We start from the raw sequence: 59,460 nt of genomic DNA on the forward strand, positions 1-59,460 counted from the left end.
GTGACTAGTGGGTGATGGTATCATATTCCATTTTCATGTCATTTTTTTTGGCTCAGAGCTCCTACACGTCAGAGGGGGAGTATGGTCTCATCCTGCTATTAAGCTCCTACCGTACCCCTGGTGAACGCTGCGACTAATGTCATGTCCTGCCCCAGCATATAGCTGAAAGCAGGGGTGGACTGCACAGAAGAGTTGCATCTTGGATCCACCTTCCACTTCTTACTTCCGTGAGAGGCCAGCTGTGCCGTAGCCACCTCTTCCAGACCAAGGGCTGTAGGAGACTTGATTTGCTCTGCTCTGGGGACAGCTGAGGGCCCGATGGAGCTGGGCCAGCTTATGTTCACTGGGACATTGGCCTTTACTACGTTTCTGACAACCAGCAAAAGGGCTGATTCCAAAGCACAAATATTCACAGCAAACATCCCCCAAAGTGCTGAGGCTGAGCCTTACTCCCTTCCAGGAGATATCAAGTTTGACTAAAGGGTAGATTTTAAATTCCCCCTCCCTCCACAAACCAGAAGTGAACACTTAATGCTCATCACGTCATTAGTTAGCTAGCATCAGCTCTGTCTAATCACTTTTTTATGGCCCCTGCCCACTACTTTCTGGGGTGGACACTGTGCGATGCTCTTTGCCCAGGGAGCAGGCCAGCCAACAGGGCCAGCCAATTGCAGGGAGATTGCAGACGTCCTCCTCTGGGCTTGGCCATCCCCAGAAGTCCTAGGATGTCCCCAGAAGCCCTGGAACAACGCTGGTCCTCCATGGACATCAAGGTGCCTGGAGGGGTTTGCTTGTTCTGTTTTATTTGTAAACACTGAGATAGCAAATGCATTATCACGCTGTAAAATCTGAAATAGAGGTGAAGGAGACAGGGTTTGCAGGGAGAAGTAATGACTTTTACAAGATGGAGGGAAGCAAGGTAAGGCATTAGCCATGGTGATCATAAGGTCACCTAGAAGGACCAAACTGCACCATAGCTGAGCTCGCTAAGGTTGCTCCACAGAAACACTGAGTTTTCTCTTCTCCACTGTATTTTGTCACTGGAACAGATAATGTTGAACCCAGGGGATTAGAAAGCCAATCCCAACATTTTCACTTGCAAAGACCAAGACAGAGAAATCTGTTTATCAAGCTGCTTTGTTGAGATACCCTCCCAAATATATGTGTCAGCAGATCTCATTTTACCAACTCGTGGAATTGCTGCAGCCTTTGAGGGAGATCCCACAGGGACTGGCAGCACCGAAGAGGTCCAGACTAGAGGTGAAGGAAGTTTGCCAAAGGCTCCCCTGCGTAGATTTGGGGCTTCACTCTAGAAGACTCATCAGAACAAATATTCCTAGTACTGGTTTCCATGGGCTAAAAAGCATCTTCCTTGCAGTCCTTGCCAGTGAGACTGATTTAACATCCCTCCAACTTGATTGCCTTGTCCTGGTGTCCCATGCAGACTGAAAAATGCAGCCTGGAGTCTACTTTTCAGCACATTGCAGTTACAGCACATCCCTCTGATAGCTTTAGGCACAAGACACTCCAGTTGATTAGCTAGCCACAGCTTGCTTCATCAGCTTTTCCTCTACTCCTTGGTAAATGCACAGCAAACGCAAGAGGCAATTGCGTGCCCGCTCCGTGTGTGTGCCATGGTGTGCCTGACCTCCTCTGAAAATCTGGCCTGCGTTGCAAGTGACTTTATAGCCCATGACTTGTTTTTTTTTTTTTAAATAAATCTAACTTTAAGAATTGCTGTGATAAATGCATGAGCAAATTCATGGCATAGAGGGTAATCTGTAAGAAGGATGGAAAGAATACAGTTTGGCAATAAAACACTGGGCAGTTGGTACATAAATTTCTCACAAGCATGAAGACAACTGGCAGGCAATGTCAAAGGCATTAACACCTACCATTGAGTGTAATTATTTCAGTCTGTTACCAGTCTCAGGGTTAATATGCATTTCAAAAACTCTGCAAGAAATCAAAGCCTGGGAGGTCTGTGCAAGCCATTTCAGAAGGCTGTAAATTTTATTTAAAAAGGAAGAATTTAGAGTTGCATAAACAGTGAACCTTTTTCTACCAAAGAGCAGAGCCTTTTACAGCATCAGCTTTAGCCAATAATGGAGTCTTCTTTTGCATTAAAACAATCTTGAAATTCACAGTTATATGTACATTTCAGAGCAAAATACCTACAGTAAGACTAAAGTATTAAAGGAGAAATCCTCAGTAAAATGTCTCCTCCCACATACATGCTTTTCTCATTAAATATAGAGTGCGAGTTGTGATAAAACCCATTTGTAGATGCTTTACTTATGCAAATCTCTCCTACTCCTGAGAATTGGGATCCTCAGCTATAGCCATCTTGGCTACATATGAGCACTAGAGACTTCACACAAGCTGGATCATGAAAAAGCCTTCTTTCAAATAACTGCTGATATTATAGTTCAGCAACAGAGGCAACAGCAATAGGAAAAACTCAGTTGACTGCTGCAGGGGAATTATCTACACTGACTTCGTATGCCACAGGGAATAGCTACACTACTCAGTGTTTTACACTAGTTTCAGCTAGTTTTACATCTGGAGCTCAGTTATACTTAGCAATGGCTTGGTTTTAGTGAAATCCTGAGATTTTAAAAACTGGCGATATTTTCTGCAAGATTATAGTCCACCTTGTCTGAGCGTGCTGCCATTGCAGCAGGTAGGCAGGAAAGAGCTGATAGACTCACATCTGGTTCAGAGGGCAATGGAAACCCTCCTTTTTTTTTCTTTTTTCTAGAAAACCGGGAAATGGAAACTATCCTTTGCTCTGAAGGATGACCCAGGGTCATTTCCAGAGAAGTTTCTAGTCAGTAAAAATGACAGAAGCCCTATTAGGGATGGCCTATGACAACTGAAGTACAGGAACTCCAAGTATCAATTATGAAGTCTCTTTAATAAACTTACGCATACCAGAAGTGGCCAGAGGAGACTCGAGCAGGATTTTAAAAAATCTTTTATAATTTCTCCTCTGTGAATTTATAAAAACACCCTAACACCCCTCTTGTGGGACTGAGCCTGACACACTGTTCTTTCCCTCTTGCTAAAGAGAAATTTTTTGTATGTATGAGAGAAAATCTATAATTCCTATAGCAGTCTTCCAGTTCTTTCTTCTTCTGGACTAAAGGAATCAGAGAAAGGAAAAGGAGAAACTTTTGTCATTCCTTCTGCAAGGCTCTTATCTGGGTTTCTCCGATACATTTCTGACATGGGCTGAAGCAGGAGATATTTTCTCTTCAGCATCCGGGAGTCCCAAGGAGTTTAAGGCTGCAGCGTCATCACTTGCAAAAAGTTATGTTTATTACTCTCCACATAACTTAATTTCTGAATTCTAAGCACATTTTTACCTGGTTCAGAGACCACTTTTTCTGAATACCATAGTTTAACCTCTTTTTCATTTCTTTTTTTTTTTCTTCCCAGCCTAGGACAGCAATCTGGCTGCACTTAAAACACTTCACTTCCCATCTTTTATCCCTTGGAATGGGACTTTGGGGGTTTATTGCCTACTACGATCTTATCACCGGCTACTCCAACACAGACTTTGGCAGTAATTCGGGAGGGCGTCCGAGGCTGCCGCGCTCACAGCATCCTGCAGCAGCTGCAATAGCACAGTGGCACCAGGGCAGGGGGACCTCGCTCCCCACAAGCTACTGCAGAGCATCTCAGCACCTATGTATATCCCACCATTTTCAATGTTGCCGACTCGTTTCAGGACCAGGGCTCTGAATAGTCACCGAAAGAAAGTTTTGACAGTTTATTTATGAGTGTTTTAAACTACCTTGTCATAGTAATGGTCATGTTGAGCTGCATGCTGAAAGCCCCTCCGGCCAACGACCGTTCAATGCTTGTAGCGCCTAAGACAGCTGCAGCAAAAAGAAATTCGTCTGCTTATAAATTATCTATGTCATGAATTGGCAGCATAGCCAATGGGTTGTCTGTGGGTTAGCCTTTACCTATCAGTCACCCGTAAAACAGATTTATCTCTGAGGAAAAAAGCTGAATAAGGTAATAAAGTGCACGGAAAAATATCTTCATGCCATGTGTTGAACTCCTACCCAGGATTTGTTTACGTGGGAGAGGATGTAATTCCTTGTTTTCCAGAGTATGAATTCACCAAGATTAAACACGATGAGCCAAATTCTTGTCTGACATAAGCCAGCTTCTGTGAAATAATGCTGATTTACACCAGCCAAAGGACTAATCCTCTGCATCTGACCAGAAAGGTTTTTCAGACCTTTGAGGAAAATAAAACCAATAATAGTGATTTGCTCTATTATATATAAAAAAAGATAGATAGATTAAATGATGCACAGGAGGAGAAAGAACTCCCCCATCTAAAATCAAAGCTCAGTGCAATAGCCAAAAAGAAATGGTATCATTAAGGACCAGATGAAAGAACATATAAGTTCAGCATGATGTCATGGCTGTTTATACAGTTAAATCGCTCTTTATCATACACCAGACATATAATGACTTTCTAAGGCTCCCACTGGACGGATGGTCCGTCTCTGTAATAAATGTTGACAAGTTTTATATAAAACTGTATATCATTTTCAATTCCCAGTGTAGCCATTTGAACCTGTGATTAATAACCTCACAAATCTTATCTGTTTGAAAATAAGAGGAGCTGGGTTTGTTTCCTTCAGATTAGGGTTCAGGGCTTAACAACAGGAAAATAGCCTGCTGAGATCACTATGGTTTTCATGGCACATAAAAGTAAAAACCAAGAAAATAGAATTAAAAAATATGTTAAACATTCATATCACAAAGCAAATAAGATACTTCATGAGTCGTGATAACATTGATTCATGAAGTCTGTAACCAAACAATTGTTTTCTATCGAGCAGAATAACTGTGAACGGAGAGATAGCCACTTGTACGTTTAAATTAAAACACTAATTAACCGATAAGATGTGCCACTAAAAATAATATCCAGACTCAAACTTCTTGGTGGTTTGTCAAACTGAAATGAGAAAGCTTCAGGCAAAGATAGAGAGCAAAAATGGGGCGAGAACTTGGGATTCCAGATGCGTGTTGGCCAGGTCTGTGGGCAATATCCAAGGTTGCAATGAAGGGGCAAAAACAAAGAAAGTGAATCTTAAAGTTCTGTCTTAAAAATACCCATAATCCCCAGATTTTATCGTGAGGTGGCAATGGTTTACAGTCAGCATGGAGCCAGAGCAGAGTAATGTAAAAAGTGGTGCAAAAATTACATAGGTGGAGGAGCTGAGCAGAGCATCTTGCAGAAGAGAAAGTGTTCCTCCAGAATCTAAATATTTCTCAAGCAGAAAGTCAGGAGTTTGCTTCTGCAGCCTCATGTCTTCACTAACTGGAGTCTCTGGGCTGCTCCCGTGGAAAGGACAGTACTTAAGCACTGTAAACCTGGTGGGTGCTCAGCAGCACCTTTAACTCAGATAGTTTGGCTTCAGTGGTGGAAGAACATCCCATTCTCTTCCGCGGTCCCTCCTAAACTGACTGCAGTGCTAAATTTGTTTTGTTTTACATTTGGAGTTCAGCACGGAAAGCATTCCTAGGACTACGTGGGAAAAGGCAAGCTAGCTCTGAAACTCGAAGCATTGTAACAGCTTATGTCCTGTTCTTCCAAATTCACCCGTTATCCCTTTGGACTCACAGAGCTGTGATTCACCGAGGGCCAGTTAAGAGTTGTTGCTAGGTTCTTTACCCTGCAGAAAACAGATGGAAAAGAATTAAAATGAAAGCATCAAATCTTTGTTTTTCCTCTGGCAAAACCATAACCTATTTAGCTGAAATACGTACTGCTACTTGGGTTTGCAGTTCTCTGGTAGATCACATTTTTTTCTAAGAAATCAGGCACTTCCTGCCAAGATTTTAATTTATTTTGAAATGCAGCCTTCTGCCCAAAATTGTCAACAGATTTTCTTTTAAAAGAGCCTACAGTTATTACAATATTAAAAGAAAAATTACCTTACTTTGGACTTCTACACAGTGGACTGCTCACAGAGTCCAGAGATAAGCACTGAGAACTGAGTGCACTCTTTCCATATACCTCCATAGTATAAGACTTTTTGTCTGCCTATAGTTTTATGGGACAGACAAACGAATTTCATGCAAAGCTGGGGCAATGAGGATGATAGCCATTTCTTCTTTTGGCTTTTGCTAAGTGAAAGCATCAGGTGTCACCCATAATTCACATAACTGATGCAAGGATGGAACTGGAAAATGAGGCGGATCATGGGAAAATGTAATATCCTCCCCAGAGAAAGTAGCTTATCTCCGCACCCGCAGATTGGTGAATAAATGTGCTTTTCGGAGCAAGACAGGAGGGGATGGTGGATATTGCTGGGAGCCACCTTCTAGGATCATGCAGGGCACTAACGACGACAGGGTCTTGCAACACCCTCAGGCACCGCCTGGCTACGCATCTGCAGTTTTTCAGACGGAGCCTCGATTTTCCCATTTCATTATATATACTTAGCCATTTTGACCGCTTTTTTTTTTCTTGTTATAGGTTTTTATTTGATAGGACACATTATTACCAAGCAAACAGAGTCTAGATCTGAGTTGATGGAAAAAAAGACATGCTTTTACTTTGATTGAGTTTAGTGAAATAATTCCTTGGATCTTGGCTAGGTCACCTTCTTAGCGTTTGTATATGTAATTTCTGGGTTAGAACAACTGGTTTTACTGACTCCAAGCAAGACAGACTGTAAGAAAAAAATCAGAGAATCACAGAACGGTTGAGGTTGGAAAGGACCTCTGGAGATCATCTAGTCCGACCCCTCTGCTCAAGCAGGGTCCTCTAGAGCACATTGCCCAGGATCACGTCCAGGCGGGTTTTGACTATCTCCAGCGAAGGAGACTCCACCACCTCTCTGGGCAACGTGCTCCAGTGCTCAGTCACCCTCACAGCAAAGGAGTTTTTCCTCAGATTCAGATGGAACTTCCTGTGTTTCGGTTTGTGCCCGTTGCCTCTTGTCCTGTCGCTGGGCACCACGCAGAAGAGTCTGGCCCCATCCTCTTGACACTCTCCCTTCAGCTATTTATAGACATTGATGAGATCCCCCGTCAGTCTTCTCTTCTCCAGGCTAAACAGGCCCCGCTCCCTCAGCCTTTCCTCATAAGAGAGATGCTCCAGTCTCCTCATCATCCTTGTAGCCCTCCGCTGGACTCTCTCCAGCAGTGCCATGTCTCTCTTGTCCTGGGGAGCCCACAATTGGACACAGGACTCCAGGGGAGGCCTCCCCAGGGCTGACCAGAGGGGCAGGATCACCTCCCTCGACCTGCTGGCAACATTCTGCCTAATGCACCCCAGGATCCCATTGGCCTTCTTGGCCACAAGGGCACGTTGCTGGCTCCTGCTTAACTTGTTGTCCACCAGGACTCCCAGGTCCTGCTCTGCAGAGCTGCTTTCCAGCAGGTCAGCCCCCAAGCTGTACTGGTGCCTGGGGTTATTCCTCCCTAGGAGCAAGACCCTGCCCTTGCCTTTGTTGAACCTCAGGAGGTTCCTCTCCGCCCAGCTCTCCAGCCTGTCCAGGTCCCTCTGCATGGCAGCACAGCCTTCTGTGTATTAGCCCACTTCTTTCATTTTGGAGTTGTGTCTAATTTCTTTTTCTTTTTTTAAGAAAAAACAAATTTCTCAGGGGAGAATTTTTAAGAGTTTTCATCACTAAACAAAAATTCAATCTTTTTTTTTTTTTTTAAGAATGTTGGCTTTCAACCATAAAGCCCCTCCTGGCAGCCTGAGAAATGCTCAGTAACCACTGGATTTCTCTCTGGCTGATGGAAATTTCCTCCTCTGTGGCAGCGGAAAAAATCTTCAATAAAAATGAGGGGAAATGATCAATAAAATCAAAGAATTTGGCTATTTTCTGGATGAGGTATAAGACAAAATAGTGCATTCTGGATAATTTCTATTCATCAATAAGTACGTAGCAGTATCTGTTTTAATTCTTCCTCCTATAACATTTATATTTTCTAAAGATAAAGATATTAAGAAAAAATATACAGAAACTCGCAATCATATTTTTGTAAAGGGCAGTAAGAGAGCTAGATGACTTCAAATGATTTTAACAACTACATATCATTTAAGAAAATGAACGTCAAAACATAAAAATAAATTACAGGAAAAGGCAAATGAGAAAGTCAACAAACAATATTCCAAATGGCATTTGCTAGATCAGCACTACAGGACCAGAATCAGCCTTTGTGTCAGCAGAGACCTCTCATAGAAACATCAGACTGGGTAAAGGCTTGGCACATAAATGCAGCCCATCTCTGACGCAGACATGTAGCATGGAGGAAACAAAAGTATTTGTCCACGAGAGGTCTCCAGAGCCCTATATAATCCCAGGATGTTGCCATCAGTTCCTGTCCTCCTGCTGTGGTATAAGACAGATGTATGAGATGGGGCTTCAGCTGTGGTGGTCCATGCATGTTTGGATGGAGGTGGAGATCCTCACTAGCACGGACTCACTTGCCGCTGGTTTATCTATCGATATTCCTTTGCAAACGTGCCTGTAAGAGTGACTGATGTTGCTAGAGGAGGATGGCCGAGGCATCTCGCGGTCTGTGGGCCCAGAGGTGCTCCTTCATCTCCTCCTGTTCCCAGGGAACACCCCGGGCACCATCCATGGGCCTCTGCGGTGCCTCAGTCTGAGGGATGAATGGGTTGACCCCCTTCAATTCCTGACCAAGCTACTTTCAACCCCCTCTTTTCCTCCCTGGGAAGGCTGTAAAGTTTTATGGAGGCCAAAAGGAGCGAGCCGAATAATCTGCAGTAACAAGGGGTTGCATTCGTGCTCTCCCTAGGAAGAAAAATACAGTAGTCAGTGGCTTAAGGGATCGGCATAAGAAAGAGAGCAAGTATTGCTCAGCCTGCACTATGTGCGTCCCCAGTTAATTAGAGAGATTGCATTGCTCAGTTACACATTTTACAAGTTTTGGGGCAGATTCCTTATAGTCAGGGTTTGAGATTTGCTTTGTTTTTGTCGAGGACCAGAGCAAGCTAGCATGTTGCAAAGCCAAACCAGAACGAGCAAGTCACTAAAAGCTGTCCACGGCTTTCGTAGATAAACTGAGGGAAAAGATATTCTTCCCTGGGAAAACATCTCCTTATATACTACCAAATAACCAGTCAATCAACATTGGCACTACTGGCAGTAGAAAGTGCGGGGAATATGGGAAAGGTGTCAAGTCCTTTTTTTAACAGTTTTAACTGGGGACCTCTAGTATGCTGGAGGATATTTGCAAAAGATGCTGTTTCAGTAAATTAACTTTTATTTTAGCAATTTATCTGCTGAAATAATGAGAACTCCCTAGAAGCTGCTGAACTTTCAAGACAGTCAAAATTTTCAAGAGCTTGAGCAACTTTACCATTGAGACATTAATATTGATTTTGACTCTTCTTACGAACATTTGTCCTTTAGGCATCCTCCAGAAATAGTCCTAGAAAGTACATTTTAATTTGGAACATTCAGAAGCTAAATGAAAGTAGGCTTTGGTTGTGCAATTGTCAATTATCTCTGCTTTAATTAATTACTGGCCAGGAAGCAGAAGAACCACTAAATGACTTGCAGCACAAACATTTCTATTTGTAAATTCCAATCCAAGAGGTCTTTGTAGAACAAACATGTTCCTGAAAGCATTTATAGATGATAATGGCTGCGTTTAGAAAACCTGCTCTCAAAACATCACAAGAAAAGATTATATTCCTTTCTATTTGTCTAAACTATAAGTTGCAAATTATTTGCCAGTCTCACCATTTACTTCCTGTGGGATATTATTTCTTCGATCTCAGTAACTACTTTTTTGAGTACATCAAGGAACAAAATCCCATCCACATATATCATTTCCACAAAATATATATCCTCGCTGAAGTGCTATAGCTTCCATTTTCAGCACCTAGCAATTCTTTTCACTGCTCTGTGACCAAAGACCATATAGATGACTAAAGCAGAAGAAACATATGAGCCAGACCATTTAAAAGCCAACAGAACACTTTATTTGTGGAGATCTTTCTTTTGTCTATATTAATCACGGTGACTGGGATTCACAGAGATTATGAATGGAGAGTTTGAGAGAAACACAAAAGCCCCAGTGTGCAGAATTAGTGCCGGCTTTAACCAAGCACAGATGATCTCTTAAAAGCAATATAAGCATAACTGCAACATGGATAAATGCAAGTTGTGAGTTTGGGCTATGGTTTGAAATATGAGCTGCATGCTAACAGCCCAGAGAAAATGGGAAAGTACCTTAGCTATCTTTCACTGACAGGTCTTAGACTAACACAAAACACTTACAAAAATCCCAGAAAAAATTTTTGGCTTGGCCAGCCTTTGTAACTGTTAAGACTCATCAGAGGATGTCATAAGGATGGCAGAATTTAGCTCTAGGAGTTTTAAAGAGGAATAAAATAAGTCTTTACCTCTTCTAACATGCATTTGACCAAATCCCCATTGGCTGTCATAAGTAGAGCATAAATCTCCATAGCTAATACCTTTAAATATTCTTCCCCGAAAATCTTTTTCCTTGCTTTCCTTTACCAAAAATGGAAACATATCTCTGAAAGATAAACACTGTGTCTGAGAGCGTACGCCTCAGCACACCCGCACGACTCAGAGCGCCGAGTCTCGAGAGTCGACTCGCAGCACAGACTTCCTCACCCGCTGCCCCGGGAGCCTTGCGAAGACAGAGGCCCCCAGAAGAGCTGGGCTTTGAACAATGAATGCCTTAAGTGTGGCTTTCAACTTCTTCCTGATTTGTGGACCATTAAAAACGTTCCAGCAGGGATACAGGATACCTTTTAAAATATGGAGATTTCTGTGTAGCACATGTGAACTCCTCTTTCTTACTCCCCTTTCATGCAGCCCCAGGGACCTGCTGAAGAGAGGCTGGAAACCCTGGCCCTGGGAGATCAAACACTTTCCAACTCTGTGAATCAGACAGGAGAAACAAATTTCAGAGAGAAGGCCCTACCGGAAACACCCTCCCGGGTCGCTCTAAAAGACAAATTTGAAGTGCAAGTCTCAGCAGACTAAAGGAGGAGAGACAGCAAAGCCATCTCAAGCTTATGAGAGGAGAAAGCAGCAACACGCAGCGAGCAAGCAGGCTGCGTGGGTGATGCTTTTGATGGGGAACAGCATCACTGACAGCTTTCCCAGGACTCACACACCAGGCTGTTCAAATGCAGCTCCATCTATGCTAACTTGGGAAAGTCAACGAATGCCTTGGGGTGCTTTCCTGCTCCTGGCTCAAGTTCCTCCGTGCACTTGGGTGATAATCTCCAGGGTGCTTGTCCTTCAGTTAGCATGAACTAACAAGACGCCATGGGCTATATCTCTTCCTAGGCACCACGATAAATTATTAAACAATGATGCGCAAGGCAATGGTACACGTACAAGGCAATTATTTCCAACCCATGGCATGCAAAGCAACAACTGAAAAGCCTTTTGTCATTCTTTACAGTCACAGAAAGTTTTAACTACTTAATAGGGGAGAATTGCACAGAATTTACATGATGCCCCACATCCAGGGTGTCTACAGCAGGCTGTACCTTGTTTTATTCCTGGGCTTTGTTGTGCTTGGACTTTTTTTAGAGTTTCCTCCTTATTCATTTTCCCTGTTCCATCTCCCACCCTGGACTGTGTAAAGGCTGCCATAGGTCCGGGTCAGGCTCACGAGGGGCTGCTAGGGATGACAGGGGTGTAGTGACAAACGGAGAGTAAACTCTGAGTTTCACATTGAAAGACTGCTCCTACAGAACTGGCTAGACCATTTCTTCCCTGTAGTTTTCCCATGGGTAAAACACAGGCCGTAGCTCTTCCTTCCCATGAAAGGCACTTTGATCTCCCTTGATGAAATGCTTTATGTATATTGGGAGTTAGTATAATTGACTCTGATGGCTCAAGGCTCTTCCTCATCCACAAAACTTCTCTGTGTAAAATATTTGTTCTAAAAACCTCGCATAACATGTGGCTGTTCGAAGTGCACACCATCTCAAGAGGAATGTATTTAGAGCATTGGAAAAAATCTCATTGCATATAATTTAAAATATTCCTTCCTCATCGTGAAGTGTTTTGTGTGGCTGCTTTGTCTTAACAGGAGTCCAACCACATGTAGTCACAAGGCTACTTTACATCTACAATTAGCCCATCTCTATATAAATACCTGAGTAATTTGTCATGCAAATGGAGTCTAGGCATAGCTATTAGGCATTTCTCACCTAGGGCCCTTCTTAGGTTTGGCTTCTTTACTAGGTTCTCTCATGCCTTGTAAGAAGAGCAAGGCTTGAGCCTTGCGAGGGAGTTCAGCGAAGCAGTGGGGCCCTGTCGCTCAGCAGTGCCTCTGCCTTTTGTGTCAGCCGCCTGCCTGTCACACGGGGCTCCACAGCAATTCCTCTTCCGAGTTCACACACCGTCAGCAAGTCATTAAACGACGGCAGATTTCGGTGCCTACCTCTTGGCTCATCTCATGGAACAACCGGTCCGTACAACATGGTACTACTGCATTGTCCTGTGTTTCCCTGTGGCCTCACCCACTGGTTGTGACTTCTTCAGATTTCAGCTTTAGAAAAATCACTTTCCCCTTCTCTGCCTCAATTTCTCCTGGACTGAGCTTGGCGCCATTCACCGCTCGCTTATTTTCATTGAGCACATGCTGTAGCAAAGCACGCTGTTATTCTTCTGGACCAGCTTGCCTGACAATTGCTGCAGAAGGACTCAGACATGTCTCCTGGGACGCTTATTCTGTTTGTAGATAAATTGGGCTAACCATGACCTCACTCCTCTTGTCGCCGCGTGAGGGTTCCCAGGACGGCGGCGCGGGGCTCGGCACGGAGCCGGGCATGGCTGCAGCCCACCAGCAGGCTGGCCAGGACACTTCTTACCAGCGCTGAGGTGCGTAGATGCATCTTCTCTCTGCGTTTATGCCAAGCCACTCTTATTTTCTCACCTCTCTGTGAGTTATTACACTTATTTGCAAGAGGTGTTTTGGTGTGGAGAGGATGGTAAACAGGGCTGTATCTGAAAACTCACTCATTTTGTTAATCTAATAGAGGAAAGAAAACATTCCTGGCATTATGGTTTTATCAGCTTACAAACATGTGGTAGAAGTCTACATGCCTTAGAATAACAGCAGAAACAAGACTGGGAAAGGAAATATTGAAATCTGGATGCTTTAGTAAAGACAACCAGAAGCACAGAACATTGTGTAACCTTCAGAGTTTTTCCCACTCTTCGTCTTACCAGCTCTGCAAAACATCATTAAATATTCTTAAACTTTTGGGGCCTGTAATTAATTTTTTGAATTCCTTATCAACTGATTGTCCAGTCCATGCTTTAAGGACAATAAAGAATGACAAAAAAAGCAATAAACAGTGGAATTTCCTGTCTTTCACCCAAAAGGAAGGTTTAAAAAGTTAACCAAGTTAATCAAATGAGCGTGATTTGGGTTGTTTTGCAGAAGGGAAAAAATGTGGTTTCCAGAGAAAGAGGGTGAGAAGAATTCGGTAGTTCCAGTGTTAAAAACATACGGAAGAAATGACAGCTTTCTCCTTTATAGCACCCAAGATTACAACTCTCTTCTTCTGAGCTCTAGGAGAAACTGTTTTGTGCACCATTCCCTAGTGTTCTGGTCCCACAGCAGCAATTTTTTTTAATGTATTATTAAATATTTAGAATTTTGTTAGTTGTCAAAACTGTGTAGAGTTACGGTTTGTTTTGCTGAGTTTAAACTGGCTTTTTTATAAAAGATAGGATCGAGACCCTGAAAAACAACAAGGTTTGCAAGTCTCCATTTCTGATAGTTAATAATATGCCCTTAAAAGTAATGTAGTTATCCAAAAGTGTTGTGTGCTTCGCATCTGAAAATAAAAAATTCTGTTTTTTCAGGCTAGTCAGGAAAACCGTGGGCCAGAGACATTCTTGAAATCACCATTGAGATGCTGTTTTCGCCTTGTAAGTGTGTTTTTTCACCAGCAGTCGAATTTGTGCTTTGTCAGAGAATTGGCTAAGCCCTATTTTGAAGTGTTGGAGTTTACAGGGGTACAGGCAGTTATTTATACTTTCAATTTAAAAGTTCTAATTAGCCTCTTATAAAGATGGTTTTATGGGGCGAGCTCTCCACATGCTGCAGAGGGTTCCTCCATAACAGTAAGACCACAAAAGCTACAAATCTACAATGTCCTTTTAGAAAAAGAAAAGACAAAAAGAAATAGGTTTCAAGCCAAAGGGCCAGGTGAGAAAAATGAGGTCAGCTCTCAAGCAGGAGGGAAAAATGAGGGCACAGAGCAAGTCGAGGTGATGAGGTCCTGGACCCGTCAGAGATACCCCTGAAAACAGGAACCCAAGTCACTCGGTCACATGCAAAAGACGTCTCCAACCAGCTCCACCTTGTGGCGTCCCTCTAGAGAACATAATAGCTGAAAATTCACTCCGCAGAGGTAAAACTGCCATGCTCTGGCCTTTCAGGAGCAGCAGAGCCCTGGCGTACACCCAGCCCTTTTCTCCTATCAGCATCTTATTGCTCTAACTGCACCCGGGGGGCCTCCTTCTGCCGGTTGTGTTTCTAACGCTGATAGCAATTGGATATCCCTTGCCTAGGAGTCCCTCTCCCATTTCGGCTGTCCCAGGGAAGGTGGTGAAGACCACAGCCGGGGACTGTGCCCAGGTGTACCGTGCGTGGAGCAGCTTCTGAGTTACTCCCATTGAAGGGCTGGGAACTCATACGTAGACCTGCTGCCCTCTGCACAGCTACCAAGCAATTTAGAAGGACACTCTGGAAGGTACTGCACTCCTTTCCCTGCTATATCAGTCCTGGAGGACATGATAAATATATGAGAGAAGCTGTCGGGGCATATCAGATTTTCATCTCCTCCTCCCCCCCTCCTGTGGATTAGGAAAAAAAAAATCACTGCAGAGCGTATTTTAAAAGTCTCTTGTACACAGAGCAGACACCTTTGCTTTTGTACGTCTCCATCGGTGACGTTATTTATAAGTGGACCAAACAGCTTGTTAGGCTAATTGCTCCTAGAGGGATCTAATTCTACGGAGAAATCTTGAACAGAGCTCAAGTGTTCGGAGCACTAGCTGCCACTCCTCCCTTTGATTTACATGCCTCGTAAAATTTTATGGCCAAATTAGAATGAACTTCACTTGCACTGTGTTTTTCGTAAGGCTTTTGTGCTGAATAAAAGCTAAAATCAATGCTGTGACTAATTATAACCTCAACCAGGGAAGGAAAATACCTCCAAAAGGGTGGAAGCTCAGAAAGCTCCCCCAAAATAGATCCCCGTGGAGGCACTGGCTCAAACACCCGAGCTCGTAGTCTACGTATGTCAGGGAAGCAGCAACAATAAAAAAGCCACAATTTAAGGAAGAGCAATTTTGGACTGAGAAAGACTAATGTGGCTTTTTATGGTAAACAAGAGGGAGCATGAGGAAGCCAGGCTTCCCGTAAAGAGGAGCGGGGAGCGTATGGTTATCCGTCATTTTGTCGGGAACGTCTTGGAGTCATTTGGCTGGTGAGCTCGTTTTTATGGAGGGAAAAGTCTACTTTTGAAGCAATTGGTGGCTTTTCAGAGATAATTCAGCCATACAGTGCATTTTTTGATAAATTATGGAACTCCCTGGGCTTCAGTTAATCAGTCACTTTGCTTGACCGACTGTAAAGCCGGGACATAAATCCAAAAAGAAAAAAGATTTTTTTCTTTCTTTCCTTCTTTTTGCCAGTGAAATACAGTGTCAGTGTGAATGTCCTTTACATCAATGCTATGCATACTTGAAAGACTGCAAAAAGGAAGGAGAATAAATAAGCTTGGTAAAATATTTATTGTATTAGATATCAGTAGCTAAGGACAGATTGATGCGAAATGCTTAGTCTGGGGCTGACAGCCTTTAAATGACCTCTTTACAAGTGCCTGAATCTTGACATTTAGCATGCATGCAAGCTCCAGGGGGACGTGCAAGCATTTTGTGCGAGTATTTTGCCATGTCAGGCCCTGGCCCATTGACAGCAACAGGAATTACAGGTGTTCAGTTCCTCCCAGACGTGCAAAACCCAGATGCTCGAGAGCAGCTCATCCCGAGCCTCCGGCCGCCTCCCTTCGTGCCAGACGAGAGCACATCGTACGCTACATTTCACTTCTGGCCAGGACTTTCCTCCGTTTACTGCTTTTTGCTCAAAATTAATGCTTTTGGGCTGCAGAAACATTTCCCAAGATGGATTTTTTCCACTGAGAAAGGAGCCGCGAGAGAAGGACCACTTCACATGGTCAAAGCGTGGGGCTCGGTAGATTTATTTCAAATTAAATAAGTTCTTCCATGTGTCCTGGACACGAGCTCACTATAAACTAATTTGAAATCCACGGAGAAAAGCCCTGACAGTTGATTTCTCAGTCCTTCAAACTGAAATACCTTCCCAGTAGTTCATCACCTGGCAAATAAACCTGCCAGCTCAAAGCTTTGTTAATCATTTTCTGTACCCTGCGTGAACTTTCCCAAACTGAACTCGGGATTGCTCTGATCCTCCATCCGCTGGTACCAAAAGAAACAAGCCAAGAGCCCAAAGGGCAAAGGACGGCCACGGCGCCTGCTTCAGCCTCCCGTGCCGCAGGACTTCACAGGCTGCAATTTGGGGGAGAGACCTGCCGTTTGCACCCCAGCACTCCCAGCTATAGCCCACTTTCTGCAAGTCAGAACCAGTCAGACCAGTTCCTAGCTGGTGCGGATTTAGTTTTTGACCTGCAAAGGGAATTTTTACAGCAACTTCTCAAACTACCACTCCAAAGTGTAATTAACAAACCTTTTTTTTTTCTCGTTTTCTACATTCTCTGACAAACCCCAAAAGCCACGGCTAGCGTATTTTGTCTTTGCAGATACGCTTGATTGTGTCCCTGTATTTTCTTCTTCCAAATGCTAATATTTTAGCCACTGAGAAAATGCAGAAAGAGACTAGAGAGATGATAAAAATGCCACAGATGTTCCTGAAATCGTAGTAAAACAAAACACGTATTTAGTAGGAACAAACGGTGATGTACAGCACTGTTATTTTTGTAACCTTTCTAAAATTACCTATTTGACTGATTTCTTATGTGTAAAAAGAGGCATAAGGCCTTCATTTCTGTCAAAATATCATTGTCTCGAATAATTTAAAAGCTCTTTTGTTTCAGTGCGTTGGGACTTCCAGTGCACAGACAGATTTAAGACATCTTTAAATTTGTGCAAGACTCCCAGGAATGTGTTTCTGACTACCACTGTAACAACAGAAGGATTTATAGGAGAAGTCAGGCTAAAACCCAGAGCACTGGACCAACGCCTACCCTCGGGTGAAAATGGCCACGGGCCGCCCTCCAAGCATCTCTGCTGCGTTAGAGACAACGGAGGGTCACTTGGTTTAACGCCTGTCCTGAGAGCCGCTGAACGAGGAGCTTGGGCTTGCGGCGTTCCCGGTGTCAGCTTTCCACCCCCAGGTCAGGTCTCTGTCAAGTAACACGCATCCATCCCCAGGGAAAAGCTATTGTGATTCATAAACAGAACAACAGGCACAATGTTAGTAATTAGAAAACGACAATTTATTTCACTGATTTGACACAACTGGCTGCTGCGACACCTTTGGAGCAAATGCTAAGGCGACAGCTTTGGGTATTGCTCAGTGGCAGGCGACTGGTGAGAAAGAAATGGAAGGAAATCAAAGCGCCCGGCAACACAAAGGGGGGAAAATCACCTCTCTGTCCTCGTGCACAGGTCGAGAGCAGACTGCTGATGACACCAGCCTGCTACCTCATACCCACCTCTGACATCATACCCGCCTCTTACATCATACCAGTGAACTCCTTCACAGCTCTCTGGGAAGAAATTACTCTGCTCCATCCGATGCTCCAGCTCGCATACCAGCAGGATCAGTATTTCTGTATTCTAGCGCTAGATAGATATGTAGTCTTTTGCATATAGCATTGCTATAGTAATAAGTTGCAGGAACTTTCTCAGAAGTGGCATTTCTCCTTTGGTGGCAACCTAAGCAGAATCGACTGAAGTTACCTTGGGCCAGCTACTACCAGGGACTAAGAGGGACCATGTGATGAGTATGGCATCTGATTTCAAGTGAATGAGCAGAAATTCAGATCATCTTCAAACTCGGACTACCGGACCCTGGCTTCTCTGCAGTCAAGAGGAAAAAGTGCTTGTGTCACTTACTTTGCTGGCCTCAGGGTTAATGCTATTCTTAGAGGACACCTCATTCAGATGCACTTTCTCTTACTTCTCCTAGCTCAACTTCTCTCATAAGAGATTATGCCCATTTTTCAATGACTGTAACTACTGGAGAGTTCAGAAAGATAGAACTTTTATTTCAAAAACAAACCTGAAAGAAGCAAGGAACTACCAAATTGGGTCAGAGATCCATGTAGTCCAGCTTCCTGGTCTTCACTGTGGGGAGCAGTTGATACTTTAGGAAAAGTGCCAGAAGAAGACAGTGGAGAGTGATCCCTTCTCGTGCACTCTTCCTGCCATCAGCTGTTCAGAGATTGCCTTTAAATTGCCTCCAGACAAGTACAGTTAGCAGCCACTAAGAGCCGCACATCTAAAAATTTATCTAATTTCTTTCCAAATCCGTTTAGCCTCCTGGCCTCCGCAACATGCTGTGACAACGTCCAAACTGTGTTTTTTGAGGGGAATAAAATAGTCGGAAAGCTGCTGCCTGCTAACAGTGCTGGGATAAGCTCGACCATGTGCCTGAATTCCCAAAGCCATCAGAAAAGCAAGTCCTGCTACCCGCTAAATGTGCTGCTGCGAGAAGTGGGCTCTTCCCGAACATCCCCCACGGATGCAGTGGCTCATTCGGCTCCCGCGCCCAGAGGCGAGTGAGGAACCAGCCGGGCGACTTCATCTCTGCAAGGACAGACGGACGACAAGTTAGCATCCCGCAGCAAGGTGGGGACCAGGCACCCACCCTCCAATTTCCATCATGGTTTTGATGTGGAAGTAGATATGAGAGAGGAGCCTGTGGGAATTTTGTTGACATTACCAAATTAAGCCTGCCTGGGGTGGATGTAGAGATTTCCAGGACTGTCCGGACTTGTGGACACCTGTTTGTGGTTTAGCTGAAGGAAACTCTCCCGGCGGGACGGCTGAGCCGGTAGGTTTCCCCGCAATGCGGCGAAGGCGACGAACCAGACGCCTGGCCAACAGCCACAGACCAAGGGTTTCACGTTCAGCCGGTGTGCATTTTGGAGTTTAGTGGCCTATTTTATGTGCTTTAGAAGGGTCTGATTTTCAGAAAAAGCTGAACATTCAATCTCCCGAGAGTTCTCTATGGCATCTCCTCTGACAGCCCAGAACCCATGTTTATTTTAAAAAGCAAACTGTATGTACACATCCATATTTGCCTTTTTTTTCCAGAAAAGACTCAAAATAGAAAAGGCTCCAGTAAAAGGCTGTGATAATCATATGACAGGAGAATTAGCAATTCACCGAGAAGCACATATTTTGTCACTAAAATCCTTTCCCCTAGAAGAGGCATTCCCATATTGATTTGCTCAATATTTATCTGTTCTGCACTCTAGTCTGACAAATATTTGTGTGAGCAAATTTCACGCCAAAAGCGGCTCGTCTGTTGTTGGTGACAGAGGACTCATTCTTTACATAATGCGACTACATTGCCTAAATAAGACATTCTCCAAAATGGACTGTCCACCAACTCCCAAACCTATAAAGAGAGTCCAAAAATAAAAAACAACTGAACAAGATGCCATGGCTGGTTTGTGTGTACAAAGTGCTTCTTGCACAACCATTCTTTTTCTAATAATATACTATATTTGTTAATCTAATTAACACTTTAAACACAAAATGAATAATATTTCTTTAACTCAAATAAAAGCTGACAACCTGTGCGTTTATATTTCTAATACCTGGGGAGCTTATTCACCTCTTTTTGCCTGCCATTATTTTACCTGTAGTAAAACTCCACCAAGCCCCAGCCCGGTGTTAACCCGTTGAGCTGGAAATCCGCAATGCACTCGTGAAACACTCCGCTCCCGGTAAGGCCGTTGTACACCACAGGGCAAGCTTGCTTATCAAGCGTGGCAGAAACATCAAAGCACTTGCCACCTTCGTTAAGAGAAAAAAAGGGAAGAATGTCTCTGACTTCCAGCAGTATTCAGTCCCCCAAATGCACTAGATCTACTGTTTTTACATATGGCTCCCTTAAACTTTTCTAAAGAGTACTAGTTTTCCTGACTGCTTTGTAAACGAAATACAATCTTTGATCAACCAGTGTTTTCAAAGCAGCTCACTCTAACTCCTAACATACATTTTGACCCCCTAAAAGTGAAAATCACACCATTCATCTGGATTAAAAGCAAGAGGCACCACAAAACAAAACCGTAACCCTCCCTCCGATACAGCTGCCTATGGCCAGATCCTGCAACGAACAGCGCATGCCCTTGTACTTATTCGCACAAATAGTTTCCCTGATGATAGACACATATGACTGAAATTAAGCACAGGAGGAGAAGATGCATTTAGCCTAAGAGTCACATGGGAGGATGGAGAAGAAAGAAACAACATAAAGGTGGAAGAACGTAATAGCTGGGATATAAGATACAGTCAAGTGAAATAAATACCAACAAAATCACAGTTTGGAAGTACTGCTCATACTCATGACAAAACGCATGATCATGCCTTTCTTAGTTTCACTGAACAGTCTTTCCCCCAGTCTGTAGAAAGCAGCTGCATGCCGAAAAGCTGAAGGCAGACGTACACAGGCTACCTTCAACTTACCGGCGGTAAAACAGACTCTGTATTCATCTTCGATAACCCCGTTATCAGCCATCTGGGCCAGCAAGGCATTGGACCACTCAATCCCAGCCTTCCTCCCATCGGGGAAAAAGACGTAGCCTACAGTGAGGCTGAAGGGGAGAGAAACGGAGCACAGCTAAAGTTCAACCTACACTCAGATGGAGCAGCACTCCGGCCTTCCAGAAGAGCTCAGAGTTGAGCACAGGCTTCAGCCGTGGCTGGCAGCAGGAATAAGAAGAAACGGTTACGCAGGATGCCGTGAGCTCCAGGCAGGGGAAGCCATGCATGCAGGGGAGAGGATGAGGTTTGCAGGAAGGAGGATTGTGAAATGGGCAGAAGACGGGCAGGACAGAAAAGGAAACTTCCCTTGAAGTTTGCAAGACAACCAAGTAGCTGTGTCCCTGGGGGACTCTTTGGGTTCAGCTTTTCCACCAAAACACGGTATTAGGCCTGGCAACCATCTGAATGCGCTTTGCAATCTTCTGATTTAAGATATGAGGCACTGCGGCAGTAATCTGCTGATTTCGGTCTTTAACGCCTTTTTCCAGCTTCTCACATGCATGTTTGGAAAGGCAAAAATACATCACAAAGCATGCTCCCACTGCACAGGGGGGCATCCTGCAGAGAAACCCCGAAGCACTCATATAACAGCGCCACACTGAGATTTCAGCTGCAGCCACACTCACATGGCTGAGTCTTATCCCGCTTCCTCCACTATGGAGGGAGACACATTCTCAAAGAGTTGCAAGTGTCCAGTTTGTACCTCTAAATCATATGGACTCTCAGCCATGCAGCTGTACCAGCCAAATAGTAATGGCACGTAAATGCAGTAATTGAAAGTAAAAGCTGGCCCTGTGACCAACTGCAAATGGAAAACTGGGCAGAGGGAGTGGAGAGCATGAGAAAGAGCGGTGTGGACGGACACCGGGCTATGCAGGTCTAAGCAAGAATGCACGTACAGTTGTCCTGCAGAGCAACTTCTCTCATCTTTAAGACGTGTGTAAACAGCAGTGCAGACTTCCTTGGTTACTTACTTGGTTGCGGTTGCTGGCATATTAATAACTGTTAAATGTGCAGCAGTCCCGTCCTGTAAGAGAGCAATAGAGAAAGAACTAAGTCTAGTTTGTGCAGACGAATACTACTGGTTGTATACTGACTTCAAGAGGACACTAGGTACACCTCAGATTATGTCACCTGTTATTAATTTATACTTTGAAACCTTCTCTATACATCTTACATGAAGATCTGGCTGTAAATGCGGATCCAAGAATTTAAACTAGGCACATTAAATATAAATTAAGGACATTAAGGACAATAGAAAGACCACAGCAAGCATATGTAAGAGGAGAAGGGAACTAATAAATGCAGAGACTTCAGCTAGTCATGTTCAAAACCGCCAGAAAAGGCCTGAGCAAGCCGATCAAAGTTGGCCCTGCTTTGACTAGAGGTGTCTTCTAACCTGTATTACATGATGTCTGAGAGCAGCCCACAGGAAAAATGTTAAATAAGAAGTAACTGGAATCCATGCGTTTGTTCATTACTCCTCCACCCTTAAGCCTGAATACCTTCATGCTCCATTTATTTGAGCTGCTTTGAGGCAAATATAAGTCTACGTTGTGACATTATACATGTAAAGACACTCAGGGTGTGAGGACTCCAAACTTCAGTCAGTGATTATCTTTAATTCCTCCTTAACAAACACTCAAATGGCTTTTAATTAGGGAGGGGGGGAGACATAGCATTCTGAGCAGCAGGCATTCTGAGTCCTGAGTCCTGAGTAACTACAAAGAAAGGGGAGAAGTTATTATCTGATGATACACGCCACAGTGCACAAGCACCGTCTTATTAAAAGCTAGCCTGCGTATGTTAAATCACAGCAGCTCCTGGATTTAGGCGTACGTGGGATTTTCCAAGGTGTGTTTTTATGTTGACCCATATATACCCGGGAAAGCTTTTTTATTCTGCCTTAATTCCTGAAATGCTGCCTTTAACAAACAGTTTAGACTTCCTTATGCCTTTTCATAAGCATCTGCCAGGTTGTGTGCTGGCAGGTAAGGCCGGGATTCAGGATGTCCCCAGGCTACGAGCAGCCACAGAGCAGATGCTCCTCCAGCACAGCCACCGCAGCAAAGCAAGAGAATTAAAGCTGAGTACAGGCAGGCGTATTTGCAGACTGCTGTCATGAGGGCTTAGGATGCTGTCGGGAATATCAGACTCCCGGCTACCAGGAATCAGCACTGCATCAACTCCGTTGAGCTCTGAGTATCTGCAGCAGCTGAGAATCTGTCCTGTAAAGCTACTGATCTAATTTTTCTAAAAAAGCAAAAATAAATGGTTTCAAGTTAATCAGCACAATTTTTTGGTTCAACCAATGTAACAAAATTCTCAGCTACTATTCACATGGCTCTACGCTATTGCAAATTGCTTCCAGCATTTATGTGCACTACTGGTGGCACCAGTGAGCACCTCTGATTGCACACCGTGGTTCCCCTCAGTGCACTATTGCTGGATATTCAAGTATGACTGACAAGTTTAGACATGCTTGCAATTTCATCGTTAAGTGGCGTAATGGCATGTTAATACCTACGTCAAAGCGTGCCAAAATCATGACATAACGGTAAATCTCAGACCAGTTCCGGATACCTGCAAAAGACAAGAACAAAATCGCCAAATTTGAAGGTCACCATTGCTGGACAATAGGAAATAATGGTAACAGACATTAACTCTGGCTAAAGAAATTCTCTAGTAGTTGATAACGTGCTAAGCATATACCTGCCCCAAACAACAGTAATGGAACTGTTTTTATCAGCAGAAGGAAATAAGATAGACGTGAATAAGATGGATCGTTCCCCTTTTTCCAGTAGTTTAGGGCCTAACGGAAAGGGAAGGAGAGCAGCTCATCAAGTCAGACTGACGGCAGGTTTATATGCTTGCCCAAACTACGGAAATGTCACGAAACATTTTAACAGCTACAAGTGTATCAGTGCCTTTGTAGCAGCTCATGAGACACGAGCGGACCAAATGCTCTCCATCACGAACCCACAGTCCTATCACTAACAGCAACGGTGTCACTATGTAGTTTGCCAGGTGAGTGAACAGTTTCTAGCGCTGTTACCGTAAGAGTGGCTCCGAACACCTTTGAGGGAAAGTTTTGTTTTCTCATGATTTTCTATTTCAATTTCTCCAACAGACTGGCCCCACTGCTCATGACGAAAATGTTCCCTTAGTCTGGAGGAAAGAAAAAAGAAAGAGTTGATCAACCCGGGCAAAATCAACGAGGCTGCTGTTCATACTGTCCCCAGTGCCAACTTGACGGACTTAAATCCCCAAATGAAGCAAAGATTTCAGAGCATCTGGATCATGGTTATACTAGAGTCTACAGATTATCAAACACATTTCTAAATTTCCAAATTATTGCTGCATAATGCTTATAAGACATCTAGGAAGAAAACAACAGCAAGTTCCCACCTTGAGAGACTACAGAAAATGCCCTCTGTTTCACAGAAATGAAATACCACCCAACAGTTGCTGCTCTACATCAACAAAGACAACACACTATCTGATGTACACGTTTTTTTTCCCTGTGTTTACAGTTCTCCAAAGCCTTCGTAGTAGTTTAAACACCTACTTTTGCCCTCCCTTCACATTCAACCCTTCCCTTAGACATACCAACACCACTGACTGTAGAAGAGGCCTAAGTCAGGTTGCTAAACAGTGAAGAGAGACTGAAAATGAAATATTCCTAATCCTCAAGGTTTTACAGCCCAAGACTGCAGCCTTTGAGTGGGGATGTCCCTCCACCCCAGTGGTAGGAAGACCCCGCTCATGCTCAGGAGCCTCCTTAGAGGTCGCCAAGAGTGTTGTGGTGACCTAACGCAGGAGATACCTGAAAGGAGCCTTGTCCTTTATTTGCTCACTTTAAATTAAACTCAATCTTCTAAAATCACCTGTAACAACACAGGACAGATCCTGAAGAGGTCTGTAGAAAAATTACTTTTACCCCCAGCAGAGTTTAATGTTGTCTCTCACTTTTTGACCCTTCGGAAGAACTCGATGTTCCATGGTTCCTCGGCAAGAGCACGTACAAATGTGCGGGGGTGACTGTCGACGCTAAAGTTAAAGACTTCCGTGAAGTTCTCCCAACTAGCAAAAGAGGGGTAAAAATAAAAGCCGTTATCAGCTTCCGGTTTGTACCAGGCCAAGTCATGCACTTGTTACACTTACAACAGCAACCATCGCATTTTATCACGCTTGGAAACGTGTGATTTTTGTCATTTTTTAAAATGTTACCAGTTTTCAAGAAATCAATCAAAAGGAAACAGAGAACAGCAACAACACCTGCATAACAGCACAGCGAGGGTCAACAGACTGCTTAGGAAGGGAAGTTGGATAGGCAGAGCCGTGAGCCAAAGCAGCGCTGCTTTCTCTCGGGTAGTCTGCTTGGAGGTACATAGGCAGCATCACACCAGAAGCACTCTGCTACTTGGACAGCAAATCATTTTTTATGAGACAAATAGAGACCATAAAGCAGGTAGTGTTTGCACTGCAGGGAAACAACAGCAGAAAGTGGAGGCAGAGGAAAGGTCTGCGTTTGTGCATTTTAGTGCAAAGTATCTTTGTGCACATGACCCTTTGAAAGCAGTAACTGTGTGGATAAATGTAGTAAAACTGCAAATATATATTCTGAACAGAGAACGTGTCTTTATGTGTGTTAGCTAAAGCTACTAAAAAGCTACCAAAAGCTTGTGTGCTTTTGCCTAGTCAGATGAGCAGAGCTCCTGCACAAGTATACGCCAGAATCATTCCTAACCTATATTTGTTTGTTACTTGGGCTTTATTTCTACTCCTAAAGATGAAATGTAGGAAACAGGCCAGACAGCGGCACCACTGTATATGGAGACCACAGCATTTTCTTACAGAAGCTCTAAAATACTTTTAAAGCAGCTTGCCCCCCACCAAAATATACCAGAAACTGCGATCTCAGCTGTGACGACTTCCTAAATAACAAACACTGAGGTCCTGATTATGTCACAAGTTTGGTTTCATCTACACATTCTTCAACAAATGAACCAAATCTTTAACTAGGAACTTACTACACATCCCAGAACAAAGTGAAAAAGCTCTTACAGGAGAGAGAATTTAACTGGTACAAGTTCGCCTTCCTCTTTGCTCCACTGCTGCCGATAGGGTCCTTTTCTGTAAGACAAAGCACCGTAATTTTGCATTATTCCTAAACCAATAGCAAAAAGCATCTTGCACATTTGGAAGTGGATATAACAGGAGACACCGCAGAAGAATGAAGCTGCTATGTGCTAAGGTAGAATAATAACACAATCACAGCCCCACACTGGCTGCAGGAATTACCAGCTGTGACTGTTACCTTATAGCTTTTGCTTCACGTTGGTGAGATGCATTTCCAGGTAGGGTTCAAAAAGCCATAGTCTGAAGTCTAAGTTAGACTGCTGAGCTTAAACACAGATAAATGAAACTACAGAGTGCTGCAGTACCTGAGCAGTCCCTCGAAGCTTATTTTCCAGTGGTTCTGGGGCTCTAAGTATTCAATGGTGAGCCCTCCACCATGCCAAAGCTCTTCAGATTCATCGCGCACCATCATATTTGGATGCTGCGGGTGCTACGGAGACATTTCAGGAAAACATTTGTTTAATGCAGCTGTAGGGAGGAAATGAGGGTGAATTCCCACTCCGACGGCCTGTTGGAGGAGGAACGTTTGATTCAGTTGGCTCTTAGGTTCTACCAGCTTTAGGGAAACCACAGAATAGAGAGGAAAAATTGCATCTAAAACACCTGAGTTCTTGGACAACATGTTTCAGATCGTACAGCCGAATTATTTGTGTGAAAGGCTGCAGCCTTTAAGAGGTTAGCCCAGCCAAGCAGATGCAGGGCTCTAGGGGTTTAAAGTTATTTTTAGATTGAATTTGATGAAACTCTAAAATGAACTAAATTTCTAGTGGCCACAAGCTCCCCAGAGTCTTCAGCTACGCTTTGGAAATAAGTCTTGTTTGCTAAACTTTCTGAAAGAGAGCTTATACCTGCTGCTGTAAGTAAGTATCTAAGAAGGTCCTGACCTTGACTGGCAGTTCTTAAATAACTCAGCCAAACAGAAACATTGCTGTACTACTAAATATGAATAGAAAACCAAACAGTGCACCTCAGTCTTCTGTTTTCTGGCTTTCTACAAATAGGATGCCTCCTGCTTTTTTGTGGTCATGGCTACTTAGCAAACTAATCTGCTAATGTAAAGGTAGTTAGTTGAATGCAAAGAGATTTATGCCAGATCTTTCTTCCTCCTTTACAATGTAGTCACCTATTGACAAAAAGAAAATCCACAGGCAAAGCATATTATTAATATTCCTCTTTTTTTAGTAAGAATGAAGTGGATGAATATATAACTCCATAAAGCTTTCTTTTCTCTTAGAAAAGAAACCCACAATGACTTTCACACAATGACAATTCCACAATGACTTTTATAGCATCCATTAATGAAAAAAAAAAAAAAGAAAAATCAACCCTAACGATACAACATAACTTATTAACCCCATGCTGTATGTTAACACAAAGACTATAAGCTCAGATTCTTCACTGGTACTCAGAAACATTTTTCTTGCCTTCATGTCTATTGCTCCTTGGTTTAATGAATCTTTTTAGATGAGAACAGGTCTCACGGCATATTTGGCTTCCAGCGATCGCTGCTACTATCACTGGAAGAGAGCTACAGAGAGATGGTGGATCCAAGGATGCATTCATTATTTTAAGAAGGAAGAAGAAACCAAGCATTGCTTGTAACTGTCTTTATTCAGAGCTCTGATGTTCTACTGTTAATGCAGTGAAGATGCAGAGCACTTCTGCTTGGGATCATAATATAAATTCAAGCTAGGTGTTGAGCACCGTCTTGAGTGTCACCCCACAGCCCCAGCCGCCTTCTAGTGCGCCACTTACTTCAAACTCTCCTATCCCAGCCACTCTCAGGAAAAGCCACATTTCGCAGATGCCACCGGGACGTCTTGCAAGACGAGCAATCACAAAAGTCTTGTTGGTCTCTGCAAACCCCGTGAAGTAAACTGAATCCAGTGCCTAGGGAGAAGGAAGCAGAGCTGAGCTCCAGCCGGAGGCAGGAAGGGAGGGGACAAGGCGAGGAGTTTCCTGTTTTCCACAGGCTCCTTCTCTAGAACCAAATTTTACCTTCACTCTGTATTTAGTACCATTCCCACCAGCCAACAGAGATATAGATATGTAGGACATACATATGTGGGAAACATAGAATTAAAAAGGAAAGAGAAAGTGAAAGAAAGATTCCTAGGAAACCTAGCACAGTACTCTTGTGACTAGCAGCAGAGCTGGCGTTGGGACAGTTGGCTCTCAAGTCAACTCAAGTCTCAAACTATTAGGCACAGAAGTCCATAGCTGCAAATTCAGGTGTGTATCTTCACATAATTGTGCAGAACTCACTCAAAGTGAACTTTACAAGTTGGAATATGGAAATTAAGACTTATGTATCCATGTTCGGGCATGGATAAAGTTCTGCTTCAGAAAGATTATCCATAGTGAAATGCCCCAAAACAATACTGTGAGATGACTACGGTCTGAATGCACACAGACTACTGGGCGCAGAGTGAGCCCGCTGGACTGCCAAAGCAAAAATTCAGAGATATCATTTCTGAAAGGTTTTTCTACGTCCTTTTTAGACCTTTCTTGTAAGTGGTGTTTCACTGCTCCTGCTTTGGCGAGGAGAGGGGAAACCACACATCCCTTGGCTATAACTCGAACCACCCTGGAAGTCTGATTTGGAACATGAAGCCATTTCACCCCCCTCAAATCTGATTGAGATGGGCAAAACACTTCAAGAAGTTCCTGGGAATTTTTCTTTTTCTTTTCTTTTTTTTTTTTTTTAGGGGAAACAGAGGCCCCAACACATTCAGTAAAAGCGAGGACTTCAGGAGTCCTAGAAGTTTATAGGAAATGTTAGTAAGTGGTTGATTTTTCACAAAAAAAAAGTGGCTTAGGACTAAAAATCTCTACTAAAAATCTACAAGCTCAGTCTTGATGAAGCAACAAAGACTGAGGGAAACCACAGCCCATCAATCAGTCTTTCTGCTTCCTGCCAAATGCACCAAATAATATATAGCAAAGCCCACCCAAACCTCACTATTAGGGGCAGTGAGATTGTTGTATGAACAAAGGCAAAGTACAAGTTGTAGATAATGGGTTTACTATTTATTAAGCAGACAAGTACTCCCGGAAAACTAGATTATATTCACCAAGTGTGCTGAAATAAAAGCCTTGGGTGCCTCATAGCATGTCTTTTTTTTTTTTCCCACCACAGCCAGCTGGCCTGATTAGAGATAATCCTTCTCCCTGCAAGGGACACCCATAGTGACACCCCCACCCTGTCTCCCCAGCGGGATGCAAGGCGCTGGGGTGCTGAGGATGGGAGCCCCAAGGAGTGCTAGGCACCAGGATAACGAGGAAGCAGGTCCTTGAAGGATGTGGAGTGCTGGGATGTGGGTCCCTGGAGATGTGTGTCCCTGCGGGGGGCTACAGGTCCCCACGGGATGTGGATTCTGGGTGGATGCAGTGTGGCACACCAGGATGAGGGTCTCAGGGATGGGGGTTCCCACGGGATGCGGATCCCCAGGGAATGCAAGTCCCTGGGGGATATAGCTCCTGGGATGGAGGTCTTGGAGGATGCACATCTGGGGGAGGGGGGTGTCTCGGGGGAATATGGGTCCTGGAGATGGGGCTCCTGGGGGCGAGGGTGGGTCCAGGAGGACTCAGAGGATTTGGTCCTGGGGGAACGGGGGTCCTGGGGATCGGGGCCCTGGGAGGGAGACCGTCCTGGACGAAATGTGGGTCCTGGGGATGGGGAGTGCGAGCCTGTGGGTCCTGGGGGGATGAGGGCTGTGGGTTGGGGGGGACAGGGGTGGCAGGGGATGGGTCCCTAGGGTAGTGGGGTCTGGGGGATCGGGGTTATGGGGATGGGGGTGCCTGGGGAGGGGTCCCTGGGGGAGTGGGGTCCGGTAGCACGGGGGGGCCACTCACGTGGGGGTCGGAGCGGAGCGTGCGCGGCCGCCGGGGCTCCGCGGAGCCGCCGCCCGCCCGCTGCCGCCAGCCGCCGTGGCCGAGGAGCAGGAGGCAGCCCAGGGCCCAGCGCTTCAGCGGCGCCGCCGCCCACCGCGCCCCCAGCAGCGCCGCCGCCGCCGCCGCCAGCGCCGCCGCCAGCGCCAGCGCCAGCATCGCGCCGGGCTGCGCGGGGCTGCGGGGCTCGGCGCTGCGCGGGGCTGCGGTGCTCGGCGCCGCGCGGAGCTCGGCGCTGCGCGGTGCTCGGCGGTGCGCGATGCTGCGGTGCTCGGCGCTGCGCGGAGCTCGGCGGTGCGCGATGCTGCGGTGCTCGGCGCTGCGCGGTGCTGCGGTGCTGCGGTGCTCGGCGCCGCGCGGAGCTCGGCGGTGCGCGATGCTGCGGTGCTCGGCGCTGCGCGGAGCTCGGCGGTGCGCGATGCGCGATGCTGCGGTGCTCGGCGCTGCGCGGTGCTGCGGTGCTCGGCGCCGCGCGGAGCTCGGCGCTGCGCGGTGCGCGATGCTGCGGTGCTCGGCGCCGCGCGGAGCTCGGCGGTGCGCGATGCTGCGGTGCTCGGCGCTGAGCACCGCCGCCCACCCCTGCGTCCGCCTCCGCCCGCTCCCGTCGCCGCCAAACCCCGCCTCGAGGCCGCTTCCCAGAAGCCCGGTTTTGGCGGCTGGCTGAGCTCATTTCCGTGAGGGGCTTGTCCATGTTTTCTCTTGGAAGATGATTTTTTGGTGTGTGTTTGTTTTCCCCGGAGAAACTTGATCTGAGCATATGTTTCACCCATCCGGTATGAAGGAGGTCAAAGGGGGAAGGTCAACCCGTTTCTCAGGCTGCCTGGACAGGGCCAGCTGATTTTCTAGGAAACAGAGGCACGAACTGACCCTGGTTAACTGTTGCAGTGCGAGAGCAGTGGCTTTGTGGTGTGCAGCACCAGGCACCGCGAGCCACGCTGGCTGCAGCATCAGCCGCCCTTCCTTGAAGGTTGTGGCTGTTGCTCCAAGGTCCTTGGCTGGGATCTCAGTTCCTACTTCAGATGCTCCAGATGCCAGCTCCATGGGCAGGGAAAGCCCTCGGCAGGCCCTTTTAGCCAAGCCATAAAAACATCACAGTGGAGAGCTTGATGGGAAGGTGCACCTTTAGCCTCTTCTACAGGTACCATTCCCAGAAGCTGTATTTTTTATGGCTTTTGGCTAGCTGCAAAAGAAATATTTACATTTTTATTCCGTTTGCAGCTAGCAAGTGCTAACTTCCTGCTAAGTTCTTCCTACGCTAAGTTAAACCTAATTTCTCAGGAGTGATTTAAGCCTGGCTGATCTTGCTTTGGAAAAAGATGGGACAAAAGGACCTCTCTGAATCTCAGCTTTCTTCAATGGCCTTATCTTTTCTGAGTGTTCTGATTGTGTGATAGCTCTGCAGACTTCTCTGCTCCTTGAAAAATGGTTTTATTGCTCATTGTTATTTCTTGTGACAATTGTTTCTTGGTTTTGTTCCACCTTTATTGTGTTTCACCTTTAAGCAATCGCAGTTTATGGCTCTTCCCATTTTCTTCACTTGAAGGTAACTTCAGCTTTTGAAAAGATGCAACTTGCTTTTAACAACCTCCTTAGCCCTGCTGTTTTGGCCAAGCCAGCTTGCTTTTTCCCTTTATCTGGTCTTTTCTGATATTGATACGCATTTACTCTATGATTATGTTTCTATCCGTCTTTCAAATGCCTTTCATGTCTTAGATGTTCCTTTCACCTTATCCTCAAAAAGTTTCCTTATTTTTACAGTTCCCTTTTTCTGAGCCTGCTTTATCATTGGCCATGGACCACATCAAATCAAAAGCAGAAGGTCAGGAACTAGAAAGCAGAAAGCAGCAGAGACTAAGACAATGCGGTTCACAAATGTATTTCTGTAAATGAGGATGCGGTCATTGCTTCCATTAAATTCAAGCAGTTCATCGGAGAGAGAACCACGTACAGCAAGCAGACAGCTAGAGAGGCGCAAAGGGATTTTTTCTTACTTCGGCTCGTGGCCGTGGAGGGACTGAAGACACTCAAAAAATAGCTGCGTCACCGAATTATCATTCTGTGCCTGCGGGGGAGCAGATGTGGTTCAGTGCAGAGAAAGGCTGCAAGGGAATGGGCTATGAATAACCGCCTGTATTGTTAATTAAAAACTAAATATAACGTTGTCATAAAACAATATTCACTGGGAAAAAAATCCATGCAGATGATTAATCCTTGGGGCTTTACAAGCATGCCTATAATTAAGCCCTCAGCATCAGCAGCTTCAGAGGTGAGGGCCGAGGACAAGCGACACGTTCCTGTAAACTCTTCCTTTTTTGCTAATGCAATCCAGGAGCGACTGTATTGCCTTTTGCCAAATTGTTGGAGTCCGTATACAAATCATTTGAATTTCAGGGTCTGCATTTCGGAGGGCATGACCAATGGGGTACGAATATTTCATATGTGCCTCTGCGACAGGAAGTATTCGAAAAATCCCGTAGTCTAAACAACGCCCCGGTTCAATGCTGTGGCCTGTCTCTCTGGAGTCCGTAACAGAAATAAGCCTCATTCCTTCCTACCAGAACAGGAAGCGCGGAAACAATTTGCTTTATGCAGCGTATGTTTCACCATTTCTTAGGTAATTTGTTTGAGGACTCAAAGTTATCTCTGCCGAGCGATTTATCTTGGCGGTGCTGTTTGTGGCGGAAAGCCATTCCAAAACGCAGGACTCTCAGCAGAATCTAAGTCCCGACATGTCTGGCAATGGTTTTAGCATGGCAAAAACAACGCTGCGTCTATTAAAACCACTTTACCTAAGATGTGATTGACACATCTTGCAGAGGAAAACATTTGACTGATTTATTTATTTATTTATTTATTTTTAAGTTTAGGAGGAAATGAGAAACCTGCAACCGATAGTGCTAAAAATACAGCGACAAAGCAAGCTGAATTTAAGACTTTCCAGTTAGCCTAAATTTGCTGATTTGCGCTTAAGCATCTGCAATATTGACCATTAAACTTTTCACCGCTTAGGGAGCATTTTAAACAGCACTGCCTCTTGCAAACCCATCTGCCTGGCAAACGAACGTGGTACTGATAGGACTCTCATCTGTCGGAAGAAATGGCTCTGCACCCTTGGAAATCAAGGTTACAGATCTGCAAAATCTGAGCGTAGCTCTCAGGTCCGAGCTGGTTCTGAAGATTTTTGCCCTGCCGAGAGCGTTTACTGCATCTGCCGTGCAAAGCCAGCCCGTCTTCCCAGCAGTGTGTGAGCACCAAGTAAAGCCAGAATGAAAAAAGAAAATGCATGGCCTCTGCTCCTCAGAGATCTGCAGAGTGGGACTGGGTTTTCAGAGCAACATCCAGAAATCACGGCTGGACTCACATCCGTAGCACAACATCCAGCCCTGCCTGAACTTGCAGAAAGCTCCGATCCGGGAGAGAATTTCTTGGTTCCAGCCTATATTCAGGTTACCAGTCATTATGCATCACATTAAAAAAGAATAATAGTCCAAGGAACTGCTTTGTCCGTACACTTTTTCTCCGCGCATTGGCGCCCGGAGGAGCGTTCGCTGTTTGCCTGTTTTAGGAGGCTGCACAAATAAGTGATGCACCATCCAGTGGACGAATGCGCTAGTTACATGGTGGGAACAAATCCTGAAACGTCGGTTCCACCCAACTGATTGTAAAACTTCCACCGAATGAGAAGCTCTTACTGCCAAAGCATGAGCGGGAACTACTGGAGCATCTGATGTCACAGCGTGGGCAACGTGCACAGTCCTGTTTGGCTGATTAAAAAACAAAAATCCACAGAACCTAATGTTTTTTTAACTTCTGAGTAACTATCATACATCAGCCAACCTGCAAAACATTTTTTAATTTTATCAAGAGTTCAGCTCATTACAATCAGCCACGACGCACCCCATGAGTATGTCTATGAGAAAATTGCTTTTCTTCACTTTTTTTTTTTTAACCTCCGGATAAATGATATGTTTTAGCTATAGTAAGGTAAAACATGCAGGGAAAGGGAAGACTTAGAAAAAGATCTGGCCTTGGGTGTGATTTTGCCTCTTTGCCACATTTATATACTCATTTGAATGAATCGCGTGACCTCCACAGACAGGTTGGTGTTAGACTAACTAATTTTGCATCGTGTGGGAAGCCCGGCTGTTGGGCTTCTAAAGTCCCCAAATATTTCAGCACAGAAACGGAAAGGTAAAATAATTCGAGAAGTGCACAAACACATAGCTGCAAGATTTTCTTGTATGGAGCAAAAGTTTTAACTGTATCTCCAGAATAGTAAGAGGAGCAACCTTTAAAACGGAGCCTTATTTCGTTGCATCAATAGAAACCTGCCAAGTTCTTGCTTCCGGGGCCCCGTCAATGGGGATTTGCGTCACCGGGTAAATCTGCCTTTGGGTTTAGGCACTAAAGGCAACGCTTAGCAGGAGCCACAACCCCTGCGGGCCCTGCTGCCCGTGTCCCGCTAGATGGTGGTCATGCGACGGGGAAAAGCATGGAGGTGCAAAGCGTGCCGCGTGGTGCCCGTCTCGGTTTCTCGTCCTTCAGCTCTTTCACCTTTGTGTGTTTTAAGCGCATCGTTAGCTGACACGCCGGCAGGTTGGCTCTTTTGCATTTCCCTTTCCTAGCTGCCGGGTATCTGTTTTTCCGAAGATGTAGTGGCACCGTGGGGCAAAGCTGCTGGAGGGGAAATTTTACCAGATGGGGAATGTGCTCATGGGAATATCGTGGAGCATTTGGGCTGCAGGCTGGAGGGTGCAGCCAGCGGCACCGTACGCGCTGGGGATGGGCAGCGGGATGGCGCCTCGGGTTTCTGCCCCTCCGAGCAGTATTGCTCCCCGCTCCCGCCGGCCCCAGACCCCATCATGCGTCCCAGCCCTAACAAGGCCGCGCTGGGCGAGCTCCGCGTCTGAACTCCGCCACCGCTCCAATCACGTTTAGACTCAAATCGTGTTTTTTTTTTAAATAAAAAATAAAAAAACAATCCGAGAGGAGGCAATGCCTCGCTCTAGCCGAGTGGCTCAGGCAGAGCCCTGACGAGGCGGCCGGCGGAGGCAGCCCGCTCGCCGCCGCGGCTCGGCCGCCGCTGCGGTGCTCGGCGCTGCACACCCCGCGGGCAGCCCTCCCCCCCCCAAGACAGCCCGCCCCGCGCATGCGCGCCGCCGGCCCGCACAGCCAAGGACGTCCCGCGGCGGCCCGCCCGCGCGCATGCGCACGGCCGCGAGGCGCCCCTCACCCCTCCCCTCCTCCTGGGCTGGCGGGCGCCTGCGCAGGGCTGCCGGGGGAGGGGAAGGAGAGGGGAGGGGGTGAGGCGCTCGAGCGCGGCGCCTGCGCAGTGCGCGCCGCTCGGCTTCCGTCTCCCGCGGCGCTTCCGGGACTCGGAGCCCGGCGGAGCGGCCGGGCAGGGCAGGGAAGGGTTCGGCGGCGGCGGCAGTGGCGGCGGCCCAGCGGCATGGGCTCGGCCCCGCTCCCGGCCACGGCCCCGCCTCCGGCTCGCCCCACCGCCGAGCTAACCCCGCTCCGAGCGGTGCGCCGCCGCTGAGGTACCCCGCCGGGGCCGCCCCCCCCCCCCCCTCCGGTCGCGGCCCCCCTGAGGCAGGCCGTCCCCGAGGGGCCGGTGGGGCTCGGCCGCCGCTTAGGCCCGACCCGGCCCGGCCCTGCCAGGCCCCGCGGGGCCCGAGCGGCGCCGCCGCCGCGGGGAAGGTGAGTGCGGACGAGCGGCGGCGTGTGGTGGGGTCCGGGCGGGTGTCTGCTGCGCTCCTGCCGTCTTTCAGGTTATTTAATAATAATAACGGCAAAAAAAAAAAAATCACCTGTCCGCAGTGGTGTGAACAAGCGTGCCCGGTGCTACCGTGCAAGGGCGGCCGAGCCCCGCTGGGAGGGGGGCAGCGCCCCCCCCCCCGCCCCCCTCAGCCGTATCCCGGCTCTGGGGAGTTTGGCTGAATTACCTGGTGCCAGTTTGCCTTGTTTGCAGGGAGGGAGAAGCAGCGCTTCCAGGAAGCGGGAATGCAGATGCTTTGCCCTTTTAAAAATGAAAGGGGAGAGTTGTACGGAATAATATGCAATTTGTGCCATAAGGGGGGGGGGAAAGTGTGAGACTGCTGGCTTCTTTCTGTGCTGCATATACAGTTGTATAATGGTTTCATGCTGCTGAATTGCACTGATGTCACTTTGCTTTGAAGACATAATTAGGTTGAAGTCGCTAGGGCTGTACACAGATTTAAATTAGATCTTTTGAAATAGATACTCCCTGACTTGCAAAATTTTCAGATAAAATAGGGTGCTATACGCATTCACTAGTAGATGAAACCAATATAAACTTTCTGAGTTTATTAAGAGTTTAATAGCTGAAAGCTCTTTGTGGCTAAATGAAACTGATAATACTTCTCATCTCTCTGAAAACTTTCTAGCGTTTACTCTAACTTATTATATTTTGTACCATCTGTAGCTGATGAGTTTCTTGTTTATGCCTTTTATGGAGGCATAAAACTTTTAAGGGAAGCAAACTGACAGTATACTGCAGCAATCAAAAATCTGAAAATGAAGAAGGGGAAGTAACCATCAGACTTCACATGTATCTGATGTGAGGAGCCATTGAAACAAGGGTTCTAACACTCTCTTAATCAGTATTGAAAACAGAAGAACCTGGCATGCTTGTGAAAATAGTCCAGGGTTGAGCGTTATGTTTTGGGACCTGAAAGGAAGAATCACTTCTGGGCATGGGTAGAATAACAGGTGGAAAAACATGCTTACCAGACTGATGTTGCAGTGCAATCAGTGAGTGTGATAACCAAGCTACCTTCAAGTGAGTGTGAGGGTGTAGCATAAATTGATAAATATATATATTAGAATAAAAAATTATACTTTGAAGTAGAACTTTAGGCATCCAACTGCTGTTGGCAAAGGAGGAAAACTTCCATTTTTCACTTAACAACACTGACGTGTATTTACTTTCCTAGTTTTCTGAAGTCTAATCTGAATATGTTTGTGGCTCTGTTTGAAAATGGCTAAGATATAAAAGCCAGCCACTAATCACATAGATTGTGCATGTGACCTCCTCTCAGTTGAAGGGTGCTCTTTAATCCAGAAGTGTCCTGTCCTTGTTGTAGCCCAGTGAACCCATCACATATTGGATAGTGGATTGTGTATATCATTAGTGGGCACTGAAGTCCCATGAAATATATCCTCCTTGACCTCAAGATCCATGAAGGGGAAAAATTCTTATCAAAAAGATGCTTTGCTGAATATCTTAGATGCTATTTGGAATTTTGGTACTTTCTGAAACCTAGCGTGGTATTGCAAACCTATTGAGTTTATTGCTGATGAGCAAAGCTCATTAATGCATTTTATAAATGCATGTTCTGAAGAGATGCGTAATTTTTCTTTCATTTGACATAACTTATTTGTTTCACACAGGATTCTCAGTATTGTGATTTGGGATATTTATAAGATGTTGCCAACATAAAGACATGAGTAATTAGATGACCAACTTCCCAGTAAAACATCCGTACTTAAGTACTTCTTCTTTTTCTTTGTCTTTTTTTTTTTTTTTGAGATTGTAGAGAAGAAACATATCCCCTTTTCATAGCTGAAAGAAACACTTTCAGTGTTTTCCTGTGGTGTGGTGCTTGCTGTTGGAAAGGTCTAATAAGAGACGAGCATAAGGAGAATCTTTAAAATAGCTTTTAACTTGGCCACGTTAAATATTTGCTCACTGAAAATTGTCTTTTGAATTCATAGGTAGATGTTAACGTGTAAACAGCATCACATTATCTGTGTGCTTACACTGTAAAATATCACTAATGAGGACATGTTACTGATGACGTGGGATAGACTTGAGAATAAGTTGCTAATGACACTTTGGGATGGTGTCTCATGTTGTCAGCGTAAGCTATTTAACCTGCTCTTTTTAGGAGGTGCATACACTGGTGCACTGTATTGCTTATGTCTGAGGTTGTAGAAATTGGAGGTATATCTTTGTAATTACAGATAGCAAAAGTTGAGTGTGTCAGGGCTGATCTGGGAGTGTAACTGATGGAGTTGCTCTTCTGAATACTTGCAGCTTGAGCAGTTTTTGCACAGGCTGTGGTTGCTGAGAAAGTTCAACCTTGCAGCCCTAGCGCCTTTCCTTGTCCACAGCCAGGCTGTTGCTAGAGCCGAGCTAAACGATTTTCAGTACAGATATTGGTTGATGTAGTTATTGGAGTAGTTTGTTTGATGTTTGCAGTTTGGCTGTTTGCTAAACCAGTCAGTCACTGAGCAGAAGTTGAAAGCAGCCACAGTTTACTTACTAAATGGCTTTACAGTTTGAATTGCATGTATCTGTAATGAAAAGTTAGTTATCTAAATTAGACGTGATTATGTCTGGACCTTAACTGATGGATTGTTATCCGTCAGCAATGAATGGTCTGCATTGTCCGTGGAGTCGTATGCAGTACTAGGTTTATCCATTCAGTTTTAAAAAAAAAAAAAAAAAATTGCTGTTACTGAAATTGTTTACACTCTAACCTTTCGGTGAGACTACAGTTCTGTGATCTTGTTTTGCCACTGATCCTGTACTTTCTAGGTAGGATTTAAATCCATCTTATGTAAGCAGTATCTGTTGGTGTCCCTACAACTATTGACCTATCAGTACTCAATCAGAAAAGTTGAAATAAAGGCTTTTTGTTTACTGCAGTGAAACTGAAAAAGCAATCTTCAAAACTATCCCTTCCACAGTTTAAGAAAGTAAGCAACCAAAAGAGACATAGGCTTTGACAGCTAATGGATTTTTAGTCTGTATATCCATTCTTATCTGAATATTGATTCTTATCTGTATGTCAATAAAACAGTAGGAGTGGATTTTTTTTTTTTAAACAGTGTTTTTCCTTTCTTCCTCAAAAAATAGCAGGAAAGAGGACTGTACTTAACCCCCAAAGCACGTTTTTTTTTTTAGAAGGGGGAGGTTTCCTTACTGTTATGGACGATACAGAGACCTTATGAAGATCCGAGCAGGGAGAACTGCTGATGCAGTGAATCTTCTCTAGCCCCGATGGAAAAATCTAAACGTATTAGGAAAAGGCATTTTAGAAGATGATCTTTCCAGTGATCGTGAGTTTATAATAACTTATTCGATTACTGTTTTTACATTATCATATGTTTTCTAAGCAGCCTGATTATCATTTGTGAATATCATTGTTACTCCAATAATTTTTTTGCGATTTGGGCCTGCATTTCATTAACAATAAGATGCAAGTAAAATAAGGCATATTCAGCCCAAGAATTTCAAATAACACCTAAGAGTGGAAGTGTGTCAGAATTAGGTTTAAGATAATCATCTGTACGAACAGGTAACATTTTGCATGGAATGTGTCAGAATCTGCATCTTGTGTCAGAATATAACACTGAAATATTCAGCATAAGATACAGATTTTTAAAAGGCTGATTTTAAAAAAACTGTTGCTTAGAGTAGTAGGGATTAAAGTATCATTCTTTGTCCTGAAGATCTGTACTTCAAGTGTACAAGGAAAGTGCAGTGTAAGTTTGGTTAGGACAGGCATTGCAGCAAATACATCAGTAGTGCTGAGGAAAGCCGTAAGCATCTGGATGGGGGTGCTTAGCTCTCCATAAAGTGTCAGTGCTTTTCAAGTGTTGATTGCCTTCCCCTTGAAGGGATCAGAGTGGGGGGGTACTGGAAAGGAGACCAAAATACATGAGTGGGGAAATGGAAGAGGGGAAAGGAGTCGTGTTCAAGTGACAAAGTCTATTATTATCACAATAGCTGAACTGCTGTTGCTCCTCCATGTAAACCAATAACTGTTAATGCTACGAGAAACACTGAAATATTGAACGGAATTGCACTGAGGATTAGAGAATTAACTGAACAAATCATGAGCCTGACCATTTTGTGAATGAGCTCTGCCTTAATCATTTTAAATGATTACTCTGACTTTAATATTTCAGCTGCGGAGGGTTAGTATGTCGTCTTCTGTTTCTTGTCATCATTGACTCAGAGAATGGGTGGGTAGCACTGCAAATTAATGCGATATATTCAGCCTGTCTTCTTTTTGTGAGTTGCTGCCTAGCTTCCACAGAAAGCCATGTCAATGACAGCTTAATGATTGTAGATTTCACAATATTGTGAAAACTTGTTTAACAAAAGTATAAAAGGTTCTTTATAAAGCAAAACAAAAAGCAGTCAGTAATTTCACTCCGATACGTGTACATAATAAGCATTTGCATTATCTTTTAGGCTTGCAGTAGAATACACAAATTTGTTTAAATAAGGTAGGAGCCTTCTCATTTTCAGGGGAAATCTGTTTTGGTATAATGAAAAGGTTGAACTTTGAAAATTTGAAAACATATAGCGAAGAACCCCATGAAATAATATTGCTTCTTAAATAACTTTTGTAACGACTAGTTTCAGAAGCTTTCAGTTAAAAAGAAGTGACTTAGTATTTGCTGTAACTGTTAAATAGCAGAATCTTCCTATTACTATCAAAATATATGAATTTAAACTAATGTTCCAAATAAAAGAATGAAGTCAGCATGTCAGGAAGCTTGCTTAAGTAATATAAAATAACTGGGAAAATAAACCTAGATACTTTTCTAGCCTTTGTTCAGACACAAATATAAAGTTCCTTCTACAAGCTAATCATCTTGTCCTGGACTGTGTAAAGCAAAGCAAGAAAATCCTCATTGGTCACCTACTGGGGATTTAATTTGCAAGACACTTGTTATAGCAGGCACCAGCAGGACTGAGAGAGAGAGCACAGCAGTGGCATTCGGATCTTGTTGCACAGAACAGGAGTCCCCAGACTAGTTTGCCAGGAATCAGTGCTGGCAGCTGCAGTGTACTTTCTGTAGGGCACGCGGGTGCTCACCTGCTTTTTGAGTCGGGACTTCAGGCCCACACCTCTTCTGCTCTCCACCTCCAAATAGACATCCAGCTCAAGGATCTGCGTGGCATTCCTGCTCCAAATGCTGTGCGGTGACTTCTGAAATTCGACTGTTGAAATTTTCAGGCTTTGAATTACTTGACTTTCTAAATCAAATGTATTCCCCCTTCCTCTCCTTTTATAATAAAAAGGATAACCTCCTAGGCTCTTAAAATCGTGATCTCTCACTTTACACTGTGTGTGGGGTTTGGGTATTACATCCTTGTAAAAAGGGAAGAATATGATTTAAGACTCAAGCTCATGAAATATTCATATTGTAAAATTAAACATAGTTATAGCAGCTTATGCCAGCATTTCAGTCATTATACTAGTTTCGTATATCATAAGTAATGCTGTAATTATCACTTGCCTATGTGATGGAATTGTAGCAAGGGAGAACCTTCTAAGTGCCCATTTCCATCGGCATAGTTTTGGGCAATTTTTTTTATATACAGATTCTGGAAAGAGTAGCTTTGTTATTTTAAATTTGCCAGAGCTCAGTGTAATTAAATTTAAAGCTATTCTAATTTTTTCTAGCCTATTCTACAATTATAAAAATAGTAGTAGGTATGTTTGTACCTAATAAGATCTTACCAAACACCTCGCTCTAAGCTCTGAAGGCAGTGGAGTAAGTTTTTTTTTTTTTTTTTTTTTTTTGGATACTTTTAGTTTGTAATGCTAAAATATTCATATCTAAATTGTGCTAAAAAAAATGAACAAGACTGAGATACAGGATTATTTGACATCCTACTATTTAAAGTTTTGTAGATTGTTCTTTATGATAGCTTGATTAATGTAAAATGTTTCTTCCCCAGTCAAAATCTTGCTTGCTGTACGTCCATGCAGTATATTTCAAAGTAGTCCTATCATAGTACACTATTTGTGCTTAACGTTAATTCCCTGAAGCAATAACACATTCCTAACCAATTTGTTGATGATGTCTTTTCAGATTACACCAGCTATGACTATCTGCATATCCTAGTGTAGCCTAAAGGAAGGACATGATGTCAGAATAACATACAAAACATTTGTGAGGTATGTGGATTTTTTCTGTTGTTTTACGTTTTTTTGTATTTTTTATACAATTAAACAAAACGAATATGGTGACTTTATGCCGTTTCATTTTCATGCTGAAATAGTTGTTTGCAGAAGTGATCAAAATTTCACGTTTGTCATGACCTACGCAGACCTATTGATTTTCAGAATCTTTTTGATGCATATTCTAGTACAACTTGTTGACCTGAGTTGCTGAAAACTTGTTTTGACTGGAGAATTGAATATTTCTTGTGCTGAAATATTACATCCTAGCTGGATGGAATTCAAAATTCATGTTCTGTGTGAAACTTCAGAATGAAGAGCTTGATATTTGGTTCATTGGTTCCTCTCAAACACTCCCAGGCATCTGAACAACAGGAAGCTGGCAGGGGGGGGAGTGATCTTTAGACAGCTCTTTGGGGGAAAACATTGAAATCTTGTTTGGAAAAATATTTCAGAATTACTTAGGTATTGACCTTTTAAACAAAAACTAAGTTTGAAAAAATTATAATATCAAAAAATTGAAAAAATCTAACACTTTTATCATTAGGAATTTAGTTGAATTTACCCTAAATTTCAGTTAAACAAACAAAACTTGCCTATGGAAAATATTTTAACAAAATACAAACTGAAAGCACTGTAATTGACTGTTTTGTGAAGTAGGGCCACTTAGCTCTTTTAAGAAAGTATGGCATTTTGGTGTGTATTTTGGGTGTGTTATAAATGTGACTGTCAACTTTCATATGCTTTAAGGCTTATTTGAAAGTTTATTATACAGCTTTTGGGGCTCTGGCGGCAGGGGAGAGAGTCAGAGAAAAACTTAAGTTTTATATGCCCTTTTTTGATGAATTGATAGCTGTTTTTACTTAGCTATCTTCATGCAGACTACATAATTAGCAGCTGGAACATGACTTTTGACTTTCTTTTACAAGTCTTGACCGCAAGGAGTGATTGATGTCCCAGAGTGCTTTTGAAGTCAGTTGGTATACAGTGTAATATTAACTATAAACATTCATAAAGATATCTTTAAGTAGCTGAAAAGAGTTGACTGTTACTTATCCAGGTTAACTTAAGTTTGAATGGTGTATGAGGAAGGTGAAATTTATTCTAAGGCGTTTTTCTAGTATGCAACCACCTTCATCCATGGCTGCATTCTAATGAGAGAGAAGACTTTTGTGTTTAGAAACAGAAAAAAAATGTGTGAATAGAAAGCAAACACAATCTAACGACTAGAAATTGTAACATTGCATTACCTTAGTCACTAGAGTAAGTGACCAGAGCTAAGTTTTAGTTAATTTTGCTATTTTGAAACATGAGAATGTAGCCCACACTTAACCGCGTCCTGCTGGTGTCTCATCCCAGAACAAACTTTAAAATAGCTCTGCAATCTGCATAGACTTGTTTCCATTTCTAATCTCTTGGGTTGCTCCTGCTTAATTCTAGCAGTAAGACTGCAGGATCATAAAAACTGAGTAGCTGGAATATGTTTATCTGGATTGATTCCTGGCAGTTAGAAATGAAGTTTTTAAAGTATCTAAAAATGCATAACTTCATCTGAAAGCTACCTCACACGTGGGTCTCTTTACTTAGTAATGGTCACTTTGACCATTTTAGCCTAGCAAAATGATGCTGTGCTCGAGATCTTGGCACGTAACTTAAGAGTCATAAATCCTACCAGTCGTATAGAGGCTACTGTTAATGCAGGAAAAAATCTGAGACTTCTGCTTTGCTGTCACCAATCAATATAATGCTTTCAAGCTTCTCTAAGGCATGGCCTTTAATAGCATGAATCAATATGATTTTTCAAACACAGTAACGTCTAAGGTAGCAAGCTATTCTTGATGCATAATGCTTAAATTATAATTTGTCTCCTATTTGTTGAGAGCGCTTCAAGTTCTGCCGTTCCATATCATTGCTTGTTAGAGATCTCTGAAAAATAATTCTGTTTTCATGAAAAGTATAAAGGTTTCAAGTCTTGTTGTTGTTCCACGTTGGAACAACAACAAAGCCTTAGAAGGGTTTTCATGAAATTAATTATTTTTTTTCCTTTGAAAATCTGATTCGTGTAATCCATTGCCATGCTAATTTAGCCGCTGCCATTTGCTTCCCTTAAGTCTGGTCTGATCTGAGACCGTTTTGTCAGTTGTCCAATATATTTTTGTAACGGGCTTTTTTCCAAGACAAAAGCACTTTTGTCAACAAATTTAGCTGTTTTCTAACATGCTCTGTTTTTTTTTTGTGAACAATTAACAGGAACAGGTTTTTTTTTTTTTTTCCTCATTCTTTTTTTCTTTTGCTGTTCACTGGTTTCCTGAAGCAGTATGAAAAGACAGCAGCCTGGTGCTTTAGTTTGCTAGTTTCTGAGACATAAGCTGTAATTTAATGAAGGCTTTGCTATTTTATTTTGAGATAAAAGGAGGAGACTGGTTTTTTAACAAAAGCAGAATAATGATTTACAGGCATCGGCAAGGTGGAAGTGAAACCGCTCCTAAATCTCTTGGTCGAACATTAAAGTCGCGTGACCAAAAATGAAGTTATGGTATCGTAATGCTCAGTAAACAGTTCACAGATTTGTTGATGAAACTTTGTAAATGGTTATCTTTTGGTTACAGAAATATTTCAGCTTTATGTAATCATAGAGCAGCTTTTGATCAAAAAAAGTTAATTCGTTTTGAACCTGGCTATGTTTCCTCTTATTAAAATGACAGCAGCTGTATTTCAGGCTTCTTTATGCATAATAATGATATCTGATTTCTGCAGGGCAAGTCCAGAAAACCATGCAGTCATCAGGGCACAGATTCCGTGATGTTGAGCACCACCCGCTTCTTGCTGAAAATGACAGCTACGATTCCTCTTCCTCAGAGGCCGACATGGCAGAAAGGGTTTGGTTCATCCGAGATGGCTGTGGTATGGTCTGTGCTATAATGACATGGCTTCTGGTTGTCTATGCAGACTTCGTAGTGACTTTTGTCATGTTGCTGCCTTCCAAAGACTTTTGGTACTCTGTGATCAACGGTGTTCTCTTTAACTGCTTGGCAGTGCTAGCTTTGTCATCTCATCTGAGAACTATGCTAACTGATCCAGTAAGTATGCAGTTGTTCCTTGACGTTGCATTGTTCTGTCATGTAACTCAGTCAGCTGCAGAGAAATTTGAAGATGTGGTGCCTGTCCCTTCCTGATAGGACAAGTTGTATTAGTTGTACATCCCTCAAACTGGAGGGACTGTATCTATGCTTTTCCTGTTCTGTTAATGAACCATAAATGAGCTTTCACTTGAGGAGCAGGCAGTGTAAAATGAATTATAAGGGAGAGGAAGGCTACTGAGAAACAGAGTTTTTGTTGAATATTAACCTAGGGTCTGAGGAAGCTACCAAAGTGTTAGTCCTTTCTGTCCTGTATTTTCTTGCTGCTCTTCCTGGTAACGTTTTCAAAGCTTAATAAAATTTGTAGTTTCATCCTGTTGTATTATTTGAAATACGTCTTCTATATTATGAAATGTGAAAGAATTTTCAGAGGTAGACATGCTGGAAAGTCTCATTCACATACTGTGATACCAAGTAACAAGGACTACATCGTAAGTTATTGCGTTTACATATATGGAGTCAATGGGAAGTGAGACTTAAGCTGAACTAGCATGCAGTTGGAACAGGGTAGATGTGAGAGGTCTTAAACGGACTCATGTCTTTGGACTATTACTTCTTCTGCTTAAGACTTCAAGAGATGAAATTGTTTATTTTCTACTAAAATCTATCCCCCTTTTTTAGGGAAGAAATCTGGAGAGAGAGGGAGGAGGAAAAAGTCAATTTTCTCTACTTTTGAGACAGTAACAGTATATCTAAAAGTTATGGGAGTGTTCCGAATAAACACCAGGGTGCGGTAGTTAATGGTTTGCAAGATCTTTGGTTCGCTTCTCAGGCCGCACCCGGTGATGAAACGTTATGACTTCTGCAGGCCGTGACAGTTATGAAAGTGAATAGTTTAAGGATAGATTGCTTAAAAATATGTACTGGTAAAATAGTGTGTCTTTCTAGACCCAGGTGATTGTTTATGGAAAAACATGAATTTGAGATGAATCACTACCTTTTTTCTTTGCTCCCCTCCTTCTGACTCCCTGAATGGAAGGCAAGACTATGTGTTATAAAGATTGAAGGTAAAAGGAATAAAGTGCCTCAAAGCACATGAATTATAACATGCTATCATAAGTATAAAAACAGATTGTCCATTGAAAGGAATTGGCAGTAGTGTGAGATTATTTCCCTAAATGTTTAATAAAGCATATTTTTATCAGCAAAATGGTAAAGGCATGGCCTGAAGGCGTGGACCTATTCCTTAGTGACAGGTGAATAGGTGAATTCATGAGTTGTGTTGTATAAGCATAAATTTATCTGGAACTGGATAAATTTGTGCTCATAGGAGTTCTCTCTGTCTTTGAGGTAGTTCGTGATGCCTACACTAAAGCAGTTTCCTGACTTAAATGAGAACACTCATACTGCAGAAAACACTCCAGCGGTGCAGCGTGAGTGTTTGAGAAGCACTCTTTGAGCCTGTACCTATTCACAGGCCAGCTGGCTCAAGTTTGAAGCACTGCTTAGCCAGAGAGCTTTGTTTTGGTGCACAAGAGTTCATCTGGGGCAAAACTTGGACTGTGTCTCAGGCAACACGAATCCCAGGTTGTTATTCCAGGCCGTAGGCAACAAAAACTTTCCGCTTAGGTAAAGAGGTGTTTTGCAATTAAATGTGAAATGTCTGCCGGTTAGTTAATTCTGTCCCGAAAACTTCCTTAAGGTGTCTGTGTAACGTGAGGATGTTGCCATTGGCTTTTATTCGTCAAGAAGTAATTACAGAATGTTGCAGATGACTTGAGCCAACCTGGCGAAAGATATTCCTGTGTGAAATAATACCGACTCCTGCAGGAGTTAGTACAGAAAGGCCATTGCACTGTCATTTTGCATCCCAGTTTATTTCACAATGACTTGCTGTCGCAAACAAGCCTTTAGCTATATAAACAGACAGAGTGACAATGGTAGTTTCCATTATTTTCTTCTTACCATCCAAAGTTAGATTCTGATCTTGCAAGGCTATAGATTAATATTGCTATTGGAAGAAGCAATCCTGCTTATTCCTGTCCTTTCATCACCTTCCTCCTTATATCAGCACAGCTGTTTGTGCAGCTCTGTGGTGAGCAGCTCAGAACTAATCAGCTAAAAAATAACCTCTTTTTTTCCTGCTGAATTATTTTTCTTCTGGATCAGTTCCTTTGGCTGTTCACCATCTAGCTATACAAACTTGCACGGTAGCAGAAGGGAACACTGGGCGTAGAACGAAGAAGCTGATGGTGAGAAAGCAGTGGTTGTTCGTGCCAACGGTGTCCGAGCTACAAACTTAAGTGTAAAGGAAAAACGGGTGACTCACGATTGTAGAAAAGTTGTGTACGTAGCAGGGGCTAAATCTTGGATTCGGAGAGTTCAAAATAAACATCCTTCAAGTAGTTTACTCTGCTGAATTAACTTTTGTGGATGGTTTGACCTAACAGTTAATGTATGCCACTGTAAAGAAAGCATGTCTCTGTCAGCAGTGCTTGCTCAGAGTAACCTGTAAGCAAATATTCTACCCATAGTGCTCACATCTGCATGTGAAGATGTGTATTCCTTTGTTTTATGTGTGCTGGTGACTGCAGGTCCTATCAGAATTATGTTAATACTTGGCCATAGATGAGTCTTGCTGAAGTGAAACAATTTGAGATCAGCCAGAGGTAATTTATTCACCTGGTGGTTCTGGCTTATGGCAGACTAGCTTTAAGTAAATTAACTTATTTCAGCAATTATACTGCGATTATGTGCTTTTAAACACTCTCATATCGTTTAAAAAGCTTTCTGTCTTTTAACTGAAATGATTTCAGGGGGCTGTGCCCAAAGGAAATGCCACTAAGGAATACATGGATAATTTGCAACTGAAACCAGGAGAAGTGATCTACAAATGTCCAAAGTGCTGTAGTATCAAACCTGAACGTGCACACCATTGCAGGTACGCCGTAATCGTCTTTAAAGCAATTGTGTGTATTGAATCTTGGAGTAATGTTCCTGATATTTGTGTGTTAAATTTTTTTCAACCACTTTCTTACTGTATCCAATAAACTTTCAAGTTCATGTATTGCAGGATAGTTTGTATATGTAATATACTACAGCCAAAAATGAATGTAGGTCGGGGAAAGAAGCAAGAGAGTCAAGAGTTTTTAAAATAATCTTATTCTGGTGTGGTAATTCTTTTTTGATCTGTGACCTTTTCCGGTGCATCATTCTAATTAGTGTGCCTCACTTCTGATAATGCAGGGCAAAGGGAAAAATCTCAAGGAACTTTCTGACAGAAGCCAGTGTAAGAAATGACTTCTGCAATCTTAAATTTAGAAAGTAGAGATGTATTTTAAATTACCACTTTAGTTTGTAGTCTTCCTGTCTTCATCAGATTTCATTGGAAATGGTGTGTGAATTGGTTGCTTATTTTTCCCAAGCTGTATGCGTAATCAGTTAAATGCACCTCTGTTTACTGATGATTCATTTTAGTAAGGAAAGAAGTAATGTTAATTTGAACTTAGCATGTTATGTAAAAGGTAGCGAATCTATCCTTTCTTTAATTAGTTCTCGGCCTTTTGAGTTTTCAGACACTGTGGATGCGTTTGTCATGTTTATTATGTGATAATTGAAGATAGATATGCCTGTATAATTAGAACTTACATAAATATGTTAATGATTCTGGTGGCTCTTTCTAGGTGTGAGGAGTGATATGCATTGAGATGCATGGCAATATTAAATTGTAAGCCTCTGAGTTGGTGCCCCTTAAAAGAAGAGTGGAGGTTTTGTCAGGACTCTGAAACCATTCTGCAAATTTGTGGTTTCTAAATTAAATGTCTTGGTGTTTGTCACTAATCTGTGTGAAAATTATGACTGAGTTATTTCCATTACAATTACTCTGCCTTGGGGCTGAAGTCTTGTTTTTATCTGAGATGTGAGTGGGTTTTGTATCTGGAGTGTGAAGGGAAAAGTTCCATATATAGATAGTCAAGTATAGAATTATCTTCAGCTAGTTTATCTGGGTCGTAGATTAGCTGTTGCACAAATGCAGATAGCAGGTCTGGCTTTATGTGCAGCAAGCGTGGTTCTGGCTGGCTTTGGTAGTTCAGAGCAGGCTGTGTGACCATGGTGTGCTTGCAGGGCAGGCTCAGGTGTGGAGCGATACAGCAGCTTTCTTGTGGCAGAATATAAGCTGTTACACTCTGGGGATTCAAGACAGCTTTGTGCAGCCTTGGCACTGTGCGCGTGGGATATGGGGAAAGGACACCCCAGAGGCTCTGCTCTGTGCGGGTTGGATCTTGCTAGTTTTCTCATCTCAGATTCAGGCTGGCTCCTGCAGAGACTTTGCAGGTATCTTTCCAAAGCGTTTCCCACATCTGAAATAAAGACATCTTATGTTGAGGTCTGCATCTGAGCAAAGAAGGTGGAGTACTGGAGAGCCTGGAGCTCCTGCAACTGTGCCGCTCTGCGTAGGCAGGGTTTACCCCTTAGACCTGGAGCTGACAACAGCCTAGGCTTCAGGCAGGCCTTGCAGAGTTACCTGTGTACATCTGGGACGTCATCCCCAGCAGGTACTGTGTTATCTAGGATGTTCCAGCAGCCTGTGATCCCAGATAGGGCAGCGTTCATCAGAAAGTTATTATTTCTTCAGGGAGGAGGGATCATCTAGTTAGGAACTTCAAATATGCTGTTTATAGCAAGAGATCACGAGACTTCCCTTGTTAAAGCAGAACAAGAAGGGTAGTGTCTGCAATGAAGGAAATCTGCAATGCTTTCAGAGGGTTTGTTTGTCGCTATCCCAGGGTTTAGGGATCTGACTTGGTAGGTAAATACTCTTCTATGCCTTGATAAAATGAACGGCCAAGTTCCACATAGGTGACAGAGATACATTCTGATGCTTAAGACAGCACGTAACTGGCTTCGCAAGATACCTAAATGGTAAGTCTGGAAGTGTGTGTGCCTAGCCTTTTGCAGCCTGCTCCCATGATGTTCTTGGCAGTAGGCTATCTGGCTTAATGGCCTTTTTTTGTAACTGTTACTCATACCATATATGCTGCTACTAGCTGCGCTTAACTTTCCTTGTGTAAAACAAAGGATGGTTTCTTTGTAATTTTTTGAATGTTGACTCTTGAATTTACCTGCATGGACAGGAAATGGACTGGAAATCAGCTGCCAGCATCTGATTCTTTGCCATAGATTTGGCATTGCAGAAGTGTACCGAAGAGAAGAAATGTTTATTCGATTATGCTGCCAGCTTTTTAGTGGCTTACAAAGCCATTCCAAGAGCATTAAGAGGATGGTCTAGTCCCAAGCAGTCAAAGTGGCAATTTGCTGATAGAATAGGCTTGAAAATGAAAACTGAAGTTGGTTCCTGTTGTGAAATAGTTGCACTCAAAGCCACAGTGCATGTTTTGAGTAGTAAATTATTAACAGAAGAGGCTCTTATGATGCGATTATGAAAATTGTTGTGCAACACTGCAAAAGAAGTTCTTTTGAGGAAGAAAAGTAGTTTTATAATGCACGTTAGTGGTGGGAAAAAACAACAAGAAATCTTTATTTACAGCTAAGATATCTGGCTTCAGAGAAATACATTAAATTCAGTTTTTCCTGCGAAGTTAACGTTTTCAAAACAAGGAGGAGACTTATCTTAAGTGAATGTTATATCATTTTCACGAACTGCTGTTATTTCTAACCGATCTGGAGTTGCTGTGTTTGTATATGAGAACTGTTGTGAAGAATCACGTCACTGAGATGTTCTCGTTGGTCTGCCTGTGAATGCTGTTCTCCAAACCAATTTCTCAATTGTTTTCTTTTTTTTTAATTGTCTTTGAAATATAGTACTTAGGCCATTAGCTGTGTCTTTTGGAACATCAGCTTTGGCATTCGGAGGTGAAGCTGCACCTTTAGTTCCCTGGATATATTCAGCAGCAGCAGCAGCAGCAGCCCCACGTTGGAGAAGTCCTTGCTTTGCGCACAGCTGCTCACGCTCACTTGCCATCCTGCTCCTGCCTCTTGTGTAGGTGGGCGCGTTCATGTAACTGCACCGGGAAATGACCCAGGCTCCAGCTAATGGCCTGATTTCCCGAAACTGTTCTTGCACAAGCATCTGTGCTGCAGGGACAAGGGAGGGAAGAGAACACGAGTGGCTGGGGTACGGAGAAGGCAGCGCTGCTTTTTCAGCATCGTTGCCAGATTGCTGGCTGGAAGGGTTCGTGGAAGCGTGGTGTTGGATTAGAAATGGAAAAGGCAGGGTTCCAGGCAGCTCATGGCTTGGAGAGCTCCCAGTGGGCTTGCGAGAGAAAAACGATTGAGGAAAAGTGTGTCCTGCCCACCTCACGCCCTTCGGTGTTTGGCTTGATTGAATCTGATTTGACTCAGTACTTGCTTCGGTTTTCTTTATGGAGTGACAGTATGAATACCGTGTTACATTAAGAGGCATGAATATGGTGACTATAGTTAACCCACCTTTCCCACAGAGCTCAAAAGTCAGTGAGAGGCTGAACTTCTTGGCAAGCCAAGAAGGGAAAAAGTGTTTTTTGAAGAGTCTTCTGAACACCTTGTCTTGAATCGTGCTTGTCTCATCTGCACTAGAGAATGGTTACAGTGTTTGGTCATGGTGGTATTATGTTTTTTACATGTAACTGGTGCTATTTAAAAAGTAATTTGCCTCAGAAGATGAGTCATCCTTAATATCCACAACATAAGAAGCAGTGGGAATATAGAGACTGGGTTGTGATAGCTCAGGACAACGGAAGCTTCTAAGGAGCTGTGGGAGGTCTGGGTTCCTCTCACGCTACCCATACAGGAGTATGTTCTGCTTCTTGCTGAATTGCAGCATGCATATATAGCTGCTTCTAGGCATAACGTAGTTTTTAAGAACTGATTTTTTTTTTCTCCCCACCTTTCTTAACTCTAGAGACAGTTTTGCTTCATGCCTTGTCATTGAACCCCCCAGGAATCATATATAAATAAGCATACATTAAAGGATTTTGAATAATAGTACCTAAATATGTGAGGCTGATTTGGCTCTGTATCTGCTGAAATGAAAATGCTTAGCCGTTTGGATATTCTGCGGGAAAGTTTGAAACGCTTTGTGTGTGGCTACTTTGAGTGCAAAACTAGCAAAATGAAATATAAGCATCATTTGACCTATTCAACACAACACGTTGCAACTGCTCTGTTCCTCTTGTATAACTGTTCTTGTTTGGCTGCAGATGGACATGAATACAAGAGAAATGAGCCTTCCAGGGCTGCACGGCCTAGCAACTGTAAAAAAGAGTTACTGAAATATTTGCCTTTTCTTTCTGGCAATTAGCTTGACTAAAATCTATGCAGAAACGAAGCCTTTAGTTTAGAACAAGCAAAGAACAGTAATGTTTAACAGCATTCACTAACAAGCAGGCAAAGAGTTTGCGCTGCTTATAGTTAGACTTTTTTTTCTTTTGGTTTGTTTTATTTTGAGGAAGTGAGGTGTGGCATTGTAAGCTATTCTCTGATTGAGATTTTGATTGCACATGTTCAGAACATTGAGAGATGTATGGCTAGTTAAAACTGCCTCAAGAGTGAATATTTCACTCTTGATAAGACTACTTTTTCTGACTTGTAAACCAAGTTTGCCTTGAAAGTTTGTAAACATGAAATAATTACTTTGTCTTAAAAAAAAAATTTCTCCAAAAGGGAAGTTCTTATTTTTATAATCTTTCATGAGCTTCTGCTCATTCAGTGCCATAAGCGTCTAAAACAAGTTACTAGATGTACCTAATTCTGTGTTTAGTTATGCAATGATCCTCTTCCAGGAATATGTCAGTACTAACTTTCTTGTGGAGTGTCTTATCTATATGGTCAGATTTATAATAGGCAGAAGCTGGGACGTAAGTTCGTAAATGACTTCTTTAAAGAAGTGCAAATACAATGTTAGTAAAGTCACTGTTGTACGGTGCAGGAATCGGCTCTTTTCATGATGAACATTAGCTTTTGGCTACTGGGTATTCTCATTTTTACATTAAAACGTGTGCAGTATTATTTTGCTACGAAAGTCTCTCTTTTCCTTATCTTTAGTATTTGCAAGCGATGTATTCGAAAGATGGATCACCACTGCCCATGGGTGAATAATTGCGTGGGGGAGAAAAATCAGAGATTTTTCGTTCTGTTTACGGTAAGTGCAAATCAACAGCAGCTTGATCCTAGTATGAGTCTACCTTGATTACAGCAATTTTGGTCATGTTTATTAGTGAGTAATGGCTTATGGTCACAACCGCTTCCTCCCTCCCTCCCCTCATTCTACCCAAGATATTCTCCGTGCAGGAAGATATTTCTACCTGTATTCTACCAACATACCCGTATTAATCAGTGTTTTGTAAAGGGCTGTTATCTTAATTCACCTAACTTTACTGTGTTTTGGTAACCGTTGGTGAAATTATGGTGTGATTTAGGGAGCTAATCTTTACACTTGCATAGTTGCCCAAGTTTGAATCTAAAAAGGTGATTAGAATTTATTTTTACATCGTTGTATTAAATTAAAAATGGAAATAGGAAAATACATTCGCTGTACAGTGGTGAAGGCTGGCTGTAAGGAATGTCTGGTGTACTGCCTGGCAACGGTCAAAAGTAAGCACTCTCTCTTATTTCCAGATGTATATAGCCCTAATTTCAGCTCATGCGCTCATACTGTGTGGGTTTCAGTTTTTCTCCTGTGTCCGAGGGCAGTGGACTGGTAAGCACATACTTAACTTTCACTGGCATAATCAAGCAGACATTAAAGGAAAGTCAGGGCGTTCCACTTTTTTGGACCCCATGTAAGAAATACTGGACTTTGCTCTTTTTAAAGTGAGGTCTTGAAAATCTTTCTGTACCTGTTTGCCAATCAGTCCAGCTAGCTTAGATGAGTTGTGTTTTTAAGTGTTGTAAAATCTTCCGTCTCTCTCTCTCTCTTTCTCTTCTCCTAATCATTCACTGTAAGCGCTGTGGTTGTCACTCGCTTCCCATACAGAGAAAATTTATCACCTCTGTAATAGGATAGGAAGAAATGGGTACCTGGGCCTCAACCATCTCAGCAGCGTATTAGCTGAAGCTACCAGCTGGGTTGTGTGTCACACCACAGAGCTGTGAACAGCTGAAACTTAAGCTTGTTTCCTCCCTGATTCTGTTACAGGAGTCAACTGTGGGGCTCCTGTAGAAAAGAAATTTCCTAAACTGCCTTAGCGGTTTGTTTAGGGCTCTGACTTGCGTTCCCTGATGGACCAGTGCACCAGGGCTGACTCTGATCTTGTGCCTTTGAGAGAAGATGGTTGATCGTGTGTTCTTCCCAGTACCTAAAGCAGCAAGAGAATCCATAGGACCACTTTCACTGAATAGTCTATTAAATGGGTGGTAGCCTAGTAGCTTTTTTTAACCTGAAAAATTCCACTTGTTTTATACAGTCCCACTTCTTCTTTGCTTAACTGATTAACAGAGTTAATTAATTGATCAGAGGATCTCCAGAGATGTAACTGAGTGCAAGTCACAAGCTTACTGCTTTGTGTGATGCTGGAGGAAAAAAAAAAGAAATTGCAGCAAGTTGGAAAATCTGAATTAATTAGCAAGTCAGAGCTGACAGTGGTGATGGTTTTTACAACCTTTGTCATGCATGAAACGTCAAGCTGCTGTCATCTTTGTGTATGTGCAGTTCTGAGTACTGTTTTAAAAAGTCTCATGTGCAAACATTTATTTGCTATCTTGTTTGCTTTAGCCTTGATGTATTGAGGCAGGAGTGCAGTGATGCAGTACTGTATGCTGTATAGGAAGCCGGAAGTGTAACTTTCTTAAAATTCTTTTATTTCCTTGTATAGCAAGCAAAGCTGCTACAGTGATAGAGAGTAAAGTCTGATGCAACTGTGAAATACTGTTTTAAGTGCCAAAACTATTTAGATTTTATTGCTGTTTGTTGAAGAGGGGATATACTACTCTGGACTTGCTCTTCAGATTTTGGGGTTTTTAATGAGTACACTTATCCTTTTCACAGAATGCAGTGACTTCTCCCCACCTGTAACTGTGATCCTGATGATCTTCTTGTGCCTTGAGGGTTTTCTGTTTCTCACTTTCACTGCAGTCATGTTTGGCACCCAAATCCACTCAATATGCAATGATGAAACGGTAAAAGACCGCTATTTTCATATGCTTTGACAATTCTGCTCGAAAGATGTGATTAGATGTAGTTTTATTTGCATGAGGGGGACTCTTATGCTGGAGATTGCTGCGTTATCTGCTTTTCTGACATAAAATTTATAGTTAGGTAGTCAGCTAAACAGGTTGCACAATTTCTGACTTTATTTTGGACTTGCAGTTCTAAACAGTCACATTCTGAATGTGTGTTATAAGAAATGGCTGCTTTCCTCAGATGTATGCTTAAACCAGCTATCAGCCCTTCCTGCTGTTCTTCTGCTTTGCTGTATTTAGTAGAATATAACCATAATTTGGACATTTGCCTCTCTTGCCTGCCCCTCTCTGCAGTGTTAAGCCTTGAAAGGATGTTCTTTGTGCTGGATAATTGACTGGAAACATAAGGAATTTGAATAATGCGACTGTTCAGAATCTTCTCATCTGATGCCGTTTAATAGTGTGCTTCTGTATTGAAGAACTTTGTGTTACTCAGTTGAAAAACAATTGGTTAATATCCAGCCTTCATTAGTGGGAAGTCAGTAGAGAAAATGATCATCAGAATAATGCACTTGGGAAAGCAAGCTTCAATAATTGCAGTAAAAGAACCTTCCTGGAAGCTTTATTGCCTGGTTTCATAAACTGAGTAAACATCTTTTAGCATAGGTATATTGTATGCTGATCTTCTAGCTTTCATATCAACCTTTCGTCATTTTCGTTCAGTTTGGGGTATGTGTGGGGGGGGTGGGGGGGAACGGGACCAACCTGTTTCGTATTCGTTGTATGTTCCAAGTCTTCTACTCTGTACCTGCAGGGTTGAATCAGGCGTTCTTATTTCTTCCTTGCTAAATAAATAACAATAAGAAACTAATCTACTCACTAGCTATACATTAAAAGAATGCCAAATAGCCATAACTGTTGATAATTGCTATTACACTTTACTAGACTGTAGACTTCAGTGTTTCACTGCATGTCTGTTTCTTTGCAGGAGATTGAAAGACTGAAGAGTGAAAAGCCAACATGGGAGAGGAGACTACGTTGGGAAGGAATGAAATCTGTTTTCGGGGGCCAGCCTTCGCTCCTGTGGATCAATCCTTTTGCAGGATTTCGAATCAGGCGGCTTCTACTAAGAGCAAAGAAAGGAGGACCTGAGTTTTCTGTTTGAGTTTAATTATGCTGGAACTTGCAAGAATACTATATAATATTTATTTGGGGCCAGAAAGGCTATCTACATATAATCTGTGACCAGGTGAAACTGTTACCAGACATTTGCTTGTAGCAAGCAGAGTTTCGTATGTTTGTCACAGACATCTCATTAACTTTCGGAGACACAAACTGGATCTGTAATGGTCTTAAAAACGAGATGACAAAGGAGAAGCGCGTGGTCACACTAGAGAAGCCAAATGTTGTCATGCTACTGTAATTTATTTTATGAGATTAATTATGCATTTTTGTTAAACCCTTTTTATTTGGTAAATGTTTGGGGAGATACCTGTGTGTTTTTATAAAAAAAACCTATGTACTTAGGTGCAGTTGTCAATCATAAGGAAGAGCGTTATGGTGAAAGTTGATCTCAAATGAGACCCAGCCTTCTAAATCCAGTTTTCAGGGAATAGCGGTTTGTTCAGTTTTAGTTTATATTTCAACTTGTCCTAATAAACGGAGCTGTAGTCTTGTGTCCCACTTCAGACACACATTCCTCATATGCAAGTGATTCAAGGGACTTGTGCACATGGCAACATAACACGTCAGAGGCACTGTTGCACCCCTGCCAGATGTCTTCCCAGGCTCACAATAGCATGTCTCATGTTTGGCAGTACTAATCTTGTGTGGCATTTAGGTAAGTTCTAAATGTTCAGTAAACAGTACTTTTAACTTACAACTACGGGCTGAACTCTGCCCTCAGATATGCATCTTCAGTTCTTAGTGCGTTGATTCTAAACGAACGTATGCTTAGGTGTCTGAGGATGGTATTTAGTCCTCTATGCAGGAATAAGTGGGACCAGTGACTGTGTCCTCATGTGTTGGAATTAAAACGAATGTACTGCAGACTGGAGTTAATTAACCGAAAGAAGGGTTGTTTTTGTAAGGTCTTGCTTTGCCCCTTGCAGACTTTTTATAGAAGGAAAGCTGTTAACTCAATGATCTCTTGAACAAAGACATCAGTGGAAGGAGGGAGGTTTCTTTTAGCGCTGACAGAGCTGCCTCTTTCTCAAATACAACAAATCTTAAGCACAGAAGAAAAAAATATCTGCAACAGAAAGGGACTTACTTATAATTTAGCTGTTTTCTGACCAAAACTACTTTCCAAAAAAAGAGAGCAGTATAGATCCAGAACTGCTTTATGTGGGCCTGACAAATAACAGTAGTGCTAAGATACATTTGTAAATCTACAAGTAATGAAATTCAGCTAGAAGTGGATTATTTAAACATTACATTTAGAATATTTTATATGTTATTACTAATTTGTTCTATAAATTACTGACAATGTAAAGGATAAAAAAGGAGCCTTGATGCGTAGCTTGAAACCGTGCCTAGGAAGTAAACAGCTCCCTGTTCTGGGACTTGCCTTAAACTTGTCCAGTCTTTGCTTTTGCTTTGCCAGTAGTACTGATGATCTGTCCCACCTCAAGCAGTTCAACGTGCTCAAGAATCTTGTATTAGTAAGTTTACTTACTATAGAAGCTGTACTTTCTTTTTCTGCTTCTCCATTTCTTTGTAACTGTGGCATCTTGATTCCAGCTTCATCAAGTTTTATACCATTGGGTGGGTGAACTTACTAAGCGATCCATTTATTAGAAATGACCCTGCAAACAAACCTGTGCAATACTATGTAATACGTTCACTGTGCTTGGGGGAGATGGTGTGTAGTACTGGAGAATTTCTAGGTGGGCGCATTCAATGAAATTGCAGCCAAATGAACAAAAACTGTATGTCTCATGTAGATGAGGGGAAAGTTGGAAGTTCCACAAGGATCTCTGCATATTCAGTTGCACATCTTTAAGACTGAGAGAAAATGTATCTGGCTTTGTCATGAGGCTCTTAATATGTATATTGTTTAATAAACTATCCTGGTGAAAATCAGAAAATATCACTTAAGGCAGTTGAACCCTGTGACTTAGCAAGTGTGTGCGTGTGTGAAATCAAGTTTACTTGGCTTTTCAAACCCTTGTTACATTGTAATTTTTTAATGTAAAAAAAAATAAAGTGATGAATTGAAGTCTTAAAGTTGGTTAACTTCTGCTCTGTAAATGTCACTTTTTTGCATATGTATGTGCATGTTCACATATATTCAGATTATAAGAATTTCAGGGTAGAGGTCTTGCATCATTTGGCTTCTAACCTATATTTACGTGCATCTTGAGTAACAGTTGCTTCACTTCAAATTAAAGATGCTACTCAGTTTTCCTTACTGAGAGTTTTAAACCATGCTAACTATTTCACTGCCGTTGTGCTTTTCACCTTCGGCATCCTCTGGTGTAATTGCTTATCTTAACTAGTGCCTGTTTGTCTAAGGCCAATGGGAGAACACAGGGAATACTTCCTATTTGAAAACTCATATAACTGGCTTTGCACATTCAAGGCATTTGTGTAAAACATCACAGGTTTGGACTCCCTAATTTGTCTGTCCAAAGGTTGACTATTTTCCCTTAATTCTGTAGTTTCAGATACAAAGAGAGCTGCTACTTCAGCCTAGAAAGCAGCACTTCAGGCAGGTGCTTGTAATGCTGGAGTTGTAAATAGAGCGACTGACCCAACAGCGCAGCCCAAGGAGGAAACAAGGTCTGCAAAGGCACTAAGGAATGGAGTGACTGGAAGCTATTTGTTCCCTGTTTGCAACAAATCCAAAGAATAGTTCTTTACCTTTCCTGGGTATGACACCCCACTTTCTTTTGTACACTGCTTGTCCTGCTTAGTCAGGTAAAAATCACCTGTATGCACAAAATTGCTGCAAATGCAGTGATACACATTTAGTGCTAGCACCTTGTATTTTTACCAGGTTAATAGCTTCCTTACGTTTGTGTGCTGCAACAGCCAAACTCCGCTGTATTTACTTTTTCTTTTTTAAAGAAACTATGTTGTTTGATCTCCAAATGGAACAGAAATCTCTGCAGATGGAACTGGCTAATCTAGCTCCCTCTTGTTTAATTTTTAGTAATAGCGTCAAGCACTTTCATGGACCCTTTCTGAAGTCTTAAACCACAGCAGTGGCAAGTGAGAGCTCATCTATTGACTTCTTCATGCCTGTCCTGTAGGTAAATGTCACTTATCTATGAATGTTTTCACTACTTTGTATTGGCACAGTGTTAATAAGCAAATACATTCAAAGTTAATAGAGGAAGAAAGTGGCAAGCCTTGTCACTCGTGTTTTCAAAATGTTCTCTGAAAGTGGATAGTATGTAAGAGGGTTATAAAGGCAGAAAT

General features: G+C 43.0%; 2 protein-coding genes across 3 annotated transcripts; one reads left to right on the plus strand and one right to left on the minus strand.

Annotated features, from left to right (window-relative positions):
• Nucleotides 1-17,545: 17,545 nt before the first annotated feature.
• On the minus strand, nt 17,546-30,044 carry LOC104149321 (uncharacterized). Its single transcript, XM_068956339.1, has 11 exons — nt 29,850-30,044; nt 27,750-27,884; nt 26,300-26,424; nt 25,920-25,988; nt 24,822-24,935; nt 23,908-24,020; nt 23,380-23,435; nt 21,827-21,879; nt 20,775-20,902; nt 19,946-20,102; nt 17,546-18,884 (listed from the first exon to the last, which is right to left on the minus strand). Exons 1-11 carry the CDS (start codon nt 30,042-30,044, stop codon nt 18,830-18,832), a joined length of 1,200 nt encoding a protein of 399 aa, XP_068812440.1. The 3' UTR covers nt 17,546-18,829.
• A 5,223-nt stretch (nt 30,045-35,267) lies between these two features.
• On the plus strand, nt 35,268-58,263 carry ZDHHC7 (zinc finger DHHC-type palmitoyltransferase 7). 2 transcript variants are annotated; one of them, XM_068955823.1, is made up of 8 exons: nt 35,268-35,585; nt 41,748-41,833; nt 44,594-44,916; nt 47,733-47,857; nt 52,960-53,056; nt 53,533-53,614; nt 54,902-55,032; nt 56,024-58,263. In XM_068955823.1, the coding sequence occupies exons 3-8, from the start codon at nt 44,611-44,613 to the stop codon at nt 56,198-56,200; spliced, it is 918 nt and encodes a 305-aa protein (XP_068811924.1). In that variant the 5' UTR covers nt 35,268-35,585; nt 41,748-41,833; nt 44,594-44,610; the 3' UTR covers nt 56,201-58,263. The 2 variants fall into 2 exon arrangements, with proteins under 2 accessions (XP_068811924.1, XP_068811925.1); XM_068955824.1 differs by lacking the exon at nt 35,268-35,585 and adding an exon at nt 38,726-38,972.
• The last annotated feature ends 1,197 nt before the right edge of the window (nt 58,264-59,460 follow it).

This window comes from Struthio camelus, chromosome 10, assembly GCF_040807025.1.
Source record: "Struthio camelus isolate bStrCam1 chromosome 10, bStrCam1.hap1, whole genome shotgun sequence".
NCBI lineage: Eukaryota > Metazoa > Chordata > Aves > Struthioniformes > Struthionidae > Struthio > Struthio camelus.

Excerpts from the sequence above, each read along its gene's own strand:
- ZDHHC7 (XM_068955823.1), top strand. The coding sequence starts at position 44,611 with ATGCAGTCATCAGGGCACAGATTCCGTGATGTTGAGCACCACCCGCTT. Across the intron at positions 53,057-53,532 it reads GATTTTTCGTTCTGTTTACG|ATGTATATAGCCCTAATTTC; the intron begins GTAAGTGCAAAT and ends TCTTATTTCCAG. Across the intron at positions 55,033-56,023 it reads CAATATGCAATGATGAAACG|GAGATTGAAAGACTGAAGAG; the intron begins GTAAAAGACCGC and ends GTTTCTTTGCAG.
- LOC104149321 (XM_068956339.1), bottom strand. The coding sequence starts at position 30,044 with ATGCTGGCGCTGGCGCTGGCGGCGGCGCTGGCGGCGGCGGCGGCGGCG. Across the intron at positions 24,021-24,821 it reads TTCTTCCGAAGGGTCAAAAA|ACTAAGGGAACATTTTCGTC; the intron begins GTGAGAGACAAC and ends TCTTTCCTCCAG. Across the intron at positions 20,903-21,826 it reads ATGCCAGCAACCGCAACCAA|CCTCACTGTAGGCTACGTCT; the intron begins GTAAGTAACCAA and ends TCTCCCCTTCAG.